This window comes from Bidens hawaiensis, unplaced genomic scaffold (assembly GCF_021521415.1).
Source record: "Bidens hawaiensis isolate Kalapana, Puna unplaced genomic scaffold, B.hawaiensis_p1.1 tig00000369_1, whole genome shotgun sequence".
Classification (NCBI taxonomy): Eukaryota; Viridiplantae; Streptophyta; class Magnoliopsida; order Asterales; family Asteraceae; genus Bidens; species Bidens hawaiensis.
The window spans coordinates 2050132-2122220 of NW_027491028.1; the positions used below are offsets into that span (position 1 = coordinate 2050132).

At 35.8% G+C, this 72089-nt stretch overlaps 1 protein-coding gene across 1 annotated transcript; it reads left to right on the forward strand.

The window, feature by feature from the left end:
• The first annotated feature begins 38763 nt into the window (after positions 1-38763).
• On the forward strand, positions 38764-43052 carry LOC143624271 (auxin response factor 9-like). Its single transcript, XM_077094985.1, has 14 exons — positions 38764-38818; positions 38887-38990; positions 39074-39169; positions 39264-39320; positions 39456-39614; positions 39705-39789; positions 40064-40154; positions 40243-40407; positions 40523-40636; positions 40723-40795; positions 40866-41019; positions 41120-41577; positions 42424-42611; positions 42705-43052. The coding sequence occupies exons 1-14, from the start codon at positions 38803-38805 to the stop codon at positions 42814-42816; spliced, it is 1872 nt and encodes a 623-aa protein (XP_076951100.1). The 5' UTR covers positions 38764-38802; the 3' UTR covers positions 42817-43052.
• Positions 43053-72089: the final 29037 nt, after the last annotated feature.

Genomic DNA, 72089 nt, shown 5'->3' on the forward strand with positions numbered 1-72089 from the left:
TGTAACGTGTGACTTTTGACATGGGAAGAAAATTAGTGTTGTATGGGTAAGTGTGAACAAACAAAGATTATGGGTGATTCTGGACTTAATTTGGTTTGTTCACGTATAAAAAGTGAAACGGCCGAGTTGCTGATTAAAAGAAACTTGGAGTGCGAGTTTGCTAAAGCTTGAAGTTTTTGTTATGTCAGTTTTAACTTTATTTTTTTAATTAATTAGTTTTTCTATGTTTATCTAGTTTGGATCAAGATAAATATGGTATTTTTCTTATATTTTAGTTATTTAATTAGTTGTTTAGGTTATGGTATTTATCTATATTTAGAGGTTTTTATTTAACTTTTCGTATTTTGTTGTGAGAGTATAAAATAAATTGGTGTTGTTGATAGCGTGTGACTTACGACTTGGGAAGAAATAGGTGGTGTTGTATGGGTAGTGTGAACAAACAACTATTAGGGGTGATTGTGAACTTAATTTGGTTTGTTCGCGTGTGGAAAGTCGAGTTGCTGATGTAAATGAAACTTGGAGTACAAGTTTGATGGAGTTTGAAGTTTTTTTTATTGTTTAAGTATGTTTAAGTTTATTTTTTAATTAATTATTTTTGCTATGTTTATTTAGTTTGGATCAAGACAAATATGGTATTTTTTTTCTATTTTTTGTATTTTAGTTATTTAATTAGTTGTTTGAGTTATGGTATTTATCTATGCTTAGAGGTTCATATTTAACTTAGTGTTTATGAGTAAAATAGATATATAAATGAAGATTCAGATATAGGTGGATTTTGAAAAGTAAACATTTAAAGGAAAATTTATTTAAAAAGATGATAGAGGCAGGGGCAGATCTACGTATTCAGTTACATATTTACGGGAACCAATTGAGTTTCAGATTTTTCTAATAGAAAGCATATATAAATATCTGGAGTGAACCCATAAATTTTTATGAAGTGAACCAGGACTAAATACTTGTTCTAGTGGTAAATCCAACATATTTTAAAGATTGGGTTGCCTATTTGAAGTAAATCCAACATATTTTAAAGATTGGGTTGCCTATTTGAATCTCTGTGCTATCAGTTTGTATGAATTTTTTATTTTATTTTTAACCAACAGTGATATCAATAACGGGGTCTTGCATTCCCCACGTCCAACACTGTGCAACCACATTTACACACGTGTATTTTGTTTCTACATTAATTTTTGTTTAATTCAAATATAATGCTTTGCTTATTACTTGGCTCAGAGAATAGTAAATAGTTGGTGTTGTCAAAGTCCTTTTTTTTCTCTTGTCAAGTTTGACAAAAGCGAAGGTGGTTTAAACGAATATTATTTTGTTTAGAGCGCAAATAAAAAACATATACTTATATCATTATGAAATTAAAATACCCATTCACTGAATTAGTATAAAATTAGGATCTAATGACCTCATGATTTTGTTATGTGTTTTCTAATATCATATCCTTTAATTACTATATCGTATTTTATATTGTTCTCCGGCCCTACCCAACCGACTTAAAAACATTTAACTTTTGGTTGTGTTAAATTTGACCACATAAAATATGTGAACCCATAGAAAAAAAATTATGAATACGTCACTGGATAAGGACTCTTCCACTATGATATTAATGTTTTTTTAACTAATGCTATAGTTGTATTGTGTTGTAGAAAAGTGGTTAAAAGTATTATTCAAATAAAAGTCGCATATCATAAAGAAATTTGTTTGCTGAGTGAGTGGTCATATATTGATAGCTATATTTTGTTCTGACTAGTTCTTCATGCTTATCTAAATTCAAGTTATCCATGTTTTAGGAAACAAATATAGAATTAATTAGATGGATGGTTTGTGACTTGTGAGTAGTACATTTGGCTATTTTCGTTATATAATTAAATTTAAGTAAAATAAATATTACACTCATTTCATTAAGAAAACGTTAAAAAAATCTATTAAATGTTTGGAACTATGTCTTGGCATTATCTAGAAAACGTTTACGGTCCATCATACTCGAATTAGTAGTAGAATATATTGATTTAGCTCGTCAATGATATAGATTGGAAGACTAATGGCTAAAGGAGAAATCATGATCGTCGTTTAGATGGGAACTGATGACGGAGGTAGCCCAAAAGTCTGGTAAATAGGCTTTCACACATTAACGCTAAAAAGGTTAAAAGGTTAAAAGGTTCGTTTTCCCGCCTAATTAAGGAAAACAAGTACATGTACAGTAACACGTCAAATCACTATTCACATCATACCTCAACCGTAAAAGAGGGATATGCTCAGAAAAGTATTATTATTATATATTATTAACCGCAGGTCAAAAGCTTCCCGCGCATAAAACGGTCAACCCTCTACCAAACAAGAGGTTAACTAGTTTATCCACCAGACAAAAGGCTTACATTCCTTTCTCTATAAAAGGACATAACTCGGCCATAACAAGAACAACTAGATCTGGGAGTTTAACATATACTCTTTGATCTTCTCTTCTTCCTGGAGAAGCTTGCGCTTTGCTTGCTTCTTTCTTACTCCAAAAACTACATAGCTTCACTAAGAACTCACATCCAAAAACCGGTTCCAACATCTCGGTCTTGGATCCTTGGTGAACTATAACAAATAACAATTAAACTAGTGAACCTCTCTCTACGTTTTGCAAACGTAGAGGAACCCAACGACCTGCATTAGGTTAACCGGAACCCTTGAAGCCTGTTAGCCTAACCAGTCCATTCACTATCATTGGTCTTATAATTGTTGTAGCAACAAGTTGGTGCCCACCGTGGGGCTACGCCACTTACTTTATCTTAAAGACCAATAGTGTAGCTCCATTTTCATCAAAGTCATCATGTCGAAAAGTGAATCTCCCGAAGAAGTTGATCAAGTGTCAAAAACACCGACACCAAATGCTAGCCCGCAAATTCCGGCAGCGACCACGCCTTTTTCCACTCCGGGAGGTACATCGACGGGACCTTTGTTCCTCGATTTTTCACCTTTCCGAAATCCAACCCCTTCACGATCCGGAGTTCCTTCTCCTCACGTAGGAACCTCAAACATCCTGGAGCGTGTCGACTTGACACCGGAAGAGGTATCACAACATTTCTTACAACTAAGACATCTTCTTAACCAACACGTGAGCCAAGAAAGAGAAAAATGGATAAGAATAAGGCTGGATTACGACGATCCGGAACCCTCACTGTCGCTCGGACACCCACCTCCCCCTTTAACCAGCTCACGGCCGGCTGCTTCTCATTCAGAAGCTGGTCCAAGTGTGACTTGCCAACCTTTTAACCCAACTCCTTATGCCTACGAGAGGCCAAGCCCAACAACCTTCCCTTTTTTCTCTTCACAACCCCTCGGGCATGAAACCACTCTCGAACAAATATGGCAGTCACAAGCTTCAAGTGTTCCTCCTTCTACAGCCACAACATGGGAGCAGGCCATGGCGGCCTTGCCTTTGGCTCGAAGTGCAGCAATGAGCACCCGCATGGGAACAAATCAAATAACAGCAACCACTAAAAGCCTTCAAGGCTTTAACCTCATACCTCAGATGATGGCTCAAATGAGGGCACACTTCCCTTGGACCCAGCTCATCAACCAAGCGCTGAGTACTCACCAAGGAGCAACAAGTCATAATCTTGCTACAAGGGTAGAAGAAGACCTTGCAAAGCCCTATAAGCCCGGTAACTATCTTGTTTCTCTCAACAAATCTCCGATTATGACTCTGAAACGAAAATCAAGATGCCATCCCATATAGAAACATATGATGGGACCGAGGATCCCGAAGACCACCTCTAGATCTTTACCAGTGCTATCAGAATCAAAAAGTGGTCCCGCACTAAATGTTGTTTAATGTTCATGCAAACACTTGTCGGATCAGCCAGAATATGGTTCAACGACCTTCCTGCCCAAAGTGTTCGAAGCTTCGATGACCTGAGCAAAGGATTCTTGGCCAACTTTTCACAACAAAGGAGGTACGTCAAGGATGCCACAGTAATTTTCCAGACAAAACTAAAAGATGATGAAAACCTTCGAGAATTCATTGAAAGATATAAGAAGGAAGGGTTGACATATGTGGGGGCCGACGAAAAAATGAGGGTGGCAGGCTTCATGAACGCCATCACCTCTAAATACCTCACAGGGACTTTAACAAGTGCCTACCTAAAACCCTTGAAGAAGCTCATGAACGAGCTGAGGCTCATATCCGAGGAGAAGAGGCCGTTGATTTCAAAGAACAAAGAAAAAGAGCTCCTAGTTGGCGAGGCAATAGCCCCAACCGAAAGAGAGGAAATTTCAGTCCCTATTATAGACACCCAAGGATCTCAGATCAACGAAGGCCTAAAGGTCAGAACCTTCCAAGCAGGGAAAAGACTGGGAACTTCACAACTCTAACCAAAACAACACAAGAAATCCTTGCCACCGAAGAAGTGAAACACAGCTTCCGACCTCCTCGACCCTTGCCCAAAAGCAAGAAAAACGAAAACTCCACTCAGTTATGTGACTTCCGCGAAGAAAAAGGTCACCACACCAACGATTGCTTTCAACTCAAGAGAAGAATTGATGAATCTGTTAAGTCCGGAGAATTGGCCCATTTGGTAAAGGGAGTCAAGAACAAGATGGCTAAAAGAAAAAGCAAAGAAGTGAATATGGTGAATATAGACCAAGGTGTTCCCTACAAACGACAACGCTTGGAGGCTTGGGAGCTTCAATGCGTCTGCTTCCCACCACCTCAAGGTGACTTACTCTCAAACCCTTTGACGGTAGAAGCGAACGTTGGAACACTCAAAACAAGCAAAGCCTACATTGACATAGGGGCGGCCACAGAGATCATGTATGAAAGGTTCTTCAACCGACTAAGTAAAGATGAAAGTTCAAGGCTTTAACCCTCCGGGTCATCTATAAAAGGTATCGCCGATATACCCTAGAAGCCTCTGGGCCAACTAACCCTTGATGTATGTTTTAGTGAAGGCAAGATGAAGAAAACCAAACCACTCACTTTTGTGGTTATCAAAATACCTTCCAACTATGATGTAATCATAGGAAGGCCAGGACAATGTGCGTTCAACATGGTTGTCTCGGTTGGTCAAGGTGCCGTAAAATTTCCCACCGATAAGGGAATTGCAACCCTTCAACCAACCCAAGAGGTTTACACGGTTGAAGGGGAAAGTTCAAGAAAAGAAGACGACAAACATGGCTTGATCATAAGCCCAAAGTATCTTGAACAAAAGGTACGGGTAAACACAAGTATCTTGAACAAAAGGTACGGGTAAACACAAGATTTTCTAAAGAAACTCTCTCAAACCTTGAGAAGCTATTGATACACTATAACGATGTCTTTGCTTGGTGCCCGGAAGACATGACGAGCATCCATCGAAGCATTGCAGAGCATGAGCTAAAAATACCCCCTGATGTCAAGCCTGTTGTCCAAAAGAAACAGAACATGGCTCCTGAACGAAGCTTGGCAGCATGCCAAGAGGTTGAAAAGCTTGTCCTAACTGGAATCCTACATGAGGTCAAATATCAATATTGGGTTGCTAATCCAGTCATGGTTCGAAAGCCCGGCAAGTCTTGGAGGATGTGCATTGACTTCAAAGACTTGAACAAAGCATGCCCGAAAGATTGCTATCCCTTAATCGAGATAGACCTCAAGGTTGACTCTTTAACTGGCCATCCCTTTAAGTGTTTTCTCGACGCTTACAAGGGTTATCATAAAATTCTCATGAAAGTGGAAGACGAAGAAAAAATCAAATTCCACACGGACAAGGGTATTTTTTGTTATCAAAAGATGCCTTTTGGCCTACGAAATGCCAGAGCATCCTATCAACGTTTGATTGATAAAGCATTTGCCAGCCAAATTAGCAAAAGCCTGGAAGCTTATGTCGATGATCTGGTAATCAAAAGCAAGACCGAGCATCAAATGCTCGATGGCATACAAGAAACCTTCCAAAACCTGAGCAAGATCAACACGAAACTCAACCCCGGAAAATGTTCATTCAGGTTCGAAGAAGGCAAGTTTTTGGGACACATTTTGGAGAAACAAAGCATAAAAGCCAATCCCAACAAAGTCAGGGCTGTTCTTGAAACTAAATCTCCACAAAGTAAAAAAGAAGTGGAAAGTCTGAATGGAAGGCTTGCAGCCTTGAAGCATTTTACCTCCAAGCTCGCTGAGAAATCCCTACCCTTTTTCAAAACACTAAAGGGTTGCACCAATAAAAAAGACTTCAGGTGGACGGAAGAAGCCTTCAACCAAATGAAGCAACACTTGGCTTCAATTCCAGCTATTGCAGCCCCCTAAACAGGAGAACTGATCTTTGTCTATCTCTCAGTGGCTGAAGAAGCATTAAGCGCGGTCCTAACCATCGAACGAAACAAAGTTCAGGTACCCGTTTATTTCTTTAGTAAAACGTTAAAACTGGCGGAGATCAAATATCCTTCTTCGGAAAAACTCGCCCTGGCCTTAATTCAAACTGCCAGAAGGTTTCGAAGGTACTTTCAAGCACACCCTATACAAGTGGTCACTGACCAACCCATCAATAGTGTGCTTGAAAAACCAAAAAAATCAGGCCGATTGGCCAAATGGGCTGTGGAGCTAGGTGAACATAACATCACATATGTCCCACGAAAAGCTGTTAAAGCCCAAGTCTTGGCTGATTTCATTGTATAAATCCCAAAGCAAGTCATTCCTGAAATACATACAACTGCCGCTGAACCTTCTGACCCTGAAGCCTAGAAGCTTTTTACCGATGGAGCTCCCAGCATTGAAGGGTCAGGAGCTGGGCTCATTTTAATCAACCCCGAAGGGTTAGAATTTACATATGCTCTACGACTTGAATTTCAGACTACCAACAACGAAGCTGAATACGAAGCATTGATCGCTGGTCTGAAAATTGCCAAATAGATGAAGATCCAAAAGCTACAAGTCTTCACAGACTCGTTGCTTGTTTCAAGTCAAGTGAATGATAGCTATGTAGCAAAAGAGCCCAACATGAAGAAGTATCGTGATAAGGCAAAGGAATTGATGAACACGTTTCAAGAATGCACCATCAAAAAGTCCCAAGATCACTAAACAAAAGAGCCGATGCCCTGATCAAACTAGCATCCCTAATATTTGCACACCTCACCAAGAAATTATTGGTAGAAGTGTTGAAAACTCCTTCAATTCAAGAATTGGAGGTTCAAGATGTAATCACTAAAGAAGATCCCAATTGGATGACTCCCATAGAAAAGTTCCACAAAAATGGTGAGTTACCTCTGGACCAGACAGAGACCGAAAGGGTTCGAATCAAGTCCCGACAGTATGTGTTGCAAGGAGAAATTCTTTATAAAAAAGCTTACCTTGCACCACTACTAATATGTGTGGGCCCTGAACAAAGTCAATATCTTATCAAAGAGGTTCACAAAGGAAATGTGGGGCTCATTTTGGGCCAAGAACGGTGGTTGGAAAATTGATGAACCTCGGATACTTCTGGCCGATGATACACCGAGATGCAACAGGGCAACTTAAGAAATGTGAAGCTTGTCAAATTCATGCACCGGTTCCCAAAAGCCCAAACACGATTTAGTTCCCATCTCCTCAGCTTGGCCATTCCACAAATGGAAAATGGATATTGTTGGTCCATTCCCACCAGCCAAGGGTGGGGTAAAATTTCTGTTAGTAGCCGTGGACTACTTCACCAAGTGGCCTGAAGTCAAGCCACTTGCAAAAATAACGGGCAAAAAAGTCATAGACTTTGTATGGGAAAGCATCATTTGTCGCTATGGGCTGCCAGGAGTGTTGGTCACGGATAATGGGAAATAATTTGCTGAGAAGCCTTTTAGCACATGGTGCAAGGAATTCAGAATCACTCAAGTGTTCAGCTCAGTTGTATACCCACAATCCAATGGCCAGGTTGAAAGAACAAACAGAACCATTGTGAAAGGAATCAAATCAAGGCTGGGAAGACATAACAGCAATTAGCTTGAAGAACTCCCAAATATTCTATAGGCAATAAGAACGACCGAAAAAACAAGCCACAAACGAACACCTTACAGCTTAGTGTTCGGATCGAAAGCTGTAGTCCCAGCAAAATTCGGAGTTGTGACTCAAAGAACACTCAACATGGATCTCGAATCAAACAACAATGAGACCATGTTGAATTTGCAACTCCTTGAAAAAATTCGAGACCAAGCCGCAGTACAAGAGGCTAAGTACAAGCAAAAAATGGAAGCTTATTACAATGCAAGAGTGAAACATGAACGTTTCAGGCCTGGAGATCTTGTACTCCGAAACAACGAGGCCAGCAAGAAAGAAAACCAAGGAAAACTAGGCCCAAAGTGGGAAATGACCATATACAATCCTTGAAGCTCACAAGGGTGGATCCTACAAACTGGCCGACGCAGAAGGCAAAAAGCTACCAAGACACTGGAACGGCAAAACCCTTAAAAGGTTCCATGCCTGGTCAGTAACTTAAAATGTATTTCAAGATATGTACAACTCTCCTTTTTTTAAACAAAAACCTCTTGAATGAATTATGAAGTTTTTATCATAACTTGTCTTTACTATCCTATAATCAGGTTGAGAACCTAGAAAGAAACTCCATGGCAAGGGCCATGTAAGGGGATGAGATCCCAGGCCCCATCGCTCAATAGGTTCAAGGGTTAAATAAACCTATATAAGGGGTGAGTTCCTATATCAATCCAACTCCATGAGACTTAGAAAATTTTTCAAAAAAAACTTGTCTCATAGACGGGTCTGAACAGCCTACATCTATTCGTTCCTTAAGCTTTGAAAAAAGTTTACGAAACAAATATACACTAAGTAATGATATAAAGGATAGACAACATGTGCTTTTTACCTAATGAAGCCTTGAAGCTAAAGTGACTGCAACACTAAAATTTCTTAATGTAAATTAGTTAACTAAGCACATCAAACAAAACAAGACAAGCAACAAAAATACAAGACATCAAACACTACGATTCATAAAGAAGCCTCTAAAGGCCATAACTAGCATCATTCATAATAGCCATCTAGGCTAACAAGGAAATCACAAGGATTCCCATAAAACTATTCAAACGGCCAAGCAAGGCCAACAGCAACCATGAAGCAGAAACCTTAAGGGTTCCATGCTAAACCTAAATTGTTTAAAATACATAACATTGTTCAAATTGCTAAGATAGCTACGAATCAATTGTTCAAACATCATAGACAGGCTTTGAAGTGCTAGCACCACCACTCTTGCCTTTATTGGATTTCCTTGCCTTCAAGTCATCACCAACCGCTGAACCTTCGAGACTGCCCGCATGAGACCCACCAGGATTTTCGGACATAGTCTCTTCGCTATCACCAGAACGAGAATGTTTCTTGGATAAGGACTCAAGTAACTCGGAGCAAACCTTCTCATCAAGCCCAGCCGGTTTTATACCCTGCAAAACAGAAATGGGTTTCCCAAAGCAAGAATAAACTTCACCCACGTAGGGGTAAGTAAGCCTTTCCATTGCATGAACAGAATCCGAAAATAGCTTGGAAGCTTCACGGTTGAACATAGGGGATTCCTCCAAGGTTTGACCAAACTCATGGAGTTTGAAGCCAGCAACTAAACCCAGATGTTTTCCATTGCTCAGCAACTTGGTGTAAACGCCACCCAACACTGAGTTGAATTCGGATGAGTGAAGTAGGTAGGTAACAATTTGATGAAACCCATGCTCGATCAGCCATCGGTTGTCGTTAGTAGCTTGGGTGACTAAAGCCTTCAAATCATCCTTCTCCATAGCAAAGGCTTTCTTCTGAACCTCAATGGCTTCCCTATCGGCCTCCAGCTGAACTCTATCAGCTTCCATATTCTTTTTCAACCCTGCAATCTCAACCTCAAGATTGCGGGAAAGCTCATCAATCTTCCTTGCCCAATCCTCCTCCTTCTTGGAAAAACCATCAACATCCTTCTTCATCGCTGCCATGGAAGCCTTCATCCTTTCTTTCTTCTTGGAGAACTCCTCATACTCTTGCATCCCTTTCCGAAATCGAGTGACGCCCTCAGTTAAAAGGGCAAAAGGGTTGCAAGAGCTAAGAATCAACCTTGAAAGCATGGCATCACCATCCATCTCAGATATGGTGTTACGAACTCCAGGGGGAGCAAAGTTAGCCAACACTTCAGAACAAACCTCAGGATCCTTAAAGCTATAAATAACCTTAACGTTCCAATCAGGAACATAAACCTCATCTCCACCCAACCCTTGAACAGTAGATGCAGCAACCTTTTTACCAACAGACTTCTTCTTCCTAGTCACAACCAAATCCTGCTCCTTCTCCACCTCAACACTCGGACCCTGATCCACAGCAACCTCAACATCATCACTAACATCTACCGGCTCATGTGGAGACGATGGAGCAAAGGACTTCAACAAACGCCGATTAGAATGGCGGGTAGAGACCTTGAGAGCACTAGACTTGGTGAAGCCTTTAACGTTCGGAACACCCAGATAACCAGAACCTTCGAACCTATGCTCTGTTCCCCGAACAACAGCATTTTCACCAACAGTAGCCGCAGCATCCCCAAATCTAACATCGGAAGTATCATCATTCTTCACAAAATCCAAGGCAGACATGGCCACAAAAACAAAGAAAATTTGTCAACAAACATATCATGGAAACAAAAAAATGCAAGATAAGCAAATGCATACCCTTATCATTTCTTATAAGCACGGGATCACGATTAGGCTTATCCCACAACTTGCTAATTCCTAACAAAATGAGAAGGTGTTCGGGAAAAGGACGAAGACGGGACGAACACTTCCTAAGAGATTTCAAAAACACATCGTTCAACTCCAAATCAGACGGCTCTGGCTCATTCAAAACGGCCTCGGGTTGTCTCCAAACAAGTTTAAAAGGAACAATGGAATCAGAAACGAAGAAAAAACGATCCTTCCAGGAACCAAGGGTCGTAACCGTCGAAGAGATTAGACAAGTATCAACCTGAGTATGCTCAAAGGTATACCAGTCTCCGTTCTTCGCTAGACGGAAGAAACGACGAAAACATAATAGCGATGGATCAAACCCTAAAGACCTGCATAAAACTTCAAAATGCAAAGCCCTAGCAAGCCCCAAGGGGTGAATCTGACCAAAAGACACACGGTAATATTCTAACACATTCAAAACAAAGATCGAAAATGGATGATGGAGGTTAGAAAACTCAAAGTGGCGGCAATAAAGTGCAATTGAACCGGCCGGACAACGATCGATCGAAGCGTCGGCCGGCGGAGCCACTGGTTTAAACTCTAACCTATACCCTAATCGAGGCAAAACGATTCGACTTCTTCTTGGGTCAATCGGGAATAACTCACCGATAAATCCTTATGGGCACCCATAATTTCGAAAGAAATGGGGAAGATTGGAACTAACCTGGTGAAGGATCGAAGGGAACTTGATAAATGTGTTTGGAAGATAATACGGAAGTATAAAAGAAAAACTGAAGAAATTGAGCAGTTAATAGTATTAATAAGTAGTTATTGGGAACTGCTATTTGCAAAAACCATCACATCAACTGTCTTGTCAGAAATTCAAAAAATAAGCAAAACCGTTCAAAGCCTCGAAGCCTTTAAGCAATAACAAAATGTGTGCAAATGTCAGACGCCTTTGAGCCTACTTCCCAAAAACCTCTGACTTGGGGGGCTGATGACGGGGGTAGCCCAAAAGTCTGGTAAAATGGATTTCACACATTAACGCTAAAAATGTTAGAAGGTTAAAAGGTTTGTTTTCCCGCCCAATTAAGGAAAACAAGTACATGTACAGTAAAAGCACGTAACAGTAACACGTCAAATCACTGTTCACATCATACCTCAGCCGTAAAGAAGGATATGCTCAGAAAAGTATTATTATTATATATTATTAACCGCAAGTAAAAATCTTCCCGCGCATAAAACGATCAACCCTCTACCAAACAAGAGGTTAACTAATTTATCCACCAGACAAAAGGCTTACATTCCTTTCTCTATAAAAGGACATAACTCAGCCATAACAAGAACACACCAGATCTAGGAGTTTAAGATATACTCTCTGATCTTCTCTTCTTCCTGGAGAAGCTTGCACTTTTCTTGCTTCTTCCTTACTCCAAAAACTACATAGCTTCACTAAGAACTCGCATCCAAAAACCGGTTCCAACATCTCGGTCTTGGATCCTTGGTGAACTATAACAAATAACAACTAAACTGGTGAACACGTGGAGGGACCCGACGACCTGCGTTAGGTTAACTGGAACCCTTGAATAATGTTTGCCTAACCAGTCCATTCACTATCATTGGTCTTATAATTGTTGTAGCACAGGAACTCTAGCCGATGAAGCATACAAGGAGCATGGCATGTTAATGCGCTTGGCATTGCACCTCATAGTCGAACACACGGACGAATGTGCATTTCTCAATAATTATATTAGTTAGAGTTAATACCAAAAAATATTAATATCTTGCTCATGTAAATCGCAATAAGCAATTTGAGTTTAATGCAAAAATAAACATGAGAATGCAATTTCGATCTACCAAAATATAACATATCCTTGACCAAGTCTTGGAGTAGAGTCGTTGACGAGGAGAAGATGGTGTTGGTGGGTGGGAGTGGGGTAAGGAGCAATGAAGAAGGGAATTAAACATAAATAACATGTCGGCATGTCACATCATATTCGTTTGAAAAACTTATATCAGTTTAAAAGACATAATCATTTAAGGTAGCGTTTGGTATGCATGAATAAGAGGCGGAATGGAATGAACCATTATGATGGAATGAAAATGGATGTGTTTGGTCGGTCGATGGATGAAATCACCGATTACCATGTCCATTTCATTCCCCCCTAAAACACATCAAATTCATTCTAACCACCCCCTTGTTTTTTATTCATTCAATCCCTCTTTCACATTATATCACCTCCACCACGCTTCCACCACCACTACTATAACAAACCACAAATTAAATTAAAGTACAAAGTAAAGAAATGAAAGGAGAAAATTCCATCCCATATTGGTGGAGGTAAGAAAAGGAGAAGCTTCCACCATGGTATAAATAGGAGTGTAAGTCAGGTCTCACATCGCTAGATTATAAAACTAGTGAGTTCTTTATAAGAAAGAAAACTCATATGTTAATGTTCTTATAAGACAAATCACACCCAGTGATCCTAGAGGAGGGTGCGAAGCACCCGAACGTGCACGGGCACGGGCTCGGGCGAAGTGCGATGGGCGCAATGTGGCGCTTTGATGGCGCACTTTACACGTCGCACGCTCGCATCGCCGAGGGCCGCCTAAGTATTTTTGGGGAAAATTAAGATATTTTATAATTCACCCCTCGCGATACGCGACGGGATTAGATTTGTCTCATCGCGTAATGCGATGACGTATAAAGTTATCCAGAAACTTTGTGGCGTAGCGATACGCGATGGCCTATTAAGGTGACACACCGCGTACCGCGACGTGGAGGTTACGCAGACGAGACACGTGGCGTGCCACGTAGCATGCCTAGGGCTGACTCGGCTAAGCTACGAGATTCTTCGCGATACGCGATGACCTTTGGTTATGACCATCGCATATCGCGATGGGCTCCAAAACTTAATATAAATAGGAGGGAAACGGGACATTCATTCCTGCACAAAAAATTTTCTTTCTCTGAATTTCCATATATATATATATATATAACGTTATAATACCCTAGTGATCGTAGCGATATCCTATCCGATCGAAAGAAACTTATATATGCGAATCCAAAAGCTCTGCCTGTTAAGGTAAGACATTGTGCCATCGTGTGAAGTTTCTAATCTCGTGATTATAGTTATGATTATTGGTTTTATACTAATCTAGATATACTACATTGTGCTTATACCAAGAGGTGATCTTTAAATTGTAAACTTGCAAGGTGAGACATTCGAGTTTTTATACAACTCACATTTGCGTGAGACAACTGGTTTCCAATGCTGTCATGATAATTTTTAAGCCTATTAAACTCATGACAGGTAATTTAAATGCATTCAAAATATTTTCAAATACATTACCGTGATTAAGTCTCTGTAGACTTACGGGATGGTTACTACTGGTATTGTGGGGTTTTGTATACAAGGCTTGCCTACTGGGCTATTACACGTTACTTATTGGACAAGTGTTAGCCAATAAGTAATATGACCACAGTCATAGATGCGGTCGAGTGACAAGTACCTTTCGGTAATTTGTAAGCAGGCAGATGTAAAAACATCATAATGTTGTAACTGTAAAATGAGTCATTTACAAATGGATGTACTCACCAGTATTTCTTGCTGATCAAATATTTTAAACATGTTTCAGGTGACTTGTTAGAGACAAATGAATGATGCCTGCGGGCTTCCAGCTTAAATAAGTGGCTTGTCACCAGAATACAGAAACGTGTTTTGTAAATTAGGGTTTATCCCCATAAAGTTTATGTTTGTATAAAAATGGGTTAAATTCCCAGTTTATAATAAAAGTAAACATGGTGTATTTTATAACTCTGATCATTTTTCCTAACTACGGTTCTGATAAAATATTCCGCTACAAACATAATTTAATAAACACCGATACCACAAATCAATGTTCACGGCTTCCCTCCCAGGGTATAGGGGTCGGGGGCTGTGACAGCTGAAGTGGTATAAGAGCCACTGGTTTAAGCAACATGGGTATTTTAATAATACATAATCTTAAAATTAAGAGTTAGGAAATACATGCATTAACCTATGTGTTAACCATACATATAAGGTTTCTAACCACACGTGAAAATAAATACTATTTTCTTTTGGAGTTCGTTGTTTTATTGTTTTTGCTGAACAACATGAGTGAGCTCATAGAAGCATTCGAAAACATATCCGTTAACACTACGGATATCGAAGAAGGACAATCCAGTGAACAACACCCTGAACCCATGGTCTTTCAAGCACAACAACCTGAAGAAAAACCAACGCCCAAAAGAAGAAGAAGACTCAAAGACTGGCAAAGAGGGTTGAGAAAAGATAAGAAAGGAAGAACCATAGTAACACAACCACCACCACAACCTGAACCACCAATTCAACCACAACCAACTCAACCACAACCAATTGAACCACAACCTACTCTACAACAACCCTTTTCAACAATACCAATGCAGAAGCGACTAGGCAGATGCCTAGATGAGTGTGAAATCTTTCAAGCAATATTCAATAATATATGTGCAGCAAGCTCCAATAACCTGAACATGCCATACCAGGACCCGAATAATACACTCCTCCCTGATGATGTTATCAACCAAGCCCAGTTAGAAGAATGGTGGACGAATGACTGGCAATATTAAACAATGATGACAAATCCATATGAACCATTCCAGGCTGAAACCTCAAACTGCCCCAATATGATACCGGAAATGATGACACAGCTCCGTCACTATGGGGAAGAATTGATAGTTACGGGGAATAGACTGAGAAATATGGGGGAGAACTTAACCTGGAAATACTATGGCCGGGAACCGTATATATAAACTATATATATAATATTTATATGTTTATTATCGTAATTTCTTTGATAAAAAAAGTGTGTATGTATGTAAGAAAAGTGTGTAATGACGCATATATATACGGTAATAAACATATGAACCATTCCAGGCTGAAACCTCAAAGTCCTCCAGTCAAAGGAAGTCACATAGTCTATACTATGATCTGGGAAGTCACATAGTCTATACTATCTCTTCATGAAAGAGATACAATTGCTACTATGTTCTTAAACCACAAGATGGAAGGTGTGAAGTGTCGTGAATATACGACAAAATTCTTTGAATATGCGAGAATGGTACCGGCTTTGGCTTCGCCAGAATCAGTACTAATTTCGCGTTATATTGGGGGATTAGTAAGTGAAATCCGCGATCTGGTAAAGTCAGCTAGACCCCATACTATTGAAGAAACAGTTGAGCTAGCTAACACCATGACAGACGGATTATTCCGAACTCAGGAAGAAAACAAAAAGAAAGATCTAGCCCAGAAGATTACCCAAGAATTTCGGAAGAAAGGAACAGGGTAATCTTATGCTTATCTTTTCTGTAAAAATTGCAGAAAAGGGCATTTAGGGATATGCGCTTTAAAGAAAACTAAGTATTGCAATTATTGCAAATTGGCTGAACATACGGATGAAGAATGTAGGAGAAAAGAATGTCGTGTTTGCTACAATTGTGGAGAACCTGGCCAGAATGTCCAGAATGTCCAAAACTGATAAACGTGTCTGACAACAAAGCAAAGAACACAGATGGACCTAAGAAGAATGCACGATCTTTTCAGCTTACTACACAAGAAAGCAACAATGATTCCAGACGTCATTGCGGGTACGTTTCTTATCAGTGTCGTTTACGCTAAAGTATTGTTTGATTCCGGAGCAAATCAAGGTTTTATAAACACGAAGTTTTGCCAAGCCCTAAATCAACCACTAACCAAACTTAATCAAGTCTGCACAGTAGAAATGGCCGATGGAAATTCCATTCATATTCATGAAGTACTTCAAGAAGAAAACATAAACCTACAAGGCCACAAGTTTAAAGTAAATTTACTCCCAATGAATTTGGCTGGATTCGATGTCATATTAGGAATGGATTGGTTAGCAGCCAATCATGCTCGAATCTTATGTAATACAAATTCTATTGAAATCCGCACGCCAACGGGAAAAATCATTACCATTCAAGGAGATAAAATGCTCAAGCCTAGAAAGTTCATATCAGAAATGAAAGTGGCAAGCTATCTAAGGAAACAAGGCGTAGCATATATGATTTCTGTAATTATTAGCGCCAAAGGAAAATAACTAAAAGAAATTCCGGTAGTATCGAAATATCCTGACGTCTTTCCAGAAGATTTACCTGGACAACCGCCTGATCGTGAAGTTGAATTTAGAATCCATATAATACCAGGAATAGCGCCAGTTGCTAAAGCACCATATAGATTAGCGCCAACAGAGATGTTAGAATTAAAAAAGCAATTAGATGAATTGCTAGAAAAAGGTTTTATACGACCTAGCTCATCACCCTGGGAGCACCAGTGTTGTTTGTCAAAAAGAAAGATGGGTCAATGCGTATGTGTATCGATTATAGAGAATTGAATAAAGTCACAATTAAGAATCGGTATCCCTTACCGAGAATTGATGATTTACTCGATCAACTCCAAGGAGCTCGATATTTTTCTAAAATTGATTTACGCTCAGGATACCACCAATTAAAAGTGCAAGAAGAAGATATTCCTAAAACAGCTTTTAGAACAAGATGTGGTCATTATGAGTTTACAGTCATGTCGTTTGGTTTAACCAATGCACCAGCTGCATTCATGGATATGATGAATCGAATATGTAAACCATAATTTGGTAAATTTGTAATCGTTTTTATGGACGATATACTTATATATATTCCAAAACCAGTGAAGATCATGTCAAACATCTTCATACACTTTTGACACTATTGAGAAAAGAGAAGCTTTACGCTAAATTCTCAAAGTGTGAATTTTGGTTACAAGAAGTACAGTTTCTAGGACATTTGATTTACCATGAAGGTATTCACGTGGATCCTGCCAAAATAGAAGCTATTACTAATTGGGAAATTCCTAAAGCTCCTACAGAAATTCAAAGTTTCTTAGGATTAGCGTGATATTATAGACGCTTCATTCAAAATTTTTCCCGAATAGCAGTTCCGTTAACCAAATTAACGTGTAAGAATGTTACGTTTGATTGGGGACCTAAGCAAGAAGAAGCTTTTGTAACTTTGAAACAAAAGTTAACAAATGCCCCAATACTCGCACTACCAGAAGGAACTGAAGAATTCACAGTTTGTTGTGATGCTTCTAAATGAGGATCGGGATGTGTACTAATGCAACGTGCAAAAGTTATTGCTTATGCATCTAGACAACTAAAGAAGCATGAAGAGAATTACACAACACATGACTTAGAATTGGGAGCAATAATTTTTGCCCTAAAGATCTGGAGACACTATCTATATGGTAGTAAGTTTACTGTATTCACAGATCATAAAATTTTAAAATATATCTTTGGGCAAAAGGAGCTTAATATGAGGCAAAGACGCTGGATGGAAATTCATTGCGACTATGATTGTGAAATCCAATATCGTGAAGGCAAGACTAATATAGTAGCCAATGCATTAAGCAGAAAAGAGCATGAGAAGCCTAAAAGAGTGCGAGCTTTAAGGTTAGAACTTCAAATCAATTTAATTGATGAAGTAAACAATGCTCATAAACAAGCAATAGAAGAAAATAATATTGTTGATGAGAAAAGAAATGGTGCCATTGATCTACTTGTCAAAGGAGATGATGTAATTCTCCGAATGGGGAACAGGATCTGGATACCAATTATAGGAGGATTACGATAAAAGATTCTCGAAAAATCCCATAAATCCAAATACACAATGCATCCCGGAAGAGATAAAATGTATCAATACTTGAAGAAAATCTATTGGTGGATAGGAATGAAAAAGGACATAACTAGTTATGTTTCAAAATGCTTAACTTGTTCACAAGTTAAAGCAGAACATCAAAAACCATCTGGATTACTTCAACAATTAGAAATGCCAGAACGGAAATGGGAATTTCTAACAATGGATTTTGTTACCAAATTACCTACCACGAGAAGTGGAAATGACACAATCTGGGTGATTGTGGATAGATTAACAAAATCAGCTCATTTTATACCAATGAAGGAAACTTTCAAAATGGAACAATTAGCTAAGCTGTATGTAGACAAAGTTGTCTCATTACATGGAGTTCCATTATCCATTGTATCGGATCGGGATAGCCGTTTTACTTCTCATTTTTTGAAAAGTTTCCAAGTAGCTATGGGAATAAAATTAAACTTGAGTATAGCATACCATCCATAGACTGATGGTCAAAGTGAAAGGACCATACAAACATTGGAAGACATGTTAAGAGCATGTGTAATAGATTTTGGTGGAAATTGGGATGACCATTTACCACTAATAGAATTCTCCTATAATAACAGTTATCATACAAGTATTAATTCTGCCCCATTTGAAGCCCTTTATGGACGAAGGTGCAGAACTCCAGTATGTTGGGTAGAAATAGGAGGAAAACAATTATCAGGTCCTGAAATCATACAAGAAAGTACTCATAAGATAAATCAAGTTAATGAGAAATTAAAAACTGCACGAGATCGCCATAAGAGTTATGTGGATCATCGACGCAAACCATTGGAATTTCAAGTTGGAGACAAAGTGCTACTAAAAGTATCTCCATGGAAATGAGTAATCCAATTCGGTAAGAGAGGAAAGTTAAGTCCACGATTTGTTGGACCATTTCAAATTATCAAACGAATTGGACCAGTAGCTTATCAGCTAGAATTACCAGAGAAAATGTCAGGTATACATGATGTATTTCATGTAAGTAACTTAAGGAAATGTTTAGCTGACAAATCACTAAATGTACCCTTTCGAGATATAAAGGTAAATGAAAAGTTGAAATTTGTGGAGAAACCCTTGCAAATTGAAGATAGAAAGATCAAGAATCTCAAGCATAAAAGAACAGTTCTGGTCAAAGTGAAGTGGGATTCAAAACGTGGGCCAGAATATACTTGGGAATTGGAATCAGAAATGACACGGAAGTACCCACACTTATTCCAAGTAAAATCTCGATGAAGAGATTCAAAATAAGGAGGGGAGACTATAACAACCCACAAAATAAATTAAAGGAAAAAGTAAGGAAATGAAAGGAGAAAATTTCATCCCACATTGGTGAAGGAAAGAAAAGGAGAAGCTTCCACCATGGTATAAATAGGAGTGTAAGTCCTTGTCCCACGTCGATAGATTATAAAACTAGTGAGTTCTTTATAAGAAAGAAAACTCATATGTTAATGTTCTTATAAGACAAATCACACCCAGTGGTCCTAGCGGAGCGTGCGAAGCACCCGAATGTGCACGCGCACGGGCACGTGCTTGGGCGAAGCGCGATGGGCGCAATGTGGCGCTTTGATGGTGCACTTTGCACTTCGCACGCTCGCATCGCCGAGGGCCGCCTTAGTACTTTTGTGGAAAATTAGGATTTTTAATAATCCACCCATCGCATAACGCGATGACGTGTAAAGTTATCCAGAAACTTTGTGGCGTAGCAATACGCGATGGCCAATTAAGGTGACACATCACGTACCGCGACGTGGAGGTTACGCAGACGAGACACGTGGCGTGCCACGAGCATGCTTATGGCTGACTCGGCTAAGCTACGAGATTCTTCGCGATACGCGATGACCTTTGGTTATGACCATCGCGTATCGCGATGGGCTCCAAAATTTGCTATAAATAGGAAGGAAACGGGACATTCATTCTTGCACCAAAAATTTTCTTTCTCTGAATTTCCATACATATATATATATAAAGATAACATATATATATATATATATTGTTTGTTAGTTTATTTATTAATTATGTTAAGTAAATATGTTGATTGACCAATTTGCCCTAATGTGCAAGGTATGTGAACTGAGTTAACGAGAAAAACTAACTAGGTTAGGGCTAAAGGACAAATGGTGTAACATTTGATAACATAAAGTACAAATTATGTTACTTTTAAATATAAAGGACACCCACTGAAATTTGGTGTAAACATAAAGGACAATTTCTGTAATTCTGTCCGTATAGATATAACCTAACGTTAGAAAAAGAAAAAAAAAAGAATAATTAATGTATGTGGTTACTTAAAAAAAAGAAAAAAAGAAAAAAAAAGTTTAATGTATGAGAAGGGTTTGAGTGATTTTGTTGTGAAAGTAAAAAATGTAAAAAAGAAAGAGAAATCCTGTGTTCACATGTTTAGGGTGTGACCACGTTTTAATGATAGATATGGAGTAAAATAAAGGCTGTCATGCTCACACAACAAATCTCATGTCCCCTAATAGGAGGATGGCCAATTGAGAGGCCCCACGCACGTTCCACGTGGGACCCTTCACATCATCGTACCCCATCCAAACATATGAAAACAATGTCTCCTCTAACGAACACCAGTCTGGTACTCCCACATGTTGTTGGCCCACCAACACTTTACTTTTTATGTACAATGTATTTTTTTTTTTTGAATGTTTAAGCTTTCCTCCTACTACTATTTACATTATACCGTCAATGCCAGGAATCGAACCCTGGACCTCTCACCCAAAGGCCAAAGCCTTTACCATCCCACCAAAGTGGTGATGGCTTATGTACAATGTAATTGATGAAAAGAAATTAATCACACAATGGTACTTATATGTAAATTTTTAAAGAGAATACAGTGAAATTTAGATAAACCTTACATATATTCTCATAGGAGAGTTAGATTTCAGAAAGATACGTTGCTCCAAAACACAAAACTGATAAATAAACATAACTAAAGATATGTAAGAAAAATAGACATAACTAATGCAAAAGAAGTAATGGAAGCGTAACATGGTAAAAATAGACATAAAGAACATTAAAATATAACAGAGCCGACCTTGAAAATCGTTAAATAAGTTGAGTAATTGGGCTTAAATGAATTAAGTAATTGGCACTAAATATACATATTTTTTTCAAAAAAATATATATAAAAATTTGAAAAAAAAAATCGGGCCTAACAGGATGTTCTGGCCGGTAATAGACGACTTTGCCCTAGACCATGTCCTCAGATGTGCAAATCTAGTAATCATGCATAATCCACTCATCCTAAGTCAATTTAGGTATGCCTCTCGCTTTCATCATGAGAGTTTCCATTGTATTAACTAGCTCTTTTGTGTGTCTCCTCTTTACATACCTAAATCATCTCAATCTTCCCTCCTTAATCTTATTTGATATACTAGTTATTCTAACATTTTTTCCTATCTAACCTTGGGAGTGTGCAGCTCTGCATCCTTACCCCCTCTAACTCCATCTTGGTACATTTAGTCATATTGAATAACATGGAATATGATTACGGTTTATGGTGTGTTGTGACTTGTGAGTATTGAGAAGTTTTGAGTTTAAATCCTACGAATTCCTACGAATTAGAACTTTCGAATTTGTTTGTTTAAGTTTTCAAAACTTATATACGATTGGTTGGGTAACGAATGATAAAATGTTTAAAGCAACAAATAACTACTAGTAAGATTGTGATACATTGGATAAATTAACCCACAAGTTTTGACGAGCTGTTAGTTATGTGTAGGGGTGTTTTTTGGGTTAGTTTTCGAGTTTCGGGTTTTTCGGGTTAGGTTCTTCGGGATTCTGAGTTTTAATCCAGACCTAAAACCCAACCCAAATCACTTGCATTTTCTTTAGGTTCGGGTAATTCGGGTTTGGGTGTTTTCGGGTTGGGTTAATCATGTTTCGAGTATCCTAAGAGCAAAAACTACATTGCTAAATTTAAATGTAAAATATTCTTCTTTACTCCTAATGTAAATAAACCGATAAAAAACAAAAAAAAAAATAAACCAATTAAACATCATAAAAGGAGAAGTTTAACACAGTTCAACCATAATAAACAAGACCGACATAATCGTCTCCGGTATCCCTTGATTAGGGTGTTGGATTATAGTTACCTTTACTCATAAATTGAAACATTAATAAACAATAAACAATCAATTCATAATATGTGAAATGATTTGGACTAAATTGTGATAATGTCGGGGGCTAAGACGTAACTTATTATCCCGAAATATATATGGTTCTAAAACTAAAAGTTTATTCGGGTTTTTCGGGTTGACCTGAAACCTTGAATTCGGACCCAAGAACCAACCTAAATCACTTCAGTTCGGGTTAGCTTTCTCGGATTTGGGTTTCTAGGGTCGAGTTAGTTCGGGTATGTCTCGAGTTAGGTTTCGGGACTTGGGTAAAAGTGACAGCCCTAGTTCCAGATAAGGTGGGGATAAAAGTTAATTAACCAAACCATAATTGAGAAAACCAACAAAATCGAACCGATAAAGTAGAAGAATCGATTCAACCAATGATGTAGTTTTGGTTTTTTGAGATTTTCTTTTGCTAGCCTATTTTTTCGGTTTCCTATGGCTTGGCTACTCACAATTGAATAACCGATTTCTAAAACTTAAATCTTTATATTTTAGTGAAAAATAAACTGAATTTTTGTCTTGAATTAACAACATCCATCTAAAACAGTTGAACCCAATGGCATCACCACGTGAATTTATTTTCAAAATACTTCAATGTAGATATTATAAGTTAACGAGTTAACGATAAGGGAGTAAAAATTGCATGATCACAAATAAACAAAATGGATCGCTAAGGGTTGTTAACTTACCTTGCTTGAATAATTATAATATTTGCCTTTTATCAAGATAAAAAATCTTGAAGGTTGTATATGATAAAACTTTAGCTCCTTTATATAACTTATCGTAGAGAAGAAAGGTGAAGATCGTTCGATGATACCAATTTCCCTAGCCGTGGATATCATTTCAATATTACAGTTCAATATATCGACTGTTAACCATTTTGTCAATATACAGATAGTTTGGTTTTTTTATTATACATTCTCTCTCTATAAGCGTCAATCTCCTTTCCATAATTTCAAATTTCAACTAATAAGTATTTGTCTTCTTTTATGCCTATCGACTCATTTGCTAGTAAAAAGAATTTCAAACAGAAAAACTTATAAGTAAAGCCAAAAAAATTTATGATCGAATTCTCTATTTTTTTGTGACTTTTAAGGCCTGAAATTTTATGTGCAAATTCACTATTTGGTTTACAATAGTGTAGCCAAACCGAACTAATTCCTATAACCGAAAACAAAACGGATTAGTTTATCCCATAACTGAATTTTTGGTCTTGGTTTAATTATAGAGCCCAAAAACAACTGAAACAAAACACGCGTACCCTTAGTTCCAAAAGATACGTTAGGTGAGTTTTTTTGTTTGTTGACGACAACTTGTTATTAATACAATAAAGTATAATATAGATTTAGTAACTTATTTCGCAATGACGCATATCATTTGTTGGTAAAAAATATTGGTTACTTATAAAAATGTGTTTTTTTGTTACTATGTGTAGTTTTATCGGCTCCTCTGCCGACCATGGGCCATTTACGAACCTAACACGTTCCATTATCTACAGAGAGAAACAGAGAAGGAGTTTCTAAATGGGGAACCAAAGAGAGATGTGTTGCTAGCAACGGACATATTCTCTCTCTCTCTCGCGCGCGCGTTTGACTCAATGGTAATGAGCCCAAGCTCATTTGAGAGGTTGATTTAGGTGTTATTGGTAAACCTTAACTCTTTTGGGTGTTGAAGGTTGAATCTTTGTCTTCTTCTTTTGATTTCATGTTTGCCTTGAAGATAGTGAGTCCAAGCTCATGTGAGAGGTCGATTAGTATAAGAAGTAACTTAATTGATGGGTTATATATATTACTTAGAGCTAGGGCTGTCATTTTTACCCGAAACCTAACCCGAACCCACCCGACTTGAAGAACCCGAACCCGAGAAAAGACTAACCCGAACCAAAGTAATTCGGGTTGATTCTCGGGTTTGATTTATAAGATTTGGGTCAACCCGAAAAACCCGAATAAACTTTTAGTTTTGAAATTAAATATAACTTTATGTATAATAGGCTAAGTCTTAGCCACTAAAGTTATCAGAATCTGGCTCTAATCGACTGTTGTCATTCTAACTATTGGATCGACTGCTGATTATTAATTTATGTTTTCCGTTAATTATTAATAGCTACCGTAATCGAAAAACCAACTCACGCCCGATTGAATACGATTATGGTTCGAGTTAGTTTTACTCTTCTTTTGAATTATTTTATCAAGTTAGGTATTTATTATTTGATTATTTGTGTTATAAGCAAAGAATATTATGATGTTTTAGTTTTAGGATTATAGTTTTTAAAAAATATTGGTTTTGTGTTTTTTTTTCTAGGACTTGAAACCCGATGAACCCAACCCAAAAAAACTCGAACCCGAATTACCCGAACCCGAAAAACACGTGAGAGATTTGGGTTGCGTTTCGGGTCAAGAGTAAAAACTTTGAAAGCCGAAGAACCCGACCCGAAAAACCCGAAACCCGAAAAACACCCCTACTTAGAGCATTCTCAGCATATTCTCTAAAGTTGTCAAACTGATATAATTTAGGTTAAATTTTGAGAAAACCATCAAAATCACATTTCCAATTCATTCCCTATTATATGAATGAGTTATATAACAACTAAAGTAAAAACCTAAATATTGAGTATCACTTTTTATTCAAACCATATAGTATGCTAGTTATCTCCCAATCATCATATATTATATAACAAGACAAGAGATAAAAAATAAAAAAGAAATTTATAGTAATGTTTAGGAATAGAATGTGGAAGATTTTTAAAAAATGAAAAGTAAATTAATGAAATGATATTTTTTAATTAAATTATAAGGAAAAATATTGAAATCGGTTGGGAATGCTATTAATGAGCAAGACATGTTTAATTTACCTAATTATTTTGATATAATAATCTGACTTCACTATAATTATTTATTTGTTGTTGAATCTAAGGCTCAATTAACAAAAGCTAATTTTTTTTATTTTTTTTTACTTTGAAGCTATGGTAACTTCTTGAAAATATGTTTTGCGGATATGATTTTCACCCTAATTTGATTAGAGACTTGGACATGAAGTTGGACATTAATGGCTTTAAACAACTTTGAAATGGTTGAAAGTCAAAGATATAGAGGCGATGATGATCCAAAAAAAAACTGTTACATTTGCTTCTCCAATTAGGACGGAAATTACTTATTTTCTCTTTTTCTATTTTCCCCTTCTCTTTGTTTTCTCTCCGGTTATACTCTTTCCAATTTCCTTTTTATACAACACAAGAAACATGGATCCATGAATCCATCCATGTTTCTTTTTTCAATCTGCTTACTAACCAAGATTAATCACTCAAGTTCTAATATATGCAACTCTTGTTTTTAAAGTTGATACAATTTCTAACTCTTGACGTTTTATCACATTTTGGTTCATACATAACAATAGTTATCAGAACTCACAGCAACACATCATAAATAGATATTTATCGTCAAGAGTCGCTAGACGGACCCTAAAAGGCCGACTGAGAAGTTAGGTGTACTCGGAGTACACGAGGAGTACTCGGAAATAGTAACTATAAAGAAAATTAATTTTTAGATATTATATATATGTCAATTATCATAAGTATGCTAATATTTATAACAAAATAAGTGAGTATCAATATAAATAAAAGAAATACATTTTTAAATACTAAATTATTTAAAAATTTGATAATCATTAACCAAAATAAGTGATATTCTTTTTATAATATTATAGAAATATGAATTATGTTCTATTTCAAAGTCAAAATCAGCTCAAGTTAACCGACTAGATGTCATTCTGGCTGAAGTTGACCACATTTGACCGACTCTTAGTAATTAGGCGGAGTGAAAGAAACTCTCCTCGACGCATACATTTTAGCGAGTGCTCGGGAAGTACTCAGCCTTGAAAACCTACTTTTACAACATTGATTATAATGTAGCGACTTTATATATCCACATACATCATTTGGGATGCTACATTCCAAAAGTGTAAAGTATAATACCCGCCTCCTCTCTTAAAAAAACATTGTGATGATCGAATCGTAAAATGTTCATGTTACTTTATTCATGTTTATGTAGTCTTTAATATCTTTTTTTTTTCCTAGACAGTTAGATTTAACATTTTTTTATCAATAAACAAGTATATTAGTTTATGAATTTTACTCAATAACTTATGTTAAACTAGGTCGATTTGGTAATCATGAAAATAATATTGACGCCATTAATTAGAGATTTAATATCGGTGACCTAAACATAATCTGTCATTTCAAATAAAAGGATCCAATTACAATAAAGAGGCAGGTAAGCGGGCAACTAAATATGCAAATGAATTGATGTTACCACAGTAATTGCCACCATGAATTAGATACATTCTATAATTTTATCGAAAGTCAGAGTTTTTTTGGCAATCTGAAAACACACATTTTAATGGTTCATGGAGCTTTTTAATATGTAGGTTTCAGAATTACACTGAATTATTCAGATTTCAAAGGTTCCATTTTAATCGGTTAGATCTTTTAATGATTCAACGTAAAATTGCCAAATTAATCATCAATCTTTACTTTGATAAGTTAGGAAGAAATTACCACTCCATTATTCATATCCATGTAAAAGAAATATTTTCACAAGCTAACAATTTATAAGAATGTCAAACAAATTTAGACCATCATTGTTAGTGAATGTCATTTAGGTAGCGTTTGGTATGCATGAATGAGAGGCAAAATGAAATGGACCATTATGATGGAATGAAAAAAAATATGTTTGGTTGGTCAATGGAATGAAATCACTCAATACCATGTACATTACATTCCCTTTAAAACACCCCAAATTCATTCCATCCACCCCCTGTTTTTCTTCATTTCATCCCTCTTTCACACTATATCACCTCCACCACCCTCCCACCACTACTACCCATTGCCCTCTCACCACCACCTCCGCCGCCTGCTATCGCCCGCCATCACCACCACCCGCCTCTGCTGCCCGCCATCACCACCACCCGCCTCCGCTGCCCGCCCACCACCGCCACCACCACCCATCGCTCCCGGCCATCACCACCACCGCCCACCGCTTATCACTGCCACCACCAACAATCGCTCATGCCCATCGCCACCGACGCCCACCACCGCCCATGGCTCCCGGCCATCACCATTACCGCCAACCACCCACCACCGCCACCACAACATGGCATCACCAAAAATCGCTCCCGTCTATCGCCGCCCGCTGCCCACCATTGCCATTACTTCTCGTCGCTCACCACCACCATCCCACCGCCACTCACTACCATTTTTATTTTATTCCGGCCTTTTCTAGCTTACCAAAAAATAAAAGCTAATAATTCATGTCATTCCCACATGGTAACCAAATATGTCAATGGAATGGTAATGAGCCATTCCATTACCTCATCCATTCTATTCCTTCGCTCATTCCATTCCATCGCTCATTCCATTTCCCCATACCAAACAGACCCTTAGACTAAGAGCATTCCTAACGCATTCTCTAAATTTTTGTGAGAGATTTTTGTAAATTATATGATAGTGTTAAAAGTGGTTGTGAGTAAAGTAGACAAAATATATGATTTTTTGTAAATTTGGAAAAAGGTTGTTTGCCCTAATTTATTTTTAACTAGTTTTTATCCACGTATTACGGGGTTGTTTTACATTATTTGTGTATGATATTTATATATTTTTTGGAATTTAATTTTTTTATTGTACAAAAGTTAATAATATACTTAGCATTTGATGATAAAAGAGTTTCACATATAAATGAGATGTTATAGCCCGGTTTAAAAGTTATTTGGGTTTGATGAGACTCATGACCCGCTTATAAAATTGTTTTTTAATTATAAATAATATATATATCTTTTTTTTTAATCAGATATTAATTTTTAGTATATATTTTATAGGATTTTCATAACATATATTTGGTGAGATTAACTTTTAATTTAATGAGATGTTATAACCCGTTTAAAGAATATCTGGGTTTGGTAAGACCCATACCCATGAATTTGAGTCAAATGCATGAGAAGCATTCATTTACAAACAATGCAATCTGGTGGATTGAAAGAATGTAGGGAGCAACCAGAGGCCTTTTAAAGCTTTCATTTATTTATGTTATAGATAGATATTTGTTGAAATCGGTTGTAAGTAGTGGAGAAGTAAAATATAATCTACCTATACTATTAAAGCAATAAAGTTTTTTTAAACAATTTGTCTCTTCTTATTGGTCAATCTCTATTATTTCCATATATACTAAATTATTTTATTTTTTTAATAAACCTTTTTGTTTCTTTTATAATCAATTAAGCACTTAATGCCAATATTAATGGAGATCCTTTTTTTCTTTTCAAAATCATAATTCTATTTCACTCCCACGTCCTATAATTAGAAACTGTATATCAGAAATCTCTCTATCAAACAGTGATCAGAATGGATACTCAATTTAGGTTTCACGAATCGTTACCAACAAACAACCCTAAATCGATATAGGGTTTAAAATAGCCAACTTCTCAAACCTAGATTTAACTTCCGTTCCAATTTCTTCCTATTATCAACACGAATTGTCGCTCTGTACTATTACAAAATTGAATCCATTTCAGGTATGAACTCTAATCGATGAATATTAAGCATTCCTATAATATCTTAGTAATATAATAATTCAAAATTAAATAAATATTAAATTACCATTACATAATGTTTTAAATCTTTAAATTACGATTATTGAGGATGCCTTGATTTTAGGAACTAGTTTAATATGAGAATATCATTTGAAGGTGTTTGGCTACTATTTATTTTACCAACTATTTTACTTGGTAGTCAAATGTTTTAATGGTCGCATCAATTGGGCTAATTCGGTTTCAAGACATATATATATAAGTCACCTGTGACATTCGTCAATTTCGGGTCCGATTCGTTTTCGTTTTGTAATCGTTTACTATGTAAACCGACCCGTTTTATAAACCGAAACTTATGATATAATCAAAATAATGGATATAATCAAAACCTTGAACTTTAAATTGTTTACTTTTCTCAACATGTATTTTATTAAAAGACTTTCAAGACAACCACCTTAATTCAAGACTTTCCTTTTATTTAGGCTTCATTCGTTAAACCCGTCGTTCCGGTTAAACTTCACATCATCCATTTTTCAAGTTTAATACTTGAATGTGAGTACTTTCATACCCCGTTTTTCATATTTCGTTTTAGGGGTGACATTTCATACTTATTCAAACTAAATGCTTTATACTTGGGTCTTAAACCACAAACGTTATTGTATACCTTACTTAAATAAATGCTCGATTTGGTGTTCTATGCATACATGATTCTATGCTTATGTGTTTACCGCTTTTGGTTGGAGAAACTATAAAATCCTAGTCTATTTGGTAACCCCTTATAGCAAGGTGTCGTTAATGTATTCTTATTAACGGTAACTATAAATCCTAGACTATTTGGCATCCCCTTATAGCTAGGTGTCGCTAACGTAATTCTATTAGCGATTTTATCTTTTATCCAAATTATTGCTATTATTTATTGTTTCGTATACAAGTTGTGGCATTTTCTTATTATATACATATATGCTCAAAACTATGAAATTGCTCACCAACCTTTGTGTTGATAAACTTTATTTTATGCAATGTTAGAGGTTGACTTTGGTTGACTCGAGAACTTGACGAAAAACGTTATCAATACTATTAGGATATTAGCAAAACGAACAATATATATTTGTTTACTTGTATTCAATTTGTTTTGTATGATCATGTTATGTGATTGTTTATTGATTTATAAAATAAATGAGTTTATTAAATATTGTCACTTTAATAGTGTCTTGTGTTTTGGGCAATCCATTGCACTCCGGCATGTTCCACCGCCTTTGGTCGGGGTGTGACATCACCAATCATCTCCCTCAAGTAAAGTTAACCCTAATTTCAATATGGCCACTGAAAATCCAATAGAGTCTGCAGTCCTTGTTCTCCTTATGGTATTAGGTTTGTGAATATTGTCTCTGTTGTTTGTTAATATAATTTTACTTTATTTAGGGTTTTAATCGGTTGATTGTGATTCAACAGCATTTTGATTCCGATCTTTATGTTCATTGTTTGACCATCTTGGTAAGGTTCCGCCTAAATATTTGATTTTTAGGGGTTTATAATTTATTTACATGGGTGTTAAAACTCTTCTTTGCTTTGTGTTAATTATTTCGTGTGTTTGCAAGCCTATCGTTCATGAAAGGTACAATCTTATTCTTCTTTGGTATTGTTTGTGAATTTAATGATTGAGTGCACATTTATTGTTTGTCAAATTTATAATTGAGTGCAAGTTTACTTAGTCATGCTAAAAGTGTCAAATTCCCTACCAAAATACTTTGATAGTATTGACCAAAATTACACGTTTAGACAAAACGCTCTATTTTAATGTATTTACATCGTTTGCACTTGAAAAATTGAATAATCATAAAACATTTCAATTGATTTATTATTGATTTTTAAAAGTAAACATTCATAATGCAATAAAATAGAATTTAGTTATTTTAGAAATATGAAAATGTATACACACATTGTAAGCTATATAAAATTTGTTGAGAACTTAAATAATATGGAACATTGATCAAGTTTTATAAGTGTAAGTTTTATTTTTATGAGCAAAACCTTTTTATTACTTCATTTAATCATTGTTATTTATTTTATATATTCTAGCAACTGGATATAATGTAGGACTTGTAATTGTGGTTGTAGTCAGAAGTACTAGGCCATATATGAAGGCAAATATATCATTTTTAGGTTTCATATTATTTTATGCATTTCTAAGTGTTCATATATTTTGTTTTGAAGATAAGGGGTTTACAACATTATCATATATCTAAAACTAGCTTTAGAGCCCGTGTCACACACGGAATAATCCAAATATTACAAGTAAAATAAATAATTACATAATGTATATGAAAAAATGTATTAAATATATGCTTATATCTATACTATGTGTACATAAATTGATTTTATATGTATCACATAATGATTTCTTTTAAATGAAGTTAATAAAAAAATGTACGTGCAAAAACGTACCCGAGAACGCTCTTTCTATAGAAAAATTAGTTCTTAGTGTCATATATGTATAATTGTAAGAATTTTGGTTATGAAGCAATTTGAGGAATAAGACTTTTCATGCAATAGTAGTTCTAACATCTCGGCCTAAATACAGAAGGAATATTACCTTTATTGGTATATTTATCAATTTACCACTCATCGAAGGAAAGGGGAACATTAAATTGTAATGACGGGTGTTCTTCAAGAACTATGTTTTTCTTAGCTACACCATGAAAAAGATTTTGATAAGTTTCAGGGGGCTTCTCGACTTTGTCATAATGACAACATAAAAGGTTACATGTTAACCCATTTAATTTTGTGAATATTTTTCTTCATTTGAGCATAGTTTTGCATGACATGCTTTCCATATAGCATTTTGATCACAATTGAATGAAAAGTTAATGTTGACACAAATATTTCAAATTTGATAAAACTTAGGAGCATTGATAGGCTTGAGGGTGGCATGTCGAAAGTGTTCGCAATCTTTTCTTGAATTTTAATAGTCGAGGAAAAAATAGTCAATTTGTCAAATCCTGAACTTTTTAATTATTTCCAAAAATGCTCTTGAAAATAAATTTGAAACCTGAATCATGTTTAAAATTCTAACTTTCACCTATTTTCATTTTCAAGTCAACACTTTTAACCGTAATAAATTTGAGGATAAATCTATTTGCATCCTAAAACTTTTAAAAATACTCAGATTTCTCATTTTTGACTCGTAACAAATTTTGATATAAATATAGTTAACTTGTACCAAATAATATATTTACCAACTTTTGACCCATAAAAATCAAATTTAAATTTCACAAAAAAACCCAAAACAATATTGATAAACAAAAACTAATAAATTAAATATGATAAACTTTGTTATGTCTGAAAGTGATTGGTATATAATATCCTTACATTTTAACATATATATAGTTACTTAATTAACCGAAAAAATAAATGGAAAGATTTAAAGCATATATTATAATTTATAAATTTATATAACAATTTACAATAATAATAATAATAGATAAATTGATTGATTTTAGAAAATGGATCGCCTTTTAAGCATATATTTATAATTTAATGATTAAAAAGTATACTTTGTAAAATGAAAGCATATTCGAGTTTTGTTTTTCTTTACAAATTTCTGCAATATACATAGTACTATATGTTAAGGATAACATTTGAAATTATATTTTTTTTAATATTTGACAAACATGATTTGTTGTTGATTTTTGGAATTCACTAAGTATATTGGAATATATAGTAAAATAACATGTTAATATTTATTTTTATAAAAATGTATAGATACAATATAAATATAGTGAAAAAGGAATGTGAATAAATATTGATCTATTATATATATATATATATATATATATATATATATTAGGGTTAATTAATATTTAGTTTTGGAGGGAAAAGAATTGTGAGAATTAACCAAAACATTACAAGTGTCCACCGTTATTTTACTTTATTAGAATAGAAAGATTAATTTTTTATAATGAATTTTATAATGTTGACCAATAATTATTAATTTGACCTATAGCTATACTTTCTATATATGTGAAGCTCTTTGAATTTAAGTTTTTGCATTTGATTTTGACCAATAATTGTATCTTAAATAAAACTTTAATTATATAATATTTTCTTTTATAAAAAACTAGACTTTCTATATACATGAATATGTAAATCTGTTTAAACTTAATTTTTCAAATCATTTTGAAAATGTTAATATGTTTTTTTTATATATTAGTCAACTTTATTTTCATATTATTTTGTTTTGGATTAGCATCATTCTTAAATGTCAAAATGAAACCATCACCTCACGATGCAAAACCTAAAATCAATGGTTAATATTCAAGTTTTGTATTCTCTATGGTTTACCAAAGCAATTGCAAACATAGGGTATGTTGGGCAAGAAACTTTTAGGAGCTTCGAGCTTCAAGTTTTTAAGAAAAAGCTCATACTCAATTAAAAGCTTTGTTTGGTTCAAGGAGCTTGAATCTTTTAAGTCAGGAGAAAAAGCTTAAAGCTTCTACTAGTAGCGTTTAGAAAGAGCTACAAACTTTTAGTATTTTAATTTACTTAAATAACCTTTCAAAATAAATAAATTTACTATTATTGTTTTTAGTTATGCACATTTTAGTAATTTTATACATTTTATTAAAAGCTTCAGCTACTCTGCCAAACATCTAAATATATCTAAAAAGCTACAGATTACAGCCACAAAGTTATAGCCACTAGCTAGCAGCTTTCAACAACAACCACCAGCTAGTTTTGTCAAACATACCCTACTCTACATTGTATATTTAGAAATGCTTACTTTCAATATGCCTTTTTGACCTTTCTTAAAATGGTTTTTATAAATAATTTATTTTTTTAAAAGATTAGACTCTTTACCTTTCCATAATTCATAACACATAAATGTTAACAATTTTTTATCAAAATAAAATACTTATTTTGTACTAATTGTATTTAATTTGATTTTGACATTTCTTAAAAATAGGTATTCAAGTTGTTTCTATTAATTCATATTTGTTTTAAGATAAGTAGTTAATGAGTAACATCTATTCACTTTTATTTTTCCTTTTATAAATAATTACTTTGTAAATTTTGACATAAAGAATGTTTGTTTGCTTTATTTATTTTTGCATGTTGTGGTATGAGTTGTTGAGTACAAACTGTTTTTTTAATTTAATTCAATATTGTTTTCTAATATATGATGTTTAGGTAAATTTTAGTAATGATTTGGTAAATCGTACATGTAACCAAATCTGAATTCTTACACTTTTAGTTTATTGGGTGATCATAACAAAAACATAAAAATGATGGCGTGTCAATGACATTGTTTCAATATTTTATTTTGCTTAGCTTGGTCCTATGTTTGATGCATTAATAATTTTATTATTAACACTTGAAGTGGTCATGTTTATGGTTACGCTACATAGCCCCATTCATAACATGACTTTTCATCTACTGTACATTTTTTATTCGACAGATTTATGTAAAACAATCCGTTACATTTCTTCAAATATAAATATATGTGTGCGTGTGTGTTTAATTAACGATTTTTATATTTCCGCCCGTGTAGTACATGGGTCAATAACCTAGTGATAAATAAAAAGAGAGAAATCTTGTGTTTTTAGTGTAGTCATAAGGTTAAGAGAGAGAGAGAGAGAGAGAGGGGGGGGGGGGGGTTCTAAGTGGCAAAAAAAAAAAACATTTTAAAAACTTGTAACCAACGCGTTAATAATTGTAGCAATAGAGCCGTAGCTATTTGTGAGTGGACATGAACTTGCAAGTTAATATGTTAACTTCAAATTTAACTATCCAATCTTTTTTTTTTCGAATACTCATGTTTCATAAAAATGCAAAATGTAACATAAGATCGATCATATACGGTTTATGCATATAATAACCTTATTTTTATAATTATGGTTTTAAAGCCTATATTTAATTGAAATGACATTATCTTCTAATAGAAGTAAAATCAATTGTTGACGCAAAGTGGCCACCCTTATTGGGCCACACTTCAGGAATTTCATATATATACAATATATTTGTGCAACTTAATCATATAAATTAGTTTTGTTTCATTGGCTTTGGAGTTGTAAAAAATTGGTGTTTCTTTGATTTACCCAGGTTCAAATCCCCGCAACAGTCAAGATAAATGATTTTTTCAAATTTTTTTTCTATTTGTGTCATTATTAATTTCAATTTTTTTTGTCTATTTATGTCATTATTGATTTGTACTTAGAGCCGAGGGTCTCTCTGGAAGCCACCTCTTTATTCCTTTGGATAGAGGTACGGTGTGCCTACATCCCACCCTCCCCAGACCCTATTTATAGCTTTGCTGTCGGTGGGATTTTACTGGGTATGATTGATTGATTGATTGATATGTCATTATTGATTTCAATTTTTTTTTCTATTTGTGTCATTATTAATTTATTGGGCCATCAGCCGGCCTGCAGGCCTGTTTAAAAACATGTTCTTATTATCACAAATTCAAAGTATTTATAAACCAAGGTTATTAAATACCCAACTTCTAAAACGTCTAAGTTTTACCAACTGATATTTTTAGCTTTTTTTTTTCTACATGCGTAACAAACGTTTCGTTTTTTTGCTTTACCGAATTCGTGTCGTCTCACGGTCACAATGTCCGGGCCTGACAATGCTCGGGTTTTACCGACTCATCGTACAACATCCAGTACCGACAGCACTCGGGTTTTAACCACTCCCAGGTTTGACCAAACTTTAGTTTAGTTCCATTGTCGTAACAAATGTAAAAGAAATCGACAAAATTTGCGTTGAACCACCGCTGAGTAACTCGGATTTTTACCAGCACCCCGGTATTACCGACTCATCACCACAAACTCCTGAATATGAGTCGACTCGCCGCTGCAACGCTCGAGTTTCACCAGCGACGGGGTTTACCGACCGAATAAACATTGTTTCAAGTATGTTAACAAAAATTTATCCTATGTTATACGAGTGTCGATGAGTCAATACCTCAGCGTCTGGGCCCGGTGGACATCACCCCAGTGGCTCACCTCTATATTTATTTTTTGTTTTAATTTTTTTAGTTCCAATACATTAACGAATGTAGCAATTACCGACTAGATTCGCGTTGACTCGCTGTTGTCGTACGGGACCAACCGCGCCACCCATTGGCCTACCTCAATTTTTATATATTTTTTTGTTTTCAATTTGTTTTAGTTCCAATACCGTAACGAACGTAGTTAATACTGACCGAATTCGCGTTTACTCGCCATTGCGACAACCGAGTTTTACCGACCGTTTTTACCGCGCAACGCGCGGGTAAATCACTAGTTTTCTGTAAATATAAATATTTTTGAAATAATAATTGATTTAAAAGACAATAAAGTCATAAGGTAGAACTTCAATACGTCCGATGACTTTCAAGCACGACCTTGAACTTTCACTATCTCTGGTATATAATTCATTAAAAAATAATTTAAATTCTTTTATAGGTTGGGACGGCCCCGTGGCAGTGGGTGGGTCGGGTACGGACATCCTTTCGCTGCTATCCGTGGACCGTGCTTTCTGTCTTTTTCCCTTTCACTTGTAAATTGACAAATTCTAATATTCCATATTTACTTGATTTATAACAAAATATAAAAACAGTATAAACATGTGTATAAGTAAAAAAAATTAATGTAAGGTTAGTCAAATCTTTTCACTCTTATCATTCTTAACATATTATTGATTCTTCAACAGATGTTTTAAAGTTATTATAACTACATATACGTATACTTGATACATACATGGACGAAGCTTTATTAGAACCTGAAAGAGTTTGGACACCCCAATTTTTAGGGCGGTAAACGAACCGGACGTCCGGCGGACGTCCCGGCGTCCGTTCGGCAAGAAGTTTGTTTATGTTCGTCCGTTTAATAAACGAACCGGACATGGACACAAAAATTTCGTTCGGTAAGCTTAACGGACGAACACGGACAAGGGCCAAGTCCGTTCGATAGTGTTCGTGAACGTCCGGTAACGTTCGTCCGATTACGTCCGGTAATGTCCGTCAGGTATCGTTAGTGTTTATATCTATCCAGTATTGTAATTTAACTGCGGAATTTATAGTTTTATTAATAACACTTTTATATTACTACACATGTTTGATGTCTCTTATATTATAGTGATCCACTTTATGTTAATATATTAAGTGTTAAGTATATTTGGATGTTATATGGTGTAATTCCTAATTTGTATGTGAAGTTGTTTAGATATATGCTTGGTGTTAGTATGTAACCGTTTATATTTGTCCATTAGTGTTTGCTGTCCATTAATGTTCACATGTTTGTTTGTCTATTAATGTCCATTAGTGACCGTTTGCCCATTATTGTCCGTTAACGTCCGTTTAAAATATTAACAGACGGACATGGACGGACACGAACAAACTCAATTTCTTAATGGACGGATACGGACATGAATTTTCGTTCGGTTGAGTGTTCCCGTTTGTCCGTCAAAAGCTTAACGGACGGACACGGACATGCTCTCGTCCGGTTCGGTCCGGTCCGTGTACACCCCTACTTAAAAGTGTAACTTTGGACCATTAGCTTTAAATAATATTATCTTATTTGGTTGGACCCCTCCTAGTCCAAAACTAACTACACATATGTTTTTCGGATATTTTCGCCCAGCTCCCCCATCAATTTAAATGTTTAAGTTTCGATTTTGAATACATAACCATTAAAAGGTTCGTAAACACTTGTGCCTACTTGTTTGTTGCCTTAAATTTAGTACATGTTACGGTAAAATAATTTAAAATCATAAACCCGTCTCACGAGTTAATCAAATAGACTCGACGCCTACTAGTATATTTAGTACATGTGACGCCAAGATCAAGATAATTCGTGAATGCTTATACCTAACCATATAACCACCTCACGAGTAAATCAAATAGATTTGACGTCCATTAGTAAATCGAATGGATTTTATAAGTTATTTAGTTGGTTTTACCTACAATGGATAATGCACACCTATCATCCATACACCACTCATCAACCAACAGATTTGTGGGTAAATTTCACAAGTAGGTCACAATATTCATGAGTTGTGGTTGATCAATATTTGCCAACCGTGTTAAATTAAAACACCCAGAGTTTAATTAATAACCATATTGTCGGATGTTTTTCAATAATACCCAAAACTACCATTGGCCTACCGGTCTAATAATATTAAAGTGATGATTATAGTTTCAAGTTCAAAATCTGGCACAATGAGAGTTTTCTTACATTGAGTTTCCTCATTAATAATCTTATTAAATGAGTCATATCAAAATCAATAGAGACAATTATTATCCCACTCAGCAGATATAAGGTAAGCAATAAACCATGGTTAGGTTAAAGGAAGTTAGGCTCACGCACTACACACCACCATGAAAGGAGACAAACAAAGGCTTACATTATATTACAGTCACAGAGAAAGAAAGCGACAGCAAAAGCGTTTTAGTTTTAGTTTTAGAGAGAGAAAACAACAAGTATAATAATTATTAAGCTTCCTTCATTCACCTTCACAGCTCTTGTGTTCTACTTCTACATATATATACCTCTCCAGCTTCATCAACGGCTGTAATTTTCCGATCTGCAACCCGTGTTTCTAGGGTTTCGTTAGCGGTGTTGTTCATGAGTACGCCTTTATTATTATCATCATTATAATGCGTATAATTTCATGATTTTACCGCTTTAGTTTCTTCAGTTCATTAGACTCTACGTTGTGTGCTTCTTTCGTACTAAGTTACACTCAATCATGCTCTCTTCTGAAGGTAGCTACTCAAATCCCTAATTTCCTTCACTTAGAATAATAATAATTAGTTTGAATTTTGTGTTGAAGATCTGCTGTATAAGGAGCTATGGAAGGCATGCACAGGGCCATTAGTAGATATTCCAAGAGACGGAGAGAAGGTGTTTTACTTTCCTCAAGGTCACATGGAACAGGTATAATTATAATTATATACCCTGTCTCACCTAATTTTATTATCATCTTATTACATATATTATTGGGATTTTGTTATTATTAGTTAGAGGCATCAACAAATCAGGAATTGAACCAGAGGATTAATCTCTTTCACCTTAAATCTAAGATCCTTTGCCGTGTTGTTCATACTCACCTACTGGTAATAATAATATGTCACATGCATTTATTATTATTATTTTTAGTTTCATCTGTTTTAAAAGGTACTAATGATGTCGAATCGGCTAAATTCGCAGGCTGAGCAAGAAACTGATGAAGTTTATGCTCAAATCACTTTACTTCCAGAACCAAATGTATGATTTAACCTTTGAATATTTTAAATTATGTGAAATGAAGCTTTGTTATTGGTGGGATATACTGAGTACGATGATGATGATGATGATGATGAAATGAAGCTTTGTGTTTATGATTTTTGTAACGACTTGTAGCAAAGTGACTGCGATACTGCGATTCCTGATGAATGCATTGCTGAGCCTCCTAGACCGAATGTTCACTCTTTTTGCAAAGTATTGACAGCTTCTGATACTAGCACTCATGGTGGTTTTTCGGTTCTTCGGAAGCATGCAAATGAATGTTTACCCCCCTTGGTAATTTTTGTAATTATTTTGGTACCACACCTACCGAACCCTGTTTCGGATCTTTAACTTTTGATGTCCTAATTTGTTGAGTTTGTTTAGGACATGACTCAACCAACACCTACTCAGGAGTTAATAGCCAAAGATCTTCATGGATTCGAGTGGCGCTTTAAGCATATCTTTAGAGGTCAATACTGTTTTGACTACTTGTGTATATGTTACTACTTTAAGGGCGTTTCGATGCGTCTTTTCAAAGTGATTTTTTTGATTTAGATTAGTCAAAATCGGAATCAGATACCCGACCCTTAAACCTAGGGATTGATTGGAATTTATACCTTTATCCTAGTAATCGGATTTCTTAGTTCTTACAACTAAAGTTTGATTACTGTATCAAGATTCATATCAATTATTGGATTATTCAATCATTCTTGATAACCAGCTTTTTCTTTTTGACTATGCAGGTCAACCTAGAAGGCATTTGCTTACAACTGGATGGAGTACTTTTGTTACTTGTAAGAAATTAGTGGCTGGTGATTCATTTGTATTTCTTAGGTAAAGTCTTCATGCTATTGTTATTAGTTTCATGCACATATGTTATTATAGTTCTTATAACATCTTGCCTAATCTTTTTTATGTATAGGGGGGAAAATGGTGAATTACGAGTTGGTGTTAAACGTTTTGCCCGTCAACCAGCCTCGATGCCATCTTCTGTAATTTCTAGCCAGAGCATGCACCTTGGTGTGCTTGCAACTGCATCACACGCGGTTGCAACCCAAACCCGTTTTGTTGTTTACTACAAACCGAGGTAATACTTTTTCTTATGAATTAGCCGATCTGTATTATGTTTCATTATCTAACTGGTCAAATTGGTAATTTAAAAGAATACTAAACATTCTTGAAATTTAATGAAATTTCTTCAGGACAAGTCAGTTCATCATTAGCTTGAACAAGTGTATAGAAGCTGTAAATAATAAGTTTACTGCTGGAATGAGATTCAAGATGCCATTTGAGGGTGAGGACACACCTGAAAGAAGGTACTTCAGTTTTTGCAATAATCACGTTCTTTTTGACTCTACCAAATACTTATGTGGCATAATCGCTAGTTCATTATGTTAATCAGGTTTACAGGGATGATAGTTGGAGTTGAAGATATATCTCCTCAGTGGGAATCCTCTAAATGGCGATCTTTGAAGGTTAATACATGTTTTAATTTCTACAAAAAATTTAATCTTTGAACTAATTGTAATTATAATTCTATATCAGGTTCAATGGGACGAACCTGCATCTATTACAAGACCAGAAAGGGTTTCTCCATGGGAGATTGAAACACTTGTAAATCATGTTCCAACAAGTTTGTCTCAACCAGTGCAGCTGAAAACTAAAAGGCCTAGACCTTCTGTTGAAATCCCAACTTTTGGTGAGTAATCTTGATTCTTGATACGTAATTAACTAATTAATAATTAATAATTGTTCATGCAATATCTTCTTTTTATGTATTTTGGATGCTTTAATTTTAGAATCTGCAAGTTCAACCGTTTGGAATCCTTCAGCTCAGATGAGTTGTACACCCGATGGACAGTCGAGTGATTTTCAAAGTTCGTGGCATTTAAGTCAAACTGAAAATGGTAGCAATGGCTGCCATTTTAGGAACATGTTTGTTTCTGAAATTGAAGATCAGAAAGGTCAACACACCTGGTCAACTTACTCACCTCAAGAAGCAACCCTGAAACAGCTTAATGATTCTTCAGTTGACATGAAGAAACCTGAAAGTATTTCAAGCTGTAGACTATTTGGTATTGACTTAAAGGTTCCTACAAAAAGTGATGTTAATGGACACATACCACATATATTATCTGTTTGCAATTCAGACCAGAAGTCTGCCATGTTAAAAGATTGCAAAGATCAAGGGCAGTTGCAAGTGTCACCAAAAGAAGTACAAAGCAAACAAACCACTTGTACACGTAGTCGTACCAAGGTACATTTTATCTGCAAGGGGTGACAGCATGTATTGTCCGGGGTAGGCTCATAAGTGAACCAAACAAATACGAATGAACTAAACGAACACGGTTTCTTGTTAGTGTTTGTTCGTCAAGAAAATGAACGAATATGTTTGTATATACACGTTAAACGTACAAACGAATGGTTCACGATCATAAGCGAACAAACACAACTGAGCTAAAACCAAGTAGAGTAAGCATGAACAACAATGTTTTTGGCTTAAAAAGTTATTAAACCTAGACTAAATTGTAATGGACCTAAAATTTGTGAATATATTAACGAACGAACATAACTGAACATTTATAAGCGAACATAACTGAGCTAAAACCAAGAAAAAGTAAGTGTGAACAACAATGTGTTGGGCCTAAAAAGTTATTAAAACAATAAACTAGATTAAAGCTGTAACCGACCTAAAAATACAAATGAATATATTAACAAATGTAAACTAACGAACATAGATGAACGTAAAAGAAGAAACATAAATGAACGAACGTAAGCGAACATAAATCGGCGACCTAGACATGTGTTAATGTTCATTCGTTTAACTAAATAAACAAATTTCCCGCCAAATGGGTCACTGAATGTGAGGTTTTCATACGGGCCTAGTTTGGGAGCGTTTTTAAGTGGGGTTGGGTCAAAATTGGTAATTTTTTATGTGGTCAAGTGAGGTCGGTCCGACACACTTTTTTCCTTCCAAATTTATTATAAATAAATAAGGTGAATGTTAAAATATTATCACTCGAACTCTTTAAATGCAGCTTTTGTGAGATTTTGTGCATTAAAAACCTCTTTATATCTATCTAACATATGGTAATGATTAAAGGTTCAAATGCAAGGGATGGCGGTTGGTCGTGCAGTGGACTTAACTGTATTAAAAGGGTATAACGAGCTCATAGATGAACTGGAAGTAATGTTTGAGATTAAGGGACAGTTACATCCTCGAAACCAGTGGGAAATTATCTTTACTGACGATGAAGGAGACATGATGCTCATGGGTGATCATCCATGGCAGTAAGTTACAGCATTAACTTGATCATTAACATTGAATACCAAAATGTCGAAATCACATTTACATTTATTCAATCTTTTCTCACTTGTTTGTAGGGAGTTTTGTAGCATGGTCAAAAGGATATTAATATGCTCGAGTCAAGATGTCAAGAAACTGAAAGTTGGTAATGAAGTGTCTGGATTTAGCTTGGAAGGTAATGAAAATTGATTGCTTGTTTGTTTTCAGGGCTCCCCTTCGGTCGGCTTTGTAGTTTGTGTTTTCTTAGGGTGCAACTAATTTGGTGGTAGTTAATTTATCTGATCTGATCTGATCTCATCTCATCTCATGTGGTTGAAGTAGAAGAATTAGGAGATGTTGATATTAATTAGAGGTTTGTGTGTGGAGGTTTGAATGTTGATGGGGGAGTGATGTCTGCGATTGTAAATATGCTGGACTTGTTTTATGGACTATGTAGTTTGACATTAGTGGATGGAAAATTTGCTAGCCTTCTAAATCTTTATAAATTTTAAGTGTCCAATTTTGTGATATATCTATATGGTATGCATGTATGAATGACATGATAGTTGGAACAATTTTTATTTTTTTATTTTTTTGAATGACCATAAAAAATTTCATTAAAAACTAGCAAAAAGCTATATCACCAATACAAACACAAACAAGAACACAAAATTACACTTTGAACATCCGCCAATTATCCCAAGTAAGCTCCTTCAAATTTCCCCTATTCTTAACCCATAAGAACCCCAACACCTTTATTTCCTCATCAAGCTCGAAATTGAAACCGGTACCCCACTATGAACAAGTTTGTTTCTTTTTTTTTTCACAAGCACCAAACCGCTATCAAACAAACCGCTCGAAAGTTTTTTGCTTTCTTTCTTGGAAATGTGGAAAATTTATAGAGCTCCAACAAGTTGCAAAAGCTAAATAAAAAGAAAGTAGGCACCTTACACAATTGAGAAATCACTCCACATGGCTTGTGCTAGACCACACGAAATAAAAACATGTTACACCGACTCATCAGCTTCACCACATATCAAACACAAATTCGATCTAACCGGAATATTTCTTTTCCTTAGCTCGTCAAAAGTTGGCAAGTGACCCAGCTGTACCCGTCATGCTACAAAACTGACCTTAGAAACTAACCGGTTCCAGTTAATAATAAAATCTGGGGTGGTATATTCACACTTAATCAGCTTCTCTTTTACACTTCCGAGAGAAAAATCACTCTCCCCATGGCACCTCCAAACCACCCTATCTTCCCCTGATTTAATTACAACCCCTTGACACATTTGCAATAGACCACACATTTCCTCAAATTCTTCCCTACCATATAATTGTCGTGACCAGCACCACTGCCCACAAATCCAACTCTCAATCATAAACAACCTATTTGCCACAACACATTTCTTATGCTTTTCTAAGGAAAAGAGCTTACGGAACCGGTTACAAAGTGGAACTGGGCCAAGCCACTTATCTAACCAAACCATGTCTTCATCCCATTTCTCATGTCATGCAAAAAAACACCTCCTCAACTCAATCCCTTTTTCTTGTAAAACCGACTCAATTTTTACAATCCGGTTCCACGGACCCGGATTAGATAATTTTGCCGGAATCACAGACCATGACCTCGACGAGTGATGAAACACCCAAATGATCTTCCACCACAGTCTACCTCCTTCATTTTTGAAGTGCCACCACCATTTTGCTAATAAAGAAACATTCATATCCCGCAACCGACCAAGACCAAGACCCCCATATTCAATGGGAGCTACAACCTTATCCCATTCAACCCAATTCATTTTCGTTTTTTCTTACGACCCTCCAAAAAAAATACTCGTCTCAATCTCTCAAGTTTATCCACAACTCCTTTGAGCGCCTTAAATAATGAGAAATGATGAGTTTAGAACCGACTTAATCACTGTGACCCGAACCCAATAGATTTTTTGCCTTCCATTGAGATAACCGCTTCCTAAACACCTCCACTGGTTCCCATCCGTTAATCCCGTTCATATTCTTGCCCACTTGAAGACCAAGATGAATGAACGATAGTTTTCCAACTTTACATCAAAGTACCTCCGCCAATTGGTTTTCCTCAATATTATTTACCTTAGTCCCAAATAACCGACACTTGGACAGATTCACCAGTAGGCCCAAAACAAGGTAAAAACACCTAAGAATTTCGCTTAGACTTACCGCATTTAATAAATTCCATTCTCACGAAAAAAGCATCATCCACATACAAAAGATGAGAAAGTACCGCCCCCTCTTATCCACACTTTAACCCACAAAACAACCCCTTGTCCAACACCCGCTTCATCACGAGCTTCCATAGCAATTACAAATAAAGAAGGAGACAATGGGTGCCCTTGTCGTAAACCCCGCGAGCATTGAAATTCTCGTGTAAGGGACCCATTAACCAACACTGAAGCTCGACTTGCCGAGAGGATCGCCAAAACCCATTTCCGTCATCTCGATGGGAAATATTTGTTAGGACTGAATCAAGAAAACCCCAATTCAACGAATCATAGGTCTTTTCAATGTCAACTTTAAATATCATCCCCGTTACAAAATTAATCCTTCATTTTTCAATTTTAGTAAATTTAAAATAAAAGCAAATGCAGTGTTTATTGCTTCTCACTATTATTTATGAAACCATTTCAACGAACAAAATTAATTAATTTAAAATAAAACAAATTAGTGTGACGGTTCTTTTTTTATTTTATTTTACTTATTACGCATGTGTAAGAAGTAAAAGAATACAAAATAGACAGAATTACAAATTTTGTCTTTTAAACATAACTAATTTATGGATTAGGTCCTTTAAAACGTTTACTTTCAGGCGGTTCCCTTTACAAGACATGTTTATTTGATTATCGTCCTTTTGACTAACGCTCATCTATAAACCCAGTTAAGTCCTATCACGTGCCTGGCATGTGATGGACATAATAGTAATTTCATCATTTTAATATTATTATATATTAATAAAATAAAAAACATATTTAAAAAACTAAAAAATATATTTCAAAAATAATATTTAAAAAACAAAATAGAAAAAAAAATATATATAATAACACTCCCTATAGTTCCTCATCCTCTCTTCTTCCTCACTCTCCCGCTCCCTCCCCCCCTCTCTCTCTCTCTGCGCCACCAGACCACAACCACACATCTTCTTCGGTTTCGTTATCAACTCTACAGAAGCCCAAATATGTAGAGGCCACTCCGTTATTACAAAATGACGTATCATCACACAGCCTCATTCCTCGCCACCAACTCGTTTTCAATTCCGGCCAACCACCACCACGACAGAATAACCAAAGACCAAGTGAACTCGTCTTTATATGCTTTTCTCCGGCCCTAAACTATATGTAAATACCCCAAAATTATCAAACAAAATTAAGAAATATAATGCAGGTTCGAGTTCAATCACTTTCTAGGCATGCTTTCAAGCCTAGGTCGTGTAAATTGAGCGGTTCTAATTTGGGATAAAGTACAGGAAATATCTACGATTTAAAAGCGTTTATGGTGAATGATTTTTTGTGTTTTATTATTTATAATAACAATCCCTTTATATAGGGAGATAATTAGGGCTGTCACTTTTACCCGAAACCTGAAACCCGGCCCGAGAAAACACTTACCAAACCCGAACTAACCCAACCCAAAAAACCCGAACCCGAGAAAAGACTAACCCGAACCCGAACCGAAGTAATTCGGGTTGGTTCTCGGGTTTGATTTATATGTTTCGGGTCAACCCGAATAAACTTTTAGTTTTAAAATTAAATATATTTTTTAGGTATAATAGACTTAGTATTAGCCACTAGCGTTATTAGAATCTGGTCATAATCAATTGTTGCCATTATAGCTATTATAGATCGATTGTTTATTGTTATTTACGTTTTCCGTTTATTACTAATAGCAACCATAATCGAACAACCAAATCACGCCCGATTGAAGACGATTATGGTCCGATTTAGTTTTACTCTTCTTTTGGATTGTTTTACCATATTATGTTGCTTTATTATTTGATTATTTGCTTCCGAGCAAAGAATAATATGTTGTTTTTATTTTAGCATTGTAGTTTTTTAAATTTGTTTTTTTTTTGTTTTCTAGGATACTCGAAACCCGATTAACCCAACCCGAAAAAACCCGAACCCGAATTACCCGAACCCGAAAAACCCGTGAGAGATTCGGGTTGGGTTTCGGGTCAAGATTTAAAACTTTGAAACCTGAAGAACCCGACCCAAAAAACCCGAAACCCGAAAAACGAACCCGAAGAACACCCCTAGAGAGAATACAATCATAACCTACCTCTAATTAGGAAACATAATCACCATTCAGTTCGATAAGATAATGACTATGTATACAAATACTATATATCCTCTAGATATATCAGCTAAGACTCCCCCTAAGTTTGAGCGGGCGGTGGACAAACGCTCAAGCTGGACCGAAAAGACTGAAATAATTGACGAGACATTACTTTGGTAAAAATATCAGCATATTGCAAAGAGGAAGGCACATGTAGAACACGAATATCCCCAACACGAACTTTTTCGTGAACAAAATTAATGTCAATTTCAATGTGTTTTGTTCGTTGGTGTTGGACTGGGTTATCCGACATATATACCGCTGAGACGTTGTCGCAGTAGACCACTGTAGCTCGACGAAGCGGGAGATATAACTCAAATAATAAATTGCGTAGCCAAGTAGCCTCTTCCAGAACATTTGCGACACCCCTATACTCTGCCTCGGCACTAGAACGTGAGATGGTGGGTTGACGCTTGGAGGACCATGAGACCAAATTATCCCCAAGAAAAACGTAGTAGCCACTAGTAGAGTGGAGAGAGTCGGGACAACCACCCCAATCAGCATCTGAGTAAGCAGCCAAAGAATCGGTTGTCGACCTGCGAAGCCGAATGCCGTAGTCTATAATGCCTTGTAAATACCGTAATATGCGTTTCAAAAACGCAAAATGTGGGTCACGCGGTTCATGCATAAACAAGCAAACATGCTGAACTGCATAAGAAATGTCGGGATGAGTGAACGTCAAATATTGTAAGGCACCAGCAAGACTACGATATAGAGTAGGATCAACAAAGAGTGGACCATCCGAAGCACTAAGTTTTGAGGATAAATCAACTGGGGTGGTGCAGGGTTTGTAAGATGACATAGATGCACGTGAAAGGATTTGTTTCACATACTGCGATTGGTCTAAGAATAACCCGTCGGACTGTTTAGTTACCTTAATGCCCAAAAAATGTTGCAACTGACCCAAATCAGTCATAGCAAACTCTCGTGAGAGCATGCGAATAATATCCTGTAAAAGATCAGTGGTCAAAGTTGTCAACACAATATCATCAACATATAAAAAAAGATAAGCCGTTTGAGATCCCCGTGAAAAGGTGAACAAAGAATTGTCACAAGTGCTGCTGCGAAAACCCTGTGATAATATAAATGATGCAAATCTGGTGTACCATGCACGGGGAGCCTGCTTAAGGCCACAAAAAGACTTCTTTAACTTGAAAACAAAGTTGAGAAAACGTCTGTCCACAAACCCTAGGGGTTGATGCATAAATACAATCTCATTTAATGTGCCATGCAAAAAAGCGTTATTGACATCTAACTGATGAATCATCCAATAACGGGAGACAACAATGGAGAGAACGGTGCGTATGGTTGCTGATTTTACTACTGGGCTGAACGTGTCTTCACATCCAATTCCCACAGTTTGAGATTTACTATTAACCACTAGTTGAGCCTTATAACGCTCAAGTGACCCATCAGATTTAAAGTTGTGGCGAAAAAGCCACATGCACCTGATGACCGGTCGATCTGACGGTCTGGGAACAAGTTCCCATGTCTCATTTTCCTGTAAAGCGCTAAACTTAGCCTGCATGGCAGACATCCAATTAGGGTCGGCAAAGGCTTTTGCATAAGAGGTGGGGACCGGGGAGATAATTTTGGTCACAAAGGTGTGGTGAACTTTGTAGCAGGTGGTCATGGGGTGTGTGTTTGTGGGTTGGCGTGGAACGGCCGGTTGTGAATAGGATGACTGAGGTGGGGGCTCAGGTGTTGTGATGGCGGCTGAGGTAGTAGTGGGGCGGCGGTAGGTGCCTGTGGTGATTTAGGTCGACGCGAATAGGTATGTTGGAATGGAGAGGTTGAGTGTAAACGGGAAGGTGTGGCGGCTGAGGTGGGTACGGTTGGGGCGAAGGTGAAGCCGGGTGGTATAGACTCATCAAGGAATGAGTATTGGGATGTTGGTGTAGGGATAGTATATGGGAATGTGTTTTCGTCAAACGTGATGTGACGGGAGATGGAGACCTTACCGGTGGTAGGGTCAAAGCACCAATACCCACGGAAATCGGGTGGGTACCCGAGAAAGATGCACCTCACGGACCTTTGGTGAAGTTTATGGGGTTGGGTGGCCGATTTGTTAGGATAACAAGCACATCCGAACACTCTTAAGTGGTAGTATGTGGGGTGGCGAAGGTATAAGGCGAATGTGGGGGTGCAAAAGTTAAGGTGTTTAGTAGGAAGTATATTATGTAAATAGGAGGCGGTATGAAGGGCTTCGACCCAAAATAGGGATGTGAGATGGGCATGGATTAGTAAGGAGCGTATATTGTCATTAATTCGACGAATCATTCGCTCCGCTCTACCATTTTGTGAAGATGTTTGAGGGCATGAAAAACGGAATAGGAGTCCGTGTTGGTGGGCAAAGTTTTTGAAGGCATGGTTATCAAAATCCCCCCCCCCCCCCCACCCCTAGGTCACACTGAAAGGTTTTAATGTATCTGTTTAATTGGGTGGATATGAGGCTGGGAAATTTGGTAAATGTGGTGAATGTTTCAGATTTATATTTTAAAGGGCAGACCCACACGAAATTTGAAAAATTGTCTATTAGTACCATGTAATATTTAAAGCTTGTTTTAGTGGTTATGGGAGATGTCCACAAATCACAATTTATGATATCAAAGGGAGCAAAGGTAAATGAATTAGATTCATGAAAATGTAATCGTTTAGTATTAGCTAGATGACAAGAGTTGCAAAAAGTAGAAAGCTTATTCGAATTACATAATAAACCAAAATTTCTAGACAAAATATCAAAAACTAGTTTGCCGGGGTGGCCAAGACGGTCATGCCAAGGTAGAGTAACAGTAGTGAGGGATCATGCTTGTGGTGGTAATGTTGGAGCAGTGACTGGAAAGAGAGAGCCCCGTGCTATTTTGGCGAGAAAGCAGCCGTCCCGTTTTGAGATCCTTCAAGGAAAAACCAAAAGGATCAAACTCAATAGAAACATTGTTATCATGGGTAAAACGGCGGACGGACAATAGGTTTTTGATAATGCGTGGGCTATAAAGGATGTTAGGGAGAATGTAGGTACGGTTGTGTATTGGTAGGTAACCAGTTCCAGAGCCCTCAATTGGTAAGTACTGTTTGTTGCCGACTAAAAGTTTAGTGTTAACAGTAAATAAGTCAGGGTGATGAATCATACCTTGATTGTCAGTGACTGACGCTCAACACATGTATCCATATGTGGAGTTGGGTCCGTGTAAGTGAGATTAACATTGTTCATGGCGGCACTCAAGTCGGATGGACATAAAGCATTATAACCAGGTGGACCATAGGTGGCAGGAGCTGGGTACCCCATGTAGTTGGCGGATGGTGGCGATGGAGGTGTGTTGGGCTGCCAGTTGGGCTGGGTCGGGTATGGGAAGGGTGGTGTGTTCCTTGGTAGCCACGACAGCGTGATCCTCTGCCAAGAGATGCCTGATTGTCGCATCCTCGAGCACGACCCATGTATTGGTTGCTGGACTGCTTGTATTGAGTGCTGGGGTCCCGGGGCTGCTGATATTGAGTGTTGTTGTCGGCCTGCTGTTGAGGCGGAGAAGCGACGGTGGTGGCAAGCACCGTGGAGGACTGTTGATGGCGTGCGGCTTGGCGGATGACTTCATCATTCAGCATAGATCTGGTCGTATCCCAATCGGCTGCTTGAGAGTTAATCAATGAAGCGGTTGTGTCGAACTCCTTAGATAAGCCACGAACTACTTGTAACACGAGGCACTCTTCGGTTCTTTATTGGTCCACATCAGCAAGCTGATTAGCAAGATTTTTAAGTTGTTTGCAATAATCATCAACGGAACTGCAAGCGGAAAGCGTGAGATTGACAAACTGAGTTTCTAGCGTTGTAGCCTTTGCGCGCTTGTTACTAAGGAAAGCTTTTCTAGTTTAGCCAAGTTTGTCGAGCCGAATCCTAGGTGTCCAGAATTTTTTGCATATATTCATCTGATACGCAGCTGTAAATCCATTGTGAGACCGACGCGTCCAATTCTTTCCAGGCTGGGTATGCAGGATCAGTATTAGCCAAAGGAGGGGTATCGTCGAGATGATAAAGCACCTGGTAAGCGGTTGCATGAAACTTAAATAGTTTTATCCAGGCCGAGTAGGTCACCGTAGTGCCGTCAAGGGTTCGGACTTTTGATTGAATATTGTTTATGGAATATGCCGGGTGTAAAGACGGGTTTGGGTTTGAATGGGATGAGGTCGACGTATAAGTTTTTGTCATGGATTTCGATTAGGATTTGCTGGATCGGAAAAATATAAACTAAAAAAAAGGAAAAGAGGTAGGTAGGTGAAGAAAAGAGAGGTATTCAGAACCGAGGCTCTGATGCCATAAAAGCGTTTATGGTGAATAATTTTCTGTGTTTTACTATTGCTAGTAACAATCCCTTTATATAGGGAGAGAATACAATCATAACCTACCTCTAATTAGGAAACATAATCACCATGCAATTCTATAAGATAATGGCTATCTATACAGATAATATATATCCTCTAAAATATCAGCTAAGACGATTAGATGGCTGTGTACGTTTTGTGAGATTGGAGGAGAATTGGCAAGAATCTATGGCATGCCTTTAAAACGGAAATCCAATGGAGCGCCGACGAGGTGCCTGTGGTTGTAGGATTGTGGTGCCATGGTGGTGAATGTGTTGAAGGAGTGTGGTGTTATGGTGGTGGTGAGAAAGAGAAAGATGAGATAGATGAATTGATAAGGTGGGGCCCTTCTATAATTATATTTTGGAAAATTTTCTAAAATGACCCAAACAAAGAGAGAAAAAAAGACCAAAAAATTCACAACATTACCAAAATGACCCAAGTAATTTGTATTAAGGCGACGCATTGGAAATATATTCGACGAGATTGATGAACCATTTAAAAGCTGACACGTGGCAAGAATCTGACAAATCCGATCGCATTTTTGAAAATCTTGGGGTTTTCGTCAAAATATGTTCTTTAAATCTTTTTGTTAAAAACAGTCTCTTCAAACGGTTTTTTTTTATGTTTTCTACCGGGTCCGTTTAATTATGATTATCCCTACTTTTTCTTCACCTTCATCTTCCATCTTCTTCCATTGGAACAAACTACAATATTATCAAATTCCATTGTAGGTTTCGGATCTAATAACGGACCGTAGAGGTTTTTTTAGGTTGGTTTGGAGCTATAACCGGGTGATGCATACGCATTGGAAAGTGGCGATTCCGAGTGATGGTTCAAGTGACGGAATTGTTCCGGTGGGTTTTACTGTGGAAAGTGGCGGTTCCGGTGTCTTGTTCTTACTTGAGTGGTGGAGTTAATTTATTGATTATAAAAGAAAATGGTTTATTGTTATATGGAAGATGAAGATGAAGATGAAGATGAAGATGTAGATGTAGATGAAGATGTAGTTAGGAATGATCACAATTTGAACGGACCAGGTAGGAAACATAAAAAAACTGTCTGCAGAGATTGCTTTTTACGGTCGGATTTTTCAGATTGGACGAAACCCCCAAGATTTTCAAAAATACGGTCGGATTTGTCAGATTCTTGCAACGTGTTAGCTTTTAAATGGTTCATCAATCTCGTCGGTTATATTTCCAATGTGTCGTCTCAGTACAAATTACTTGGGCCAATTTGGAAAAGTTGGGAATTTTTGGGTTTTTTTTCTCCCTCTTCATTCGGGTCATTTAGGAAATTTTCACATTATATATATATATTAATTTTTTGTGTTTTAATATTTGAAGGAGTGAAATTAACTATTTGCCCATCAAATGCCAGGCACATAATAGGACTTAATTGGGTTTATTGATGGGCGTTAGTCAAAAGGACGAGAATCAAATAAACATGTCTTGTAAAGGACACCGCCTGAAAGTAAACGTTTTAAAGGACATGATACATAAATTCGCTATGTTTAAAGGACAAAATTTGTAATTCTATATACAAAATATGAATCACTGATAACAAAAGGTAAACGATTTATTCTCACAATAACTTCGCGTGATGCAGTAATCGAACATGCTGAGTTCTACGAGTTGAGTTCTAATACTTCATCTTTAACATGCTGAAATGCTGAATGGGAAAAATTAAGAATCTCCAAAACTAAAACGGGTAAAAAGGTGAAGGGTGTATATGTCCATTCGGGCATGTGTAACATAAAAACGTATTAAATCGATTTATTTAGTTGTAGGATTAAATTATATTATTTGTCTTTGTGATATTTAAAAGTTATTAATATTAACTCTTAAATAGGTAAAACAATTTTGCTATAGTTTGATCAAGAGTTAGCCTTCATGTGGTTCCTAATAGATTGAAATTCTCGCATGAGAATAGAGTTTAAAGTTAAAGAATGTCACATAAGTACAAATTTCGTCGGTTGTCATAAATAATTTACTCCAAAGTCAGAACTTACACAAAAAAGGTTGGTCGGATCACACTCAAATTTGGTTGGTTCAACCTATTTTTGCAACGTGACACGTTAATACGTTATGGTATTAGAAAGTTCGTCGGCTGACATGAATCAATGATTGGGTTTGCCATGTTTGTAATGGACATTTAGGGAATTTTAGATTTTGGTAGACATTTTGTTAACCCTTTTAAATAAAATGAATATTTTGAGAATTTTCCTTGATAGTATTAACTATTTAGAGCATTCATACCTTATTTCTTATTAATATTCATATAATTACAATTAAAATCACTAATTTTTTCTTTTTATTGTTTAATTAAATAATATATTTTCTTTTAGAAAATTGGATTTGAATAATCTAAACTATTAATACTTAGCCAATAATAATCCTAACTATCACTTTGACCAGTGACAATCCTAAATTTCAATTTTATTACCATTAACAATCCCGGTCAAAAGATAGTTAACTTTGTTAATTTTTTGTGATGTGACGTGTGATATGACATCCAATTATAATTTTTCAACTTAGTTGGATATTATATTTAGAGAAATTACTACAATACCCTTGTTACTAAAAACGTTAAAAATTAGAATTAGAATTAAAATTTTGTTAGCATTAACTATCCCAAGTTGCAATCTTTTTCTTTTTGACCAGACCAACCAAATAATAAGTCTTTGAATTCAATTTTGCCAAAACTGAATGAGCTCGTCATATCCATTTAAAGGTTTTATACCTTTATCATTTTCTTTTCTCTCTTCTTTATTCACAACCGATTTCATAAAATATTAAAAAGTTATGCGGTATGAACACTGAAAGCCCAGATTTAACTTTTTCGTATAATATTTTCAATCTCCTCTACTCACAACCATAACTCATAACCATATCATATAATTTACAAAATTTTCTCACATTTACAGGGGGCAGGTTGAGAATGCTCTTAATGGTAACTTAGGGTCTCTTTGTTATGGGGTAATGAATGGAAATGGAATGGAATCGACAAATGAATTAAATATATCATTACCATTCATTTATCTTGTTCAATTGTTTGATTAACCTATTAGTATAAAATAGATCATTACTTTATGTTGTTTGATAGACACAAAAATACACATGAATGAAATACAAACGACAAAAAATACCTCTACATATATCGAAAATATAAAAAAATTTACAAAAATAAAAAAAAAGGCAATGACAAAGGTGGTGGCGATGGTGACGGTGATGACAGTGGTGGTAGCGATCAGGGCCGGCTCTGAAAATTCACGTGCCTCGGCCGAGCCGAAAAAAATATGCCCCTTAACATACTAAATAATGTAAACACATTTTATACACCGGTTAAAATTATAGTGATTAACCTAAAAATTAGAAAATCATGATATTATAATGAGTTTATGACACACTTAATAGATTAATAGCTAATTGAGGATTTGTGAAGCTCTCATAACATTTTTTATAGCAAATTGGTGAATTAACTTTTCGCAGTTTATGCTTTATAATGTTCCGTTCTTGATAACTTTCATCGCCAACCCGTTAAGTTTTTCATGAGGCATTTTGGGTCGAAAATAGGATTCCAATAACTATTATTTTGAAAAACTCATATTTTCAGATGCTATCGTGGCTGCTGGTCTTCGAAGTCGACGTGACTGCTGGTCTTCGAAGTCGATTTTGCTATTATCGCTCCTATTCGTTTCTTCTATTTATTTAACTTATATTGATTAATGAAAAGTACTTGGCATTTTTCAAATTTTAGTGGGCCTATAAGTCTTTGGTTAATCTAAAAAAATGGGATCTAAAAGGTGTTTAAGTAATATAAAAATAATGATTATAAACATTCGGGTATTCTACATATATAATATCAGAAATTTTTAAAAATTTTGTGCCTTCAAAGAAAACGTGCCCCGGCCGGTCGCCCGGTTTGCACACCCCAAGAACCGGCCATGGTAGCGATGACAGTGGTGGAAAAAAAAAAAGAAAAGAAAAACAGGGGTGCCAACTACCAAAGAACGGTTATGTTGAAATGAGATTCGTATGTAATCTTGATTCTATTTCATTTACTATCATTTTTTTCATTCATCCACTTGCCATTATGCATACTAAACGTTTCCTTAAAGTAACTGTTAATATTATGCGGAGGTTATAATCATCTAACACTTCTTACTCAAATGTGTTGACTATTAACAACAGTAACAAAAAACAAATATCAAAATTTTCCACCAGACATCCTAAAACAATTTTCTCCTACGAAACCTTTGATACGACATGGAGTGTTTACTTAAGTGCTCCAATTGACAACTTGATAAGTATCTTATGTTAGCCTTAATATATTATTTTCCATGTATAAAGTTGATTATGATTTTATGTATGAACAATTTTTTAATATCTTTATTCGTAATTTTCTTTGTGAAAGAATATATATTAGTATGTTACTATTAAATAGGTGTAAACCCTGCCGCATTATGGAGGTGACGCAGCGTGTAAACCCTGCCGCGTTGTGGTGGTGAGGCAACGCTGTGGATTCGATCAACCTATCTTCTTCACACTGAATCAACATTTGATAGATTATCCAACCCCAAAATCAGTTGTGAATTCGGTCGGTAACAGTGACTTTAAAATGGCAACGACACTGAATTGAAAATAAAGTTGCGAACATCCAAAATAGCATTGATACACATATAGCCTATGATCAATGCGCGATAAACTGGATCGACATTGGTTGAATTCGTTATGGTACTCACACTAAAACAAAAAAAATAAAATAAATTAGCACACTCAAAAAATTCGTATAGTTTGTATTACAACATATTTAAAATGACGTTTATCCGGCTGGTTAAACTCGGACGTTGCGGCGACGAGTCGTCGCGAATCGAACGGTACCGGTTTCGTTCATTATGGTACCAGAACTAAAATTCGCCAACACCCATACAAATTAACATACTTACAATGAAAAAAAAAACGCAGCGGATATTTACAATTTAAAAAACAAAACAAAAACCGCACGACGCGATTGCAAACCAACGTGCATTCGGGTTGTATCCGGTTGCGGCACCGTAAATAAACAAATGAAAATTCATCGACGTTCAAACACAGCACGTTAACATATTTAAAAAAAAGGCAGCGAAGACAAACCCACGTATAATTGTCGTGAATCGACCGGTATTAATGATGTCGGCATCAGATCATAAAAGACTCGTTTGAAAAGAAAGTATGGAATGCAAACATAATAAACGATCAACTACATAATTAAAAAAAAGGAAAGATTTTTTTTCGTAGCATGGAATCGAACTTGAGAAGAAACTCCACTCAAACAATTCAAACACCCATAAAACCACCGTCCAGTTAGAAGTAACTTTTTGCTAAAATTTCACAATTATTTATTATATATCAGAAAACAAAAAAATCAAAAGTCAAGTTCGTGGCGTCGGGCTTCTCTTTTACTATGTACTAGTTTTTTTACCCGGCGTGTTGCGCCAGGGCAGCTGGCAAAATCCCAGCGTTGAAACCTGGGCGTTAGTAAAACTTGAGCGTCATGACAATGAGTCGACACAAACTCGGTCAGTACTGGCTGCATTCGTTACGATATAGACACCACTGGTAAAACTTGAGGGTTAAAACCCAAAAAAATAATTCGTCAAACTAACATATAAAAACATTAGCATATAAAAAAACAAAATATTTAAGACGATGCTTATTTGATTGGCAAACCCCGTCGGTGATAAAACTCAAGCGTTGTTTGCTCTCGGACATTAGGGCGATAACTTGACACAATTCAGTCGGTTTTGATTATGTATCTTACGGCACCGGAACAAAAAAAACGAAAAGATATAAATCGGAGGTGGATCGACGACCAATTTACCGGGGGGGGGGGGTAGCGTTGTCGGTCATGGGCTGTAAAAAAGGCAGCGAGTTTGCACGAACTCGGTCGGTTTCTTTCAGATTTTGTTATGGTATCGGAACAAAAAAAAATGACGTTTGGTTGGTTTTCATTACATTTATTATGGTAACTAAACTAAAAAAATAAAATTTACCGACCAAAACGGTGCCGCCAAGTGAAACAATAGGCTATTTGCGACATCAAACTTGTTAATTTCATATAATAATAATAATAAGCACATACAAAATACAAAACTCTAACACTCATGAAAATCCTAATTATATGAAATTAAGAAAATATATGAAATTAAGAAAACCATTAAATAGCTAATAGACAAAAACCCTAATTAAAAAATGAAGAATATGCATCATGCAATTGAAAAACTAAGAAAAGGAAAGAATTGAAACGTATCTTAGGCTGAGGGGTGTGGGGCGCTAGCCTGGGCGCGTGAGCCCCTCCGCTCGCGCCCCCAGGCGCTAACCCCACACCACCGGGGCGCGAGCCGGGGCGCGAGCGCGGAAATCCAGGCAGGCGTGAGTGTGGTCGCGGGAGAAGAGAGAGGAAAAGCTGGTGGGCCCGCCCAAAAGAGCCGTTGAGCTCCGTTTTTTATAAAAAAAAACCTTTAAAAACTCCTATATAATACCCCTAAATCAACCCATTTCAACCATATCAAACACAACTTCAATCTCCAAACTCATATATAATATCCCAAACTCCTATATAATACCCAAAAATGTCTGGAAATTGGTACCCAAACCTAGATTCAGATTATAGTTACGACGATTTATGGTCGTCACCAGACCAATCGATGTTTTATACGGGGCCGCAAGAAACATCCGGCTTTCAACCATCCAACATACAACCGTCTCCTAACTTTGTTGTTCCAGAGACACAAGAATCACACGGTGATGCTACGGGAGCAAGAAGACGCGTCCACCGGAAAAAACAACTTGCAACGGACGGGCCGGGACCGGCTTCGACTCCGAGGATGAAACGGAAAACCACTCCGTGGTCATCGGATGAGAAGGAAGCCTTGTGTCGGGCTTGGATAGTCATTTCTGAGGATCGGCGTTGCGGTAATTGTTTTAACGTTTTTAAAAATGATTTTTAATAAAAAAGTTAAATAAAAAAGTTAACTGGAAATCTAATTTAATTATTCATTTTGCAGCCGACTACCAAAAAAGCAAGGTTTTTTGGACAAAGGTTAGGGAGACGTTCTATACGCTCGTTGGGAGTACAGAGCGAAACGCCGATATGATTTCGGGTCGGTGGTCCGAAATCAGAAAATTTGTCGGCTTGTTTACTAATCTTTTCAACAGGAACGCCTGTCGTATGAGACCAAGTGGCAGTGATGATTTGGCGGTTTACAATTTCACTGTCGAAGAGTGGAGGCAGGAGTGTTTGCGGAGGTATGGGACGGTGAAGACGTGGGACGATTTAAAGTTGTGGGAGAGGTTGAAAAGGTGTTCCAAGTGGGTTGAGCTTGTGGCGCCGGACCATGATGCGGAAGTAGGGCCGAAACGGACTAAAACTAGTTCGTCTGGAGCGTATAGCACTTCTGCCGGGTCGGATTGCCGCGTTGGATTCGACCTAAATATTGCGGGGGAGGAAACGTCTTCACCGCCGAGGAGGCGGCCATTGGGACAGGACGCCAAGGGGAAAAAACCGGCTGAGGGGGGAGCCGTAAACATCGTCGATCTTGTTGAATCCCTCAATAAATTCAAAAAAACCATGTAGGTGGTCTCTAATGACAAAAAGGAAAAAAGTCGAATGAGAGATTTGGACTTCCTTACAAGAGACTTCAGTAACCTAAATCCGGTCGATCAAATGCTGATGGAAAAGCAAAAGGAACGTATCCGAAAGAGGTTGATCGAAGAAGACCAAGCCGAAGAATAAGAATAATGTTTTTTTAGTACTTTAATTTTTATTTTATTTTTAGATATTAATGTGTGTTTTTTTTTAATAATTTATGAGTTTTTTTAATAATACGTTTTTTGAATATATTTATAAAAAAATAAAAAAAAAATCCGCTAGAGCCCCTGCTGGAGCCCCTCCACACCAGGGCCAGGGGCTCCAGCGGGGGCTCCAACACCCATCTTATCCAGTTTCTCTCTCTGCCACACGTCACAATATTATTGGCTGGAGCCCCCACTCGCGCCCCCGTTAGAGCCCCCACACCCCTCAGCCTTAGAAAAGTATCAAACTTGGGCTGCCTGTGAAAGAAAATTAAATCACTACACCAGGTCAACCACCTAGCTAGAACTGACAATTTGTTTACTAAACACAAATATTCAACATATAGTCAAAGTCCGGAGCTTCGCTTTTGTGACGTCAAATTAGTGTTTTACTCTATATAAATAATTTCTTTCAAACATTTACCGTTTATAAGGGTTTCTTAAATAAGTTACGATACACAAATCACAAAATTAAGCGATATAATTAGTTTCTTACAGGTAAAACAAGTCATTAAAGAGTAAGGGTCAAGTTATTTTACAAAGAGGAACAAAATTGAGAATGATGAGAAAGATTTGTAGTCACACAAAAAACCCTTTTAAAAAATTTTTAAAAAATAAATAAAAAAAATCATAACTCAAAATTTAATAAAAAAAAGAAAAAAGTAAAAACACAAAAATGTTTTCACCGTCTTTCTCATTCTCATAAAAAAAACACAATAGTAAGTGAAAAAAGTCGCCGTGTCTTTTTGTTTATTATTGTGTTTTGTGTTTATTTTCGTCATTGATTGTGTTATAATAATCAACATTGTGCTATATTTTGTTTGGGATTGTGTTATATTGCGATGTGTTATGTCTTTTTTAGTTATAATTGTGTCTTTTGTTCATTTTCGTCATTGTGTCTTTGATCTCACTATTATGTCTTTTCGTCATTTTTTAAAAAAATTTTTTATATTTTTTTTAACGAGAATGATAGCGGAAACATTTTAGTTTTTAAATTTTATCGTTTTTTATTTATAATTCGAGTTATGATGTTTTTATTATTTTGTTTGAATTTATTTTTAAAAGTTTTTTTTATGTGGTCACAAATCATTCTTACACTTCTCATTTTTGTCTCCCTCTCTCTTTGTATTTTAACTATACCCTAAAGAGTAAATTTCAAATGAAAACTATTAAGTAATATAAATTTATTTAAGACAACATTGACGATAATAACTATTATGATAAGTCAATAGAGACAAAAACTCATACGTATGATATTATTTATTTCCACGTGTTTGTTTAGGTTCGATTAACCTATTCAATGCTCGTTATCAATCATCACTCATAGGATCAATAACTAAATAAGATACGTAGATTCAGCAACCAAGAAAGTTTCAATTTAATATTTGATTTTCAAAACTAAGGGTAAACTTAATCGATGTAGACAAACAAGTAACAAGTTTCTTCAACAAAATCGTAAAATAACTAATTTTAAATTTAATACATGTTAAACACTCCTAATTATTATATAACTAAAACTTAATTATATTTATTCTTTTCTATAGATATAGGTGAAGAAACACGAGTTCAACCGGGATCGAACAGGTATTTCCAAAGGGTCTGGCTAGCTGAGAGTTTTGACTCTGTGGGTGTGATATGCTAAGATATGTATCACAAAGATGTAGAGAAAACTATCGTTGCGTGATGGATAGAAGGGAGAGACGTTTCCAGCTCGGAATAGCATCCTCATTTCTTTCATGACGGTCTCTCTGTGCATACAAGTGTGCAAAACATAAATAGGCAGTTTATGGTTTTAGCTAGTGGTGATGTAATCCTTTAACGTTTGATGGAGTCTTGTATTTATAGCCGGAGGTGTATATTGTTGTGAACAACTTATTAGGCTACGTGTCGAAGGAATATCCGGTATGTCCCTTCTGCAACCATCATAGTGGAGATCGTGGATGTTATTTCGCTTAGGGTCCATTGCTCAGTATTATTGTCTCATTTGCGTAGTTGTTGAAGCGGTCTCACACATCATTGTATATATGAATTTACCATGTTGGTCTTTGTTTGATTCTCAATCTCCGTGTAAAATACACGAGACCGTCTATCTACCAAGTGTACATGTTTCCATTTTTACAATATCCCCTATATGTATGATAAAATGAAAAATATGTTGTTGGTGGTAATCGAACTCACTACCTTGTTTTTAAAATATTTGTGGCTTACCAACTCAACTACGATGAATTAATGTTAACCTTCTCGTTTTCTTAATTGGTATAGATTCACAACTTCCATTTTAATTTCCTTTTAAACACAAACACAAATTATTCTTACTAATCTATGCAATTTAAAAATTAATTATATCTTATGAATCTATAAGTTATGTTACAATATATATTATTAAATTTAACTTTTTCATTTTATTTTTTAACCACCTGTATATCATACGGGCTCTATCCTAGTTAATCATTAAATAGTTCCTACAAGACAACAATAACATTATTTCTTTGCCGACGTTGTTTCAATTGTTAAATAATATAACAAATATATTCCTCATTATATACTAAATAACTAGCTTTTATTTCATGTATTACGGGGTTGTTTTATATTATTTGTTTCTAATATTTATATATATCTTTTGAATTTTATATTATTTATTATAAGAAAGTTAATAATATACTTAGAATTTGATGATGAAAGGATTGCACAAATAACTGAGATGTTATAGCCCAATTTAAAAGCTATATAAGTTTGGTGAGACCCATAGCCCGCTTATTTTTTTATTATAAAATTGTTTTTAATTATAAATATTATCTTTTATTAAAAAAATCATTTAGTATATCCTGATTTTATAGGATTTTCTTATCAAATATTTGGTGACATTAGTTTTTAATTTAATGAGATGTTATAAAGAGCTTTCAAATGTTTCCTACTTTCCATGTGAGAAGTATTTATCTTTCCTTTATATACCCATGTAAAAGACTTCTATTTTCTTCCTTTTTTCCATATGGGATGGATTCTCATTTTCTTAACATAGAATGCTTCCATCTTTATAATCTATATATTTATCTTATTATTTCTTTACCATATTTATTATTAAAATATTTTTGGGTCTTTCTACTTTCAAAGTTGACATCTTTAACCCAAAATAAATATGGTATTTTTCGAGATGTTACATTCTTCCCATCTTGGAATGAATCTCGTCATCGAGATTCCTTAAAATAGGTGCGGATGCAACTCATATTACAATTCCCAAGCAAATTCCGATCCTCTTCGGGATTTTCATCTTATTTTGACTAACTTCAATTTTCGCCTTTTAAGGTTCTTAACTTTAAAATCTTCAACTTGTAGAGGTTGTTCTAAAAATTTCAGATCCTCGTTGATTTCGACATCTCTTAAAGGCATAGCTAAAGTCTCGTCAGCCAGACACTTACGTAGGTTGGAAACATGGAATACATCATGTATTCCTTTCATTTCTTCAGGAAAACGTAAGCGATAAGCTACAGTGCCGATTCACTCAAGCACTTCGAATGGTCCAACAAAAAGTGGACATAGTTTTCCTTTCTTTCTGAATCGGACAACACCTTTCGAAGTTGATACTTTCAATAATACCTTATCTCCTGTTTGAAACCCCAATGGTTTACGACAAACATCAGCATCACTCTTTTGTCGATCTCTTGCCGTCTTAAGTCGCTCACGGATTTACAACACTTTATCCGTGGTTTCTTGGACTATCTCAGGTCCAAACATTTGGTTATTTCCAGCTTCAGACCAACATACCGGCGTTCTACATTTTCGTCCATGCAAAGCTTCGAACGACGCGACTTGAATACTTGCGTGATAACTATTGTTATACGAGAATTCCATTAGGGGAAGATGATCATCCCAACTTCCTCATAATTCGATCACACAAGCTCGAAGCATATCTTCAGCGTTTGAATTGTTCTCTCGCTTTGCCTATCAGTTTGAGGATGATAAGCAAGTGCTAAGATTCAATTGAGTTCCTAACGCTTTTTGGAAATTATACCAAAAATGAGATGTAAATTTTACTATATCTATTGGATATGATAGATAATGACACACCATGTAATGATACGATGTTGCTTACATATATCCGTGATTGAGTAAGACTCGTTGATAGGTAGGAAATGAGCGGATTTAGTTAACCTATCGATGATAACCCAGATTGTATTATGTTGACAAGTTTGGAAGTTTTGTTATAAAGTCCTTGATTATCATTTCTCATTTCCAAATGGGAAGTTCGGGTTGTTGAAGCAAACCTGGAGGATTTTGCTGCTCGTCTTTTACATGTAAATAAGTGAGACATTTGGCTACATGCAGAGCAATATCTTTCTTCATTCCATTCCACAAGTAGTTGGGTTTAAGATTTTGGTACATCTGATCACTACCGGGGTGCACGATGTATTTTGACTTATGAGCTTCATTCATTATCTTTTCACGTAGCTCTACGATTATTGGTACCCAGATTCTATTTCCAAGTCTGAGTATACCATCATCTCCCTTGACTAAAGAGTCGATTGTGCCATTACGCTTTTTATTCGGAGATGTTGTTTTCCTCAATGGCTTGCTCTTGAGCTTTATTAATTTGTTCAATTAGATCTATTTGAAGTTCTAATCTTAATGCTCTAATTCTCTTGGGTTTCCCATGTTCTTTTCGACTTAATGCGTCAGCCACCACATTGGCCTTACCTTCATGATAGATGATTTCGCAATCATAATCATTCAAGGTTTCCATCCATATTCTTTGATGTATGTTAAGCTCTTTTTGATCCAAGATGTGTTTGAAACTCTTATGATCAGTGTACATTATAAATTTGACTCCATAAAGATAGTGTCTCCATAATTTCAAAGCGAAAAATATGGCACCTAACTCTAGATAATGAGTCGTATAATTCTTTTCGTGTACTTTAAATTGATGAGAAGCATAAGCTATTACTTTATTTCTTTGCATTAGTACACAACCCAAACCTGAATGGGATGCGTCACTAAATACAACGAAATCTTTCGTACATTCTGTCAAGGCCAATATAGGTGCGCTAGTAAGCTTTTGTGTGAGCAAGTCAAATGCTTCTTGTTGTTTGGTTCCCCATTCATTCTTGACGTTCTTTCGAGTTAATAAAGTTGGAGGAACAGCTATACGTGAGAAATTTTCAATGAATCTTCGATAGTATCCCGCCAAACCTAAGAAACTTTGAACTTCAGTTGGCGATTTTGGATTTTCCCACTTAATTATTGCTTTAATCTTGGTAGGGTCTACTTGAATTCCTTTGGCATTAACCACATGATCAAGAAATTGTACTCCAGGAAACCAGAATTCACACTTTGAAAACTTAGCGTACAATCCTCGTTCATAAGTATTTCAAGTAAGATCCTAAGATGCACTTCGTGATCTTCTTCTGATCAAGAATAAATGAGTTTATCGTCGATGAATACGATTACAAATGGCATAACAATGAACTCATAATGTCCATACCTTGTGCGAAACACCGTCTTCGGAATGTCTTCTTCTTGAAATTTCAATTCATGATACCCTAAAGGTAAGTCTATTTTAGAAAAGTAGCTCACTCGTTGCAATTGATCGATTAGATCGTCAATTCTAGGTAGCGGATATCGACTCTTAATAGTTACTTTGTTCAAGGCTCTATAATATGGATCCTTCTTTCTTCTTAACGAATAAGATCGGAGCTCCCCAAGGCGACGGACTTGGACGAATAAATCCTTTTTCTAACAGCTCATCTAACTATTTCTTCACTTCTTTCATTTCCATCGGAGCTAAGCAATATGGGGCTTTGGCTATTGGTGCAGTTCCAGGCAACAAGTCTATTATAAACTCGAGTTCTCGATTAGGTGGAATACCTAATAACTCATCGGGAAAGATGTCTGAAAATTTGGCAACTATAGGTACATCTTTTATCTCTTTTGGTTTTGGCTCTTCGGTAACGTAGGCCATAAATGCTAAACAACCTTGATTTAGACATTTGTTAGCTTTATCATGGAAATTATGCTAACTTGACCAGCATATTTGTCACCGACAATTTGTATGCTTGTTTATCAGGAGCTTGTAGTTCTGTGGTTTTCTTATTGCAGATGATACGGACATGGTTATCGGATAACCAGTCCATACCTAGATATATGTCAAAACCGGCTAACTTCATATGGGCAGTACTTGAACGGGTATGACATAACCTGCTAACAAAATCTTTCCATTTTCTAAGGTTTCGGAATTCTTAACTATCTCACCATTGGCTGTTTCAACGTATAAATTTTCATTCAATTTAGTTAACGGTTCGTTTAATAGACTTCAAAAGTTATAATCTATAAAACTTTGATTTTCACCTAAATCAAACAAAACTCTTGCATAAACGTTAATAACTAAAAACGTACCGGTGATGGTGTCTGGTATGTCTGCAGCTTTCTTGGTGTCGAGCACAAACGCTCGAGCGTTTCCGTTTTTCCTTTCATTTTTGGTGTCGCTTCCTTCAGCACCTCCTCCAGTTCCCCCTATCTTTTTAGGGCAAACAAAGTTGAGATGCCCCATCTCTTTGCAATGAAAGCAAGTCATATTCTTTTTCCAGCAATCTGCCGCGAGATGACTTGTTCGCTTACACGAGTCACATACTTTGGAAGTAGAAGCTTCAAATCTGCATCACCCCAAATTGCGTCTTTTGCAAGTATTGCACAAAGGAATTGTTGGAGTAAATTGTCACACCCCGAAAATCTTAATTAAGACAGCTGAAGACTTTAACTTAAGTCGTTCGGGTCGTGACAGATGCCGATAGCCAATAATAATAGAACAAGAATATTTAATAATAAAAGTTTAACTTTTATTTAATAAAATATTCATTACATTATCAGAGTTATACACGTGCTACTGCAAGGTTTATTAAAATCTCGGTTTCTACATTATTCAAACACACAAACCGCTCTCTTTTCCTTGTCTCTTCGAAGCCATCACTTACCTGAAAAGCATATTAAAATAATCGTCAACACGAATGTTAGTGAGTTCTCATTATTGAAAAATACCATATATATAACTACTTACATATATATTTACACACACACACACACACATATATATATATATATATGATATAATGAAAATAAGGCAATCGAAATTCCATATAACTCATCATAAAAATAATAATAATAATCAACATTATACCAATTTATCGAGTAACACAATAATGTAAACGAATTCATATCAATTCTTTCGATACCATGGTTCAACGACCATTCTTTTATCATAATCCATTACCATAAGCAACGGTGGTAACCTTTTCTACCGTTCTTTTAACATGGTAATTATATCTTTAAAAAATTCTCAATAATCGAACTTACCATAAAAACGAAGCATTTTATCTTTTAAACAAATCGTAATGTTGTCGACTAGCAAGGAATACAATAAGTGTGTGACTATCAAAATTGATAACTCGATACCAACCATACTCAAAATATTCCCATTTTTAGCCCAATGCGATTGGAAATGGGGGGCGTCACCCCGATAGATCTACCAATATTTCTGTGCCCTTATTAATTCGGTTAACAATTATTTAACCAATTGTTGACTCATCCCATTTTTACACGGTTTGTAAAATAAAATGCTTTATAAAAACTTCAATAAAAATCGATAAAGAATATGCTTTTCCCTCAAAACACAATAAAAACATTTCGAAAACGAGGGGTTAATAGAGAAACTCACGGTTGAAGCTTTTCGTTCTCAAAATCTCGTGTCCTATAATAGTACACGTTTTGTTAATAAAACTTGGTTTGAGTTTTAGTTTATAAAAGTCTTTAGTTGTTAATCCTAGTGTAATGTCCACACAAGCACATAAGCAAGTAAATTCCTATTAAGTTAACGAATACGTATAGTTAGCTTTTCGTTAACTATTGTTTTTAATAACTAAATAAATTAATAAACAATTAAAATATATAAATATAATATTAAAGTTTCAGTTGCTGAAAAGTTTTGAGAAAATATAAATTTATTATTTTTAATGAATCTTGTCGGTTTTGTCGGTTTCGCGTTTAAAAACGAACCGTTCGACTTTTCGTATAAAATGTAACTTTTATTTTTTGAAAACTACTTGTTACATATATTTTAGTCAAGTTTTAGAAGTTAATTTACCAAAAGTATGTTATTTTCATTTTTGTTAATAGTTTCTTAAAATAGCAACTTTTTAACGTATGTCGGTTTTCGCGACACGAACCGTTTAGGACCAAGTTTTGTTATCTTTTCCTTTTCTCATATATTAACTTATGTTTTATATGAGTATTTACAACTTTAGGGGCTGTTCTAATACATTCCCTAATTGTCGTGTCGGTTTACGTTTAAAAGCCGATTTATTGATCGTTAAAGTTACCGACGAGTCAAATAAGCAAAGTAATTCCACACCAATTATCCTATGGACTAAATATACAAATTATAACATATAATTCGTCCTAAAGTTCCAGATTTGTGCTCATAGTTTCACACAACACATTTAAATTAATTTCAAGTTTCTAATTCATATTTTAAGTTTATTAATAGTGTTACTAATCAAGCTTATCATTTCTTATATGAACAACATTATAATATGACCTAAAAAATCCAGATTTTAACCTTTTATTATTATTCCAACAACAAGCCAAAGTAACACTTAAAATATATTTTTTTATTCCTATTTGGAAGGTTCTAACATGTGTGATCATGTAAGTCTTTTTCAAGAATCAAGTACTTCAACTTTTGAGTTTTATTTTTGTTGTTATCTAATCTTCAATTCATCAATTCATTTACATCATCATCAAATCATTCAAACAAATCATTCAAATTATTAGTTTATGTATCCTTATGAATTTCCGAAGCGTTTAATTACAAAAGTTTCTTATTATAATTTTTAATTTTTGATAATTCTATTTAATTCAATATTTCAATTCTTGATTAAGTATGAATCTAAGTTTATCTCATTCAACTTGTTTGATAGGGTTTCATGCACCCCATTGTTCTATTCAAGTTTTGAACTTTCAGTTAATCAAGTAACAAAGTTTCTATTTCTAGTAAGTAGTGATAATTTGATCAATATGCTACACTAATATATACTTCATCCATGCATCCTATCTTAATTCAAGTATGCAATTCATTATGTATCAAACACATTCATGCCAAGTATTCGTATCAAAATAAAAAATTCAACTTTTCATTCAACAGAGTTTCCTTAATTGGAAATCAATTTCAAAAATTTTCAAGTATTAACTAATGGTTTTATGAATTTACTAGCATATACCCTATTTCATTTTCAATAATACTAATCCATATCACTTTCATGATTCATTAATCCATCCAAAATCATCAATTAAATCAAGAATCCAAAAATCCCCAAATTTTCAATTATGAACAAGTTCTTATCATAGTCATCTCTAACATCAACAATTGAATGATTGAAGTCCATATCATCAAATCTAATGATCAACAACTTATCAAAGTTCATCCTAACATCAAACTCTAACAACAATTTTATCTATGATTATACCAAACTATCAACTATTCCAACAATGCTTCTAATCAATCTTAGCAATCAATGTATGAACTTCAAGATGAATGTATGCATGTGTAAGTGGGTTTAATCCCTCATCTGACACACACATATATACGGTTTATATACACAAACACACCAATATCCATGATTTCAAATTTCAAAATCAATTTAAACTCAAGAACATTTAATCTAATGTATTTAACCTTATAAATAAACTCATAAACAAAACTTACTTGTGTTCTTGAAGATCTAAAGATGAAATGAGAATAAAATGAGTGTATGTGATGATCCTCTTCCTAATCTTCCTCCTAGTTGATCATCTTCATGGTTCTTTATCAAGATTTGATTAAAAGTGTGTGTGTGTGTGTTTATTATTAAAGATTTGAATTTGAGTGTGTGTGTGCCGTGGGTTTTTAGAGAGAATGAGGGAGGAGTGTAGACTGATGAGTAAGTGTGTAGAGTGTTAATGTGGGTGATGTATATAAAAATATACATCTTTTTAGCATCATATAATCTCTAAAAACAACTTCTATCCTATAATATAGTTAAAATAACTACTTATCATGTCAAAATGTATTTTTCGGTGAATCTAAGACTCAAACGAAGAAACGAATGAAAATCCAAAGAAAAACCAAATAAAACCCAAGAAAACAGCAAAACATGGGGCTGTGCTTCAGAAAGCATGGGCCGTGCTTCTGAGAACGCGGGGCTGTGCTTTTGGAAACATGGGGCTGTGGTTCTGGAAGCACGGGGCCGTGCTCACCTATCAGAAAAGACAAAAATCTACAAGAAAAGATAAAATAGTTGACAACTAGACACGGGGTCGTGCTTCAATGGACACGGGGCCGTGGTCACCTTTCAGAAATGACAAAAAGAATTAGCACATGTCACTAAAAAGCACGGGGCCATGCCTCAGGGAACACGGGGCCGTGGTGAGTCATCTTGTACGATCTGACAACATGCAACTGGGACTCGTAGACATGGGGCCGTGCCTACCTAAGCACGAGGCCGTGATTCATCCTCCAGACTGCTTATAAATAGTGGCTCATGTTGCATTGATCAAGTGTGCCTTGAAGAGAGTTATATACGGTTTTCACTTATAAAAACACCCACTAACACTCATATTGAAGATCTTTTGAGGAGTTTGAAGGCTTGAAGGTTACCATCATCATCATCAACATCATCATAATTCATCATCATCATTCAGAAGGGAGATTCATCAATATTTGGTTAGATTGTTCTATTTTAATCATGTGTTTGTTATCACATCTCTTTTAATGTTCATAACAATGCTCATTATGAGCTAAACTCCATTTACCATCTAAAATATATGAAGAAGCTTTGTTTTAATTGATGATTATATTAAACATGTGATTTAGTTTAGTAAAGTACATGATTATCTTGCAATTATCTTTTGATGAGAAATGTTTCGCCATCTTAATTCAATAATTCAAAGTTGGCGATTGACAATCACTCATGATCGATTCATGTTCGTGAAAGATATAAATACTTTGATAATTTATCGAAACATGGATCCTTATATTGTACTTAGAAATGATGAGATATAAGTTATGATCTATTTCTCTAGTTTTGGTAATTCTGAAATAACATCGTTAACACGATTGCTGAGGTTATCATGCAAGTTAAAGAAATCGTATATTAACGGAATGCGCAATTATAACCTACTTAAGTAAACCAAGGGAGGTTGTGTGACTAAACTATAACCACCCAAAGTTGTTAGAGTTGGTATTTGAGAAATCGAAGTCAATCCTAATCTTTCTACTTTACTAAACTACTTGCCAACTCAAATTCACATTCTCGTTGTAGCATGACATTAGGAAAGGGTTGACTTTAAAATGCGCATGCAACTTTCTTTTATGCCATAGGATATGCTCACTTAGAAATGAGGGGCTATACTATCATATATTATTACAGCAAGTTTATCAAGTGTTTATTTAATTCATCAAGGAACAATGGAGTGGATTCTTGATCTTAGATGGTAACCTTTATATAATTGAACTACTTGATTAGAATTTCTCGTCTTGGTCACCTATATATATATATATATAAGTATTTATATTTTATAAAAAGTTCAAAAATCAACCCCAATATGATTAAAACCTCCGATTAAAGTAAAACGACGATTCATTGTTATAAATATTTGTGTCCACGGATCGATACTTGGTTCTTACCAATACTATTCTACATATACGATAGGTACACTTGCCTATTTTGTGTGTGTTTAGTCTTAGTAGAAATCACTTTTATAAATTTAAAACACGATCTTGTGCAAAAGCTTAAATCTCCAACTCGTTATAATATTTTACCACTACCGCATACACGCATCAGTGGGTTAACTCTAATCTATCCAACACATCAAACTTCTAGAAGAACTGATGATTGGCAAGGGTGATTTGGTGGAAGCTTATTGGAGAAAGGAGAAGTGGGGAGGTGATGTGGAGGGTGGGCCGTCCAAAGGGGGGGGGGGGGGGGTTAAGGTGGTGAAAGATTGGCTAATTACAATAAAATCTTGGTTAACTGTTTAAAGTATTGCGAGTTTTAGATATTCAATTGGATCCCGTTTTTTAATAATTTTTTCAGACTTTGAACGAAATCAAATTCCTGATAGTCTAGACTATAAAAACTATTTTTCTGAAAATAGTTTGTGTCGGGTCCTTTCCGGGTCCTGTTCTGGCTTTTGATTACTTATTTTCCATTTTTTGCAATTCGAGCTTTCCTAAATTATGTTTATACATTGTCTCCAATGTTTCAACATATATTTTAAATATTTGGATCCATTAAATCATATTAATGATTCATTTACTTTATGGCTCGCTGCCCGAGCATATTACACGTCATGCTCGTTACGTGTCAAAATTTGGACTTTTTATTGACTTTGCAAGATATAGAATCTTAATAAAGAATGATTTTATTAATAAAATGATATTATATTGTTGATCACAATTACATTAACGAAAATTTTTGCCGAGTGTTACATTGTCACTTTAAGAAATTTCTACCCGAAATTTAGGAAGTGTCACTGGCTTCAGACTCTACTGGAAACAAGTTAGGATATTTTTGTTTAAGCTGGTCTAGTCATTCCCATGTGAAATCAGGATCTAGCCTGGAATTCCAACGAACCTTGACTAGCTTGATTCGATTTCATCTAACTTTGTTATTTTCCTGTCCATGACCTCTACAGGCTCCTCGAAGAATCGAAGCTTATTGTCAACTCGAATATCCTCAACAGGAAAAATTAGTGATTCATCGGATAAGCATTTCTTAAGATTTGATACGTGGAACACATTGTGTATTCCGTTAAGCTCTAAAGGAAATTCGAGTCGATATGCTACCGGACCAATTCGATCGATGATTTTGAATGGTCAAACATATCGAGGACTCAATTTTCCTCTTT

Bases quoted from the DNA above. Each gene is read 5' to 3' on its own strand.
- LOC143624271 (XM_077094985.1), top strand. The intron at 40,155-40,242 runs GTAAAGTCTTCA...TTTTATGTATAG, and splicing joins GATTCATTTGTATTTCTTAG to GGGGGAAAATGGTGAATTAC. The intron at 40,408-40,522 runs GTAATACTTTTT...AAATTTCTTCAG, and splicing joins GTTGTTTACTACAAACCGAG to GACAAGTCAGTTCATCATTA.